This window comes from Budorcas taxicolor, chromosome 4, assembly GCF_023091745.1.
Source record: "Budorcas taxicolor isolate Tak-1 chromosome 4, Takin1.1, whole genome shotgun sequence".
In the NCBI taxonomy this organism is placed as follows: Eukaryota; Metazoa; Chordata; class Mammalia; order Artiodactyla; family Bovidae; genus Budorcas; species Budorcas taxicolor.
This window is the reverse complement of record NC_068913.1, coordinates 115,550,153-115,620,869: the sequence shown is the minus strand read 5'-3', so window position 1 is coordinate 115,620,869 and position 70,717 is coordinate 115,550,153. Positions and strand designations below refer to the sequence as shown.

At 50.2% G+C, this 70,717-nt stretch overlaps 2 protein-coding genes across 3 annotated transcripts in view; one reads left to right on the top strand and one right to left on the bottom strand.

The window, feature by feature from the left end:
• Positions 1 to 20,364, top strand: part of WDR86 (WD repeat domain 86) — a 23,305-nt gene extending 2,941 nt beyond the window's left edge. The window contains exons 2-6 of the mRNA XM_052639178.1: positions 7,739 to 7,880; positions 10,825 to 11,227; positions 17,296 to 17,431; positions 19,847 to 19,950; positions 20,203 to 20,364. Of these exons, the coding sequence (XP_052495138.1) occupies positions 7,739 to 7,880; positions 10,825 to 11,227; positions 17,296 to 17,431; positions 19,847 to 19,950; positions 20,203 to 20,364 (947 nt within the window). The remainder of the gene's footprint in view (positions 1 to 7,738; positions 7,881 to 10,824; positions 11,228 to 17,295; positions 17,432 to 19,846; positions 19,951 to 20,202) is intronic.
• A 5,824-nt stretch (positions 20,365 to 26,188) lies between these two features.
• Positions 26,189 to 61,195, bottom strand: NUB1 (negative regulator of ubiquitin like proteins 1). Of its 2 annotated transcripts, none has more exons than XM_052638345.1 (15): positions 61,125 to 61,195; positions 57,385 to 57,502; positions 50,208 to 50,375; positions 48,456 to 48,514; positions 47,425 to 47,495; positions 44,573 to 44,755; positions 44,293 to 44,381; positions 42,963 to 43,069; positions 37,636 to 37,822; positions 36,702 to 36,809; positions 35,918 to 36,070; positions 29,699 to 29,845; positions 27,548 to 27,643; positions 26,724 to 26,901; positions 26,189 to 26,510 (listed from the first exon to the last, which is right to left on the bottom strand). In XM_052638345.1, exons 1-15 carry the CDS (start codon positions 61,193 to 61,195, stop codon positions 26,332 to 26,334), a joined length of 1,914 nt encoding a protein of 637 aa, XP_052494305.1. In that variant the 3' UTR covers positions 26,189 to 26,331. The 2 variants fall into 2 exon arrangements, with proteins under 2 accessions (XP_052494305.1, XP_052494306.1); XM_052638346.1 differs by lacking the exon at positions 61,125 to 61,195 and adding an exon at positions 61,007 to 61,116.
• Positions 61,196 to 70,717: the final 9,522 nt, after the last annotated feature.

Here is a 70,717-nt window from a genome sequence, read left to right as displayed (position 1 = left end):
CATATATAGACTTAAATATATTCCTTCTCATTTTCTTTTCCATTATAGCTTGTCACGGAATGTTGACTGTAGCTCCCTCTGCTATTCAGCATGGCCTTGTTTAGCCGTCCTGGATACGATAGTTTGCCTCCCCGATCCCAAACTTCCACTCCGGTGCTCCTCAATCTCCTCTCCCCTTTGGGAAACACAAGTTTGTTCTCTGTGTCTGTGAGTCTGTTTTTGGTTTCCTAGATGCGCTGATTTGTGTTGCGTTTTAGATCCCACATGTAAGCGATTGCATATTGTACTTGCTTAGTCTGATCATCTCTAGGTCCATCTATGCTCCTACAAATGACATTATTTCATTCTTTTTTTAAAAAAAATTTCTTGGCCATTCCCTGTGGCATGTGGGATCTTAGCTCTCCTGAAAGAAAGTGAAAAAGTTGCTCAGTCGTGTCCGACTCTTTGCTACCCCGTGGACTTAGAATATTCCAGGCCAGAATACTGGAGTAGGTAGCCGTTCCCTTCTCCAGGGGGATCTTCCCAACCCAGGGATCGAACCCAAGTCTCCCGCATTGCAGATGGATCCTTTACCAGCCGAGCCAGCAGGGAAGCCCAGGGTAGCCCCCCTATCAGGATCGAATCCACCCCCTCTGCAGTGGAAGTGCAGAGTCTTAAGCACTGGACCTCCAGGGAAGTCCTATATTTCATTCTTTTTATGGCTGAGTAATATTCCGTTATATATATGTACCACACGTTCACCCACTTATCTGTCGATGGACACTTAGCTTGTGCCCTCTTGTCTTGGCTGCTGTGAACAGCGCTGCCCTGATGACACCAGCTTATTGATGAGGCAGACGAGAGGTGCAGATATTTACCGACATGCTGCATGTTCTAAGTGTTTTCTGCATACTCGCCTCGTTGAGGCAGGCACTGTTGTCAACATCCTCGACGTACATTGTGGTTGCAGGGCTTGTCCGGGGTCACATAGCTGGATGGGAAGGCTTCTCGCCCTTGGCCCGACTCTTGCCAGGACAAATCTGTAGGACAGCTGTGCCCTCCCAGGGCCGTGCGGCTGGTCAGCGGCAGCCTGATCCCTGGAGGTCTCCTGACTCCAGATCCAGGCTCTTTCCACTCCCATTGTGGAAGGTGCCTCATCGAGGTGGGGACCGGGCCCCGCACAGCCCTGGGCCCACCAAAGGCAGCTAAGGGACAGCCCGCTGGGGCTCCCTCCTGGGTTTGTCGGGCAGAGCAGACTGGGTTGGCAGCTTCTGCCTTGTGTTTCCTTCCACAGACAAGCTCACAGTGGCAGAAGCAACTGGGGGCCAGAGGCTGTTATGTGAATCTTGCAGGGTTTAGGGAGCCTGTGCCAGGGGGTGGGAAGAGCCAGGCAGTACCTGGTGGTGGAGGTTCGGCGGGCACACTGTCACCTGTGGGGACCCCTGGAGACTAGACTGCAAAACCAGTCCCCTGAGCTCTGCTTCCGAGAAACTATGAACCCTTGAACTGGCTTTCAAATGTAATTGGTCAGCTCGCAGTGAGAGAGAAGTCTTAATTGCCTTCTGTAAAGGGAAGAATTGTTTTTACTGTAATTCTTCCCCTTCGCCTCTTTTTCTCCTTTAGCCTTTGGGTACCTACTTCTTTGGGGCACTTCACGGGATCAGTGGGAACAACAGCGTTTCCCCCGGTGGCTGTTCCTGTCCTGGTCTGTTCTCACTTAAGTAAGGGACCCAGCCTGAGGTTCCAGCCCATGATGGCTGTTCCCCTGCAAGCTTCCTTCTAACAGCACCTTCTCACCTGATGGGGGTGGTGATTGTTTTCCATTCCCTGTAGACAAACAGCACGCTCCTATCTACTGGAAGCCTGGTGGGCGCCTGCCCGTCTAGGTGACCCCTACTTGCTACCAGGAAGCAGAAAGGACCACTGACGGTCCAGAGCCTGAGCTCTGGAGCCAGGCAGCTTGGGCCTGAATCTGGTTACATAACTTCTCGAGCCTCAGTTGCTTTATCTCTGAATTGGGGATGATAAGAATAGTTACCTAACCTCAGAGGGTCATGGTGGGCACCAAGGCAGGGAATATAGAGCTGCTGCTAAGTCGCTTCAGTCGTGTCCGACTCTGTGTGACCCCACAGACGGCAGCCCACCAGGCTCCACTGTCCCTGGGATTGTCCAGGCAAGAACGCTGGAGTGGGTTACCATTTCCTTCTCCAATGCATGAAAGTGAAAGTGAAGTCGCTCCTTGCATTTGCTGACTTACCCTTCATGCACAAAATGAGAAACAACATCCCCTGGGCCCTGAACTGTGCTGGCTCCAAAGCTCTTCCGTATTTGCTTCTCACAAGCCTGTATCATCCCATTTTGTAGATGAGGAAACTGAGGCTGGCTCCCACCATTCTGCTTCTTCCTCTGGGAACCTGACTCCCATGGGTTCCTTGTGTAAGTGGAATTTGTCTTTTTATGTTTTTATTTTATACATATTACTTTGTCTTTTGTGATGGGCGTGTTTCCCTCCACTCAGTGTCCCCAAGGCTGTGACATGGGGCAGAATGTCCCTCCTTTTGAAAGCAGAACCCTCTTCCCTCATGTGGATCTAATTCATCTTCTTTATCCATCACCCATCCTCGGACACTGGCACTGCTCCCACTGACTTTGTGAGTGATGCTGTTGTGAACCTAGGTGTGTAAATCTCTCTCCCAGGCCCTGCTTTCCATTCTTCTGGGTGTGTACCCACAAGTGGGATTGCTGAGTCATCTCATACGTGCTTTTAAAAGGGCACGTAGGCGCCCAGGGGAGATGCTCAGACAGAAACAAAATCATTCTTAGCTTTGTCCTGGTCAAGGAAGAGTTCCATAAATAAGCAGCCCTGGGTTTTCAGCATGGATGGGAAGGAAGCCCACACTGGTGACTCATTCTCCAGCTCCGTGGAGACCACTGTCCTCGGGAGGAGCGCTCTCCTGTGGGAGCGGATCAAGGAGAATGGGATGGGAGCAGACAGCAGTTTGGTTGAGGTTGCAGGACCAGAGAGGCTGGGGCTGAGGACGGGCACTGAGGTGGCAACAGAGACCAGCGCAGGGGTGGGAGCCTGGGGGGCCGTGTGGCCCACGCCGCGGTCCCCCGTGACTTTGTCAGACTCCGTCCATTCCGGCCAGAGCTTCCGTGCTCAGACAGCAGCAGGAAACCAGTGGCCTCTCCCAAATGGTCACTCACGGAGAGTCTCATGAAGGGACTTTGGAAATGTGGGCAGAGGGTAGAAACCACAGAACCTGGGTCTCATTGGGGCTGACCCTCCCCAGGCGGCCATGGCGCGGAGGGGTCTTCGTCCAGGGCGGCAGGACCCCGGTTTCCGGGCCTTGGGGGACACTTCCTGAACTGGAGGCCCCTCGTGGAGCTCTCGACTGTCTGAGCCCTGATGGCAGTGGGGGACCGGGAACAGGAAACCCCCGGAGAGGGGGGACAGGGAGTCCACGGGGGGATAAGTAGCCCACAGGGGGGATAGGGAGCCCCCTGGGGGGGACAGGGAGCCCACAGTGGGGGACAGGGAGCCCCCGAGAGGGGGACAGGGAGCCCACAGTGGGGGGATAGGGAGCCTGGGGGGACAGGGAGCCCAGGGGTGGGACAGGGAGCCCCCAGGGGTGGGGGCCGCAGAGAGCAGCTTGGACAAGGGCAGCGGGTCCCACTGCGCAGACGGAAGACTCCAGGGGCAGCAGAGCTTGTCATGCTGAGCTGAAGGCGGGTTCAGCTGGGCTGTGCCCGCCCCGGGCCCCTCTGCCCCTGCAGACCCTGGCCTCCGGCGGGATGAGCCGCTCCTGCCCATGGAGGGTTACTTCGACTCAACCCCCCAGCACGTCCAAGGGCGTGCAAGCCGGGAGGCCGGGAGGGCCAACTACCTTGGCAGGAAACCCTGAGCCTCAGCATATTCTCTTGAACAAAATAACCGCATTTTATCTGCATTCTGCAGCCCTTCGAAAATATTTATTTTTCGTTTGGCTTTCTTGCTTATTCTGCACAATTCCAACAGCTCGTGGCCGAGGCTCTGTGGCCCCCGGGGACTCGAGGGCGCCTCCCGCTTGCATCCTCGGTGACCCTGCCGGGGTGATGGGGCCCTGTTGTTGCTTGGTGGCTTCTAGTCTGTGAGTTACAGCCAGGGGCTTGCTCACAGCCCCCAGGACCCCAGTGCTGTAAGGACTCCAAGCCTGGAGGGCTCCCTTGGGTGTGAGATGGTGTCTGGTGCCGGAGAAGGGAACGTGTGCACGGAAGAGCCTTGACCGGTGCAGGGACCCCCGCCAGCCCAGCCAGGCCCCCGAGAGGGTGGAGGGTCAGCCTGGCCCAGCTTCAGAGATGAGCTTTTCCACACTGGAAAACTTCTTTTCATTGTTACCTCTTTCCTTCAAGCCTTTGTTTATACTTCTGTTGATTTGCAGTCAAGTGTCCATCGTTGTTGCAACTTCTACAAATCAGAGGAGCGGCCCCACTCTCACAGTCTTGGTCAATGAGTACAGTTCCGTTGAGCCGAGGTGCCAGCCTTGGGATTTCAGTGCTTCCCTTGGTCTGGTTGGTGGGTCCACTTGTGCTCTGCCTTCCTGCTGTCAGATGCTGCTGAGACAGGACAGAAGGAGCTTAGATTTTGGACTAAGCGCCTTAGTCTTAGTCTGGACTGGGGGTGGTGCCCTGAGGGGGACTCTCCTAGCCTTGGTGGGCTTTGGGGGACCCCTGTCTTGGTGCTGAGTACTCCCAATCCCTCCTGACGGCAGATCCAATCTCAGGGAGAGCGTGTTGACAACCCTCAAATATTATATAAACATTTTGGGGTTGGCAGAAAGCTGGGCCGCATTTTGCCAAACACATTTTACCCTCAACTTCTAAACTGATGTGCACTTTGATGGAGACAATCTCATGTTTACTTAATTCACAAACGTTGTTTTCCTAGAGGCCTGGTATTTGCTATCCAAGAAAATGTTTATTTCTTACTTTAAAAAAAAAAAAATTCTGTTTCTCAGAACCCAGGAAGTTGGGTTCTTTCAAGAGTAATTAAGCTTGAACCCCAGGCCAAAAAAAAAAAACAGTGAGAATCAGTTCGAAACTGCTCAGGAGGTTCTAAATCCTTGTCTAATTGATACCAGACATTGAGAGGAAATTTTGAAAATCTGATCAAACTCTGTAATGCCATAAATACATCCCTCACATTGTTCCCGTTTTGAGTTCGTCACTTGCCTTGTCTGTGACATAGCTCTGAGGTCTCACATTCCTTTGATTCCGTTGATTTTTCTGGTCCCTGAATTCTCCTCCAGTAGAATCAGCTTCAGTTTACTGTTGGATGTGGTTATATTTGAGATGGAAACACTTATTTTTTTTTTCTTTTAAACTTTTATTTTGTATTGGGGTATAGCCATTAAGGACTTCCCCGGTGACTCAGGCGGTAAAGAATCCGCCTGCAATGCGGGAGACCTGGGTTCGGTCCCCTGAGTCAGGAAGATCCTCTGGAGAAGGGAAGGACTACCCACTCCAGTATTCTGGCCTGGAGAAGTCCATGGACAGAGGAGCCTGGTGAGCTATAGTCCATGGGGTGGCAAAGACTCGGACAAGATTGCAGCAAGTTAGCACACAGGCGTAGCTGATAAACAATGTTGTGAAAGTTTCAGGTGAACCTCGGAGGGATTCAGCCATGTACATACAAGTTTTGTGTCCAGGGACCAAGGGTCCCCAGGGCTACATAATAAGGCTCAAGGCATAAAGGTCAACCCCACAGCCACGGTGAGAGCTGAAAGATCAGACAACTGCCCCGTGAGAGCGATGGCCAGGTGCGCTTGGCGAGACCCTGGGCTGCATGGCTCTCGCTCCGTCCCAGACCTCCACCCTCGCTCTGCCTGCTTCATCCACCTTCTCTGCCGAGCGCCTGAGTCCTGGCCCCTGGGGCCCCTCCTGCTTGGTGTGTGCCGTCTCCTTGCTGAGACACTTCCTCTTCTCTGGACAGACAATGCAGAGACCCCTCCTCACCCACCACACTCAGCGTCTGCTCTGCTGACCCTTGTCACGCACTGTCCCTGCACCTGTCATGCTTGGCCAACTGTCCCTCCTTCTGGGCTGGCTGTTCTCCTGGAAGGCAAGTTGTTGTCGTATCCAACTCCTTGCGATCCCATGGATTGCAGCACACCAGGCCTCCCCATCCTCCAGTATCCACCAGAGCTTGCTCAAACTCATGTCCATCGAGTCGGTGATGCCATCCAACCGTCTCATCTTCTGTCTCCTTCTCCTCCCACCTTCAATCTTTCCCAGCATCAGGGTCTTTTCCAGTGAGTCAGTTCTTTGCATCAGGTGGCCGAAGTATTGGAGTTTCAGCTTCAGCATCAGTCCTTCTAATGACTATTCAGGACTGATTTCCTTTAGGATGGACTGGTTGGATCTTCTTGCAGTCTGAGGGACTCTCAAGTGTCTTCTCCAACACCACAGTTCAAAAGCATCAATTCAATGCTCAGCTTTCTTTGTGGTCCAACTCTCACATCCATACAGACCACTGGAAAAACCACAGCTTTGACTGTATGGACCTTTGTTGGCAAAGTCTTTGCAGGGGACGTGTCTTACTTATCCCTGTATCTGTACGGGTTTCCTGCCGGTGCCGTGACTGATGCTCACACTGGGTTTCCTTGAAACAAGTTTATTATGGCACAAGTCTGGAGGCCCAAAATCAGTGTCACTGGGACAAAGTCCAGGTTTCCTGTGAAACCTGCAGGGAAGACCACGGTTGCCTTTCCAGCTTCTGGCGGCTGCTGCATCCCTGACTGTAGCCTCATCGCTCCAGTCTTCAGGGCCAGCAGCCGCACGTCTCTGCTCCTTCTTCAGCATGCCTTCTCTGTGTCCTGAGCCCTCCCTCTGCCTTCTTCTGAGGATGCGTGTGAAGGCATGTAGAGCCCATCCTGATATCCAGGGTCATCTCCCCATCTCAAGGTCCTCCTTAATGAGTTGCATCTGTAAATGTGTCGTTTTCCAAGAAAGGTAACATTTCTAGGATCCAGCAATTAGGAACCAGCTTTCTTTGGGGCCAGTGTTCTGCCTGCCAGGGTCTCTCCCCAAACGTAAGGACAGCTCACAGCTAGCGTGTACACACCCTGCGTAGTGGCCCCGTGACTCAGGCAGCGGCACTCTCCCCATTTCAGGTGAGAAAATCGAGGTACAGAGAGGGAAATAACTTGCCCACAGGCAGCCAGTAGCAGCACCAGGCTGCTTTCCTGGGCATTCTGGTTCCAAAGACCATGCCGCTGGCCTCTGTTCTTCCTGCCTCTGTAACATGGGGCTCGTTGAATGACTGAGTAAATACAAGGAGCTGAAAAGTTTGAAGAAAAGGAGGGACTTCCCTTGTGGTCCAGTGGCTAAGACTCTGCACTCCCAGTTTAGGAGGCCCAGGGTTCCATCGCTGGTCAGGGAACAAGATCCCACGTGCTGCAGCTAAGACCCGGCACAGCCAAGCAAATAAGCAAATAAATATTTTCTTTTAAAAAGACTAAAAGAAGATGGTTAAGAAGGAGGAGGGAAGGAGTGGAGGGAGGAAGGATTCCGGGGCAGGCTGAGTGCTCCCTGAATTGCTTCTGGCTCCCCACGATTCCTGAGAGTCTCTCAGAGTTACAGCTCTGTTTTGAAGCGCTGGTCCCTTCTGGGTTCAGCCCAAACTGCCTGCAAGCTGCTTTCTTCCCTTCCTCCGTGTCTCAAACACGCTCAGGGAGCAGGCCTGCCCCGCAGCGCTCACATGTCCTCCCCTCGTCTGCAGGACACGAGAGTTACGTGACCTTCTGCCAGCTGGAGGACGAGGCCGCCTTCACCTGCAGCGCTGACTGCACCATCAGGAAGTGGGATGTGCTGACTGGGCAGTGTCTGCAGGTGTTCCGGGGACACACGTCCATCGTGAACAGGTCAGTGGGGCCGGGGGCGCTGAGGACTGGAGACTGAGATGTAGGCTGTGGGGCCCCTGCCCTGGAGGAGCTTAGCTTCTTTGGGGAGCACGTGTGGACATGTGGGGAGGTGGCCAGGAGCACAGGGCTATAGAAGCGCCAGGACAGAAGTGTCCCCGGGTGTGACAAGTGCCAACTGCCCAGGGCTGCAGGTGTGTGTGTGTGTTGGGGGTCGGGGGGGCAGGTTGGGAGGCGGAGGTGCGGACAGGGAGGCATTGCCAACCCTTAGACTAGTGCCTGGACGTCCTTGCTGGCCCCGCGCACAACCGCTCCCAGCTGTGTGCAGGGAAAGGCCTTGGAGGCTACAGCTCCTACCGATGGGAGCAGATTCCAGAGGAAACGGCTTAATTGGTGCCTGATGCTGGACTGGGAGCTTGGAGGAGGAACAGAATGGGGCTTGTTCTGCAGAGGGAGTCGAGGGTGTTTTTCAACCTCTCCTTTCCCTGTTGCTGTTGAAAATATCCCAGCCATTCCTTTTCACAGAGGTTTGAGTTTTTCCAAAAATGTATCGAGTTTGGGTCTGAGCTGAGCCATGGAAATTCCTTGCTGATCAGATCGGCTGGACAGTATTTCTGTAACTTGAGGCCGTCTCAAACCCTGCCCCCCCCCCCCCCGCCCCTGAGGGACTGCCTGGTAGTAGCTGGACTCTGGGCACCTGCCCTTGGGCCCTCCTGACCTCAGGGGCACCTCTCTGGGGAGTTAACTAGGCGAAGAACGTGCAACCAGGCGCTGTGGGGGCCGTGGTTGCAGGGGACGGGGAGCAAAGGCTGTTTTCAGCCAGTGTGGGCTTTGCGGAGCCTGGGGCTGGGTGGGACCCGTCTGGCCGGCTGGTCCTGCACACAGCGGGTGGAAATGGTGGGCCGGCCTGGTCATTAACAGCACCCGACGGATGGGTGCTCCCAGAGGGCAGGAGAAAGGCTGAAGTGTCTCACTGACTCAGGATGGTGCTGAGAGAAGGACCCCAGTGGCGACCCCGGGAGAGCTCCAGCCCCTGCCTCCTGCAGCTGAGCTCTGATTCCCCTCCCCCAAGCCACCATCCCCCTTAGCCAGAGCAGGTGGGGACCAGGGACCTGGGAGGCCAGGCCTGGCCAGGCAGGGGTGGAGGAGGGCTGGGATGAGGACTTGAGTCTCAGCTACTGCTGGCCTCTACCCAGCATGCTGTCCCACTTATTTATTTAAATATATATATATATATTTGTTTTGAACCTTGAGGAATCTTCATTCCCTAACCAGGGATCAAACCCAGGCTCTCGGCAGTGAGTGTTCAGAGTCCTGACCACTGGGCTGCCAGGAAATTAATTCCCAGTAGTGGTCTATCTCGAGAAAGAAGTCTGTGACTGAGGAAGAGTGTGGGCCTGGGGGCGACTCCTCTTGTGAGGCTGGGTGCTGCTGGAAGGGCAGGTGGAGAGGGTCTCATCTCAGGTGACTATATCCAACCGCTCCTCAGAAATGAAAGTGAAAGCCACTCAGTGTCTGACTCTTTGCAACCCCCTGGACTATTCAGTCCATGGAATTCTCCAGGCCAGAATACTGGAGTGGGCAGCCTTTCCCTTCTCCAGGGGATCTTCCCGACCCAGGGATGGGACCCAGGTCTCCTGCATTTGCAGGTGACTCCTGAGAAGTAAATCTGCACAGAAATTATGCTCTGCTGAGCACACATGTCCACAGGCAAGTACACGTATGCACTCAAGCACAGACGCACACCCCCCAGGGCCTCCTTTTGAGCAGCTGGCTGTTCTGAACATCTCCGGGTGCGTATTTGCATGGTTACATAGCTGTGCTCCCAAACGTCCGGTGTCCATGGGTGAGGACGTGGCCTTTGCTTCTCAGAGCAGGGCCAGGTGTGTGAGCTTCTGGGGACACCGGTCCGGCCCAGCGTCCCTGCCGTCACAGGCCACGCAGATGTGACTCGGGCCCCTGGGACGTCACCCAGGGTGCCAGGTCATCACTTGCCTTTAGAAGCACCCACGCGGTGAAAACCCCACCTCCCGGCATTAGGGAAGACTCCGGCGCCTATTGAGAGTGTGCAGGCTGCTTCCTTAAAGACTTGTGGGCGGAAGGACCATCCTGGGTGAGAGGTGGGCGGAGGGTCCACTCTGCTCTGTGTCTGTCTCTCCTCCTGCCGGTGCTTGGCTCACAGGTGAGACCTTTTTACGGTTTTAATATTTACATTTTTTTGGCAGCACCACACAGCATGCAGGATCTCAGTTCCCTGACCGGGGATGGAACCCGTGCTCCCTGCAGTGGAAGCTCGGGGTCCTAACACAGGGCTGCCAGGGAAGTCCCCAGGCGAGACCTTTTGAAAGAGGGGGCGTGAGATGATTAGCCTGCATACCTGATAGACAGGAGGCCCCCACTCGCTGCAACTAGAGAAAAGCCCACAGCAACAAAGACTCAGCACAGCCAACACATAAATAAACTTCAGAAAAAAGAGGGGTCACAAGGTTTTACTCTGTGGTGGGGGTCCTGACCCCTCTGTCCCCACATATATGACACACCCCATTCCAGCTTCAGGCAGCTGCTTTTGGGGGTGAGTGTGTAAATTAGGGTCTGCTCTCATGCCCTGTGAAGTTACACACGGAGTTCTAGTGTATTTTCTGCGGAGAAATGCTTAGTGTACATCAGAACGGGAGTAAGAATCAGGAATATTTACTGCTTGGGAGGCTCTGCTCCCCCATGGCCTCCCCTGGCCGCCTCATTGTCCCTTGTAAAGGGGGTTCGAGATTTCCTTGGCCTTGAGATTTTTCTCCGACTCATGTCTCCCAATCGCTGAGAGCATTTCTGGTTTCTCATCCATCTCCTGGGCTCATTGAACATGTCAGTCACCAGTCACAGGGGACCTTGTGCCGGCCTGTCAGGCAGCCCTTTGCTGCCTGACCCCTGACCCTTCCCGTCTCACCACCAGGATCCTGGTCGCTGACAACCAGCTCTTCAGCAGCTCCTACGACCGGACGGCCCGCGCCTGGAGTGTGGACAGGGGGCAGGTGGCCCGGGAGTTCCGGGGTCACCGCAACTGTGTGCTGACCTTGGCCTACGCCGGGGCCCCCTGGGTGGAGGAGGCGGTGGCTGGGGGCCTCCTGGTGACAGGCAGCACAGACAGCACGGCCAAGGTGTGGCAGGTGGCCAGCGGCTGCTGCCACCAGACGCTGCGGGGCCACACAGGCGCCGTGCTCTGCCTGGTGCTGGACGCACCGGGCCGCACAGCCTTCACGGGCAGCACGGATGCCACCGTCCGCGCCTGGGACATCCTGAGCGGCCAGCAGCTGCGCGTGTTCCGGGAGCACCAGGGCTCCGTCATCTGTCTGGAGGTGAGACCTGCCTGACTGCTGGGGGCCCCCGGCACCTTCCCCGGGTCGTGCTCCGAGCGGCAGCCCACCCTGTGTCGCAGTCAGCTCGGGCTGCGTAACGAAGTAACCGCAGAGGCGGCAGCTGGAACAACAGAGACTGGTCGGCTCGCCGCTCTGGAGGCTGGAAGTCCAAGAGCAGGGCGTGGGCAGGGTCGGTTCCTCCTGAGGCGCTCTCCTCTGCTTGTAGATGGCCCTTCTGCATCCTCACGTGTCTTCCCTCTGCATGCACGCTTCCTCTCGTAACGACACTCATCACACTGGATGGCGTTCCACCCTGGTGCCCTCGTTTTAGCTTAATTACCTCTTTTAAAGTTGTTGTTGTTCAGTTGCTCAGTCGTGTCCGACTCTTTGCCACCCCGTGGACTGCAGCACGCCAGGCTTCCCGGTCCCTCACCATCTCCCAGAGCTGGCTGAAACTCATGTCCATTGAGCCTGTGATGCCATCCAACCATCTCACCCTCTGTCGTCCCCTTCTACCTCCTGCCTTCAGTCTTTCCCAGCATCAGGGTCTTTTCCAGTGAGATGGCTCTTCGCATCAGGTGGCCAAAGTACTGGAGTTTCAGCATCAGTCCTTCCAATAAATGTTCAGGGTACTTTTTTATTCTTACATCTATCTTGCCCATGCCCCATGATGTGTGGGATTCTAGTTCCCCAATCAAGAGATCAAACTTGCGTCCCCTGCCATGGAAGCGTGGAGCCCCAACCACTGGACCACCAGCAGCTCCTAATTGCTTCTTTAAAGACCTGTTTGCAAATACGTCACATTCATAGGAATAGGGTGAGGGCTGTCGTTCACACGTGAATTTTGTTTCCTTCCTTGTGAGATGAGGATCAGGTCTACCCACAAACTGTGGTCTCTGCATGCCTGCTGTCACTTCGGTGCTGTCCAACTCTGCGACCCCATGGACTGTAGCCCACCAGGCTCCCCTATCCATGGGATTCTCCAGGCAAGAATACTGGAGGGGGTTGCCATGCCCTCCTCCAGGGGATCTTCCTGGCCTGGGGCTTGAACTTGCGTCTGCCTGCGTCTCCTGCACTGCAGGTGTATTCTTAACCCACTGAGGCACCTGGGAAGCCCAACTGTGGTCCATATTTCCTAAATCCAGAAGTTCCCAAAAGAAATGAAGTTTTTTCCTTAGCCTTGGCATCAAAACTCACTTGGCGGCAAAGCCTGGCCTGAACAGACATGGGACTGGGGGTAGGTCAGCTCATCCCACTTCCTGGGAATACCCGCATATACTTCGCTGTGGAAACACGCATGTGTTCCTCAAGTCCAAAAGCTCCTGAAACACCTCGGGCCCCGCGGTCTGGATCAGGGATCCTGGACCCGGAGCTGTGCCTTCCCTCGGCGGTCGTGAGGGTTTCCTGAGTCGACAGAGACACGGTGCCTGCCGTGGAGCCTGTTCTTGACACCTGTCAGCCCATGATACTTGCTCTGAAGCCTCTAGGGATGCGCTGGCCACTCTCAGTGAGCATATCTGCTGGATGAGGTCCCTCCCTCTGTTGAAATATCAGGGTCTGGGTGTTCCTGGTCCCGGTTGCAGCCAAGGCCTCTTCCCTTCTCCAGGCCGGTTCCCGCACACGAGACGAGCAGGTTGGGGTTCAGGGCTTGCTGACACTGAGGCTCTAGGAGCCAACCAGGGCAGCGATGGGGGTGTGTCCGAGGTGTCAGGAAGCAGCATGAGGCCGTCCCCTGGAGAGCAGCGCCAGGAGGCCCGATTTTGGGTTCTGGGGGTGAAGGGCAGCCCTGGAACCCCAGGACCAGTGGAGTAGAGGAGGTCTCCACTCTGCTTGGACAGAATGACCTCTGACCCTGGTGAACCCCAGAGTGGCCATGTGTCTTTGGTTGTATTAATACAAATGGTGTCTTTCTAACTCAAACCCTGCTTGAGGAAGACTGGTGATGGCGTGGGTGCTGAGCTGAGAGTTGGCTGCCTGGTATCTTTTTTTAATTAAAAAAATTTTTTTTTATTGGAGTCTAGCCCCCTGGGGGGCTGCCCTGTGTACACTGTGCCTGGTCAGGCCCTTCTGAGCTTGGAGATGAACTGGTGGGCCGCTTTTTCAGAGGCTAGGAGAACAGATGAACCTGCCCCTGAGCCATGGGCCTGCATGGATGTGGTATCCACTGTGGCATCCTCCACCTGCAGCCCACTCGGCGGAACATTCTGGGAGCAGAGGCGGGGCCCGAGAAATCGGCCAAGCCCCGCGGGGCCTCTGCCTTTCTCCTTCACTAGGGGACGTGTATCCAGGGTCAAGCGAGCCGGCCCCAGAGAGTTCCAGAAGCCAGGTCGGGGTGGAGCCAGGTGTGCATGGGCCTCCTGTGGAGAATGTGGGCCAGAGCAGAGGCCAGGGCTCACTTCCAGGTAGCAAATTCAAGGTCAAGCCTGCCAACCACCAAGGGGGACTGCTCCCTTACCCCCGCTCTTCCCAGAAGCTCCCAGGGTCTGGGCTCAGGTGGGTGGTCCTTGTGAAGAAAGAGAAAGTGGAGAGTCTTTCCTGTCCTTCATATGTTATGCTTTTTAAATTTTTCGTTGTGAAACATTTAAACCATGAAGCGTAGCAGACGCTAAGACAGACTCTGTGTGGCCGCCTCTTGAAATGAGATATTAACACTCTGTCATGCTTAGTTGATATCTTTTTGAAATACTTTATTCTTTTTATATTTAACTTTTTAAAATGTAATACACACAAAAGTGTACAAAATGGATTACACTACTTCATGTCTTTTTAAAGAAATATTTCAAGGACAGCCAGACAAGGACAGGAAAGGTGCCATTAGGTGTGGGGCAGTCCGAGGGTGGTGGGGTGCCTGCCTGACCACCCGTGCCATTGTTGGGGGCGCTCCGTTCTTTTTCTGCAAAAGCCCCTGGGTAGGGGGGTGTTTGGGGGCAGAGGTTGCTATTGCCTTTTAGGTGTACATTCCAGCTCCTAGGTTCCACCAGGCTGCCGACATGATTGAATTGATCCTCACGATGGAGGTTAATTTTTCTCATTTGGTACACAAAGAGATGGAAGCTCAGCACAGGTTAAGCAACTTGCCCAGGGTCTCCCAGCTGGTAAGGGTAGAGGCAGGATTTGAACCCAGGGCTGAACGTGTAACCTGGGCTTCTAACAAGCAGCTTTTCAGGGCGTGTCAGGGTCACACGATACTCTGCACCTGGCCCTGCGCGCCGCCTGGCCCTGGGGATTCTCTCCTGCTGCTCCGGTACAAGGCCTGTCATGAGCCAAGGCGAGGGTGAGGCCTGCCCCCGACGCAGGGCCATGGGCGCGGACCCCTGGGCTTGCGGGCCTCGAGCTGCCCTCTGGGCGATCACCCTGCAGGGAGACAGCCCCAGGTCCTGTCCCTCGGAGCCGCCTTGGCTGCTGGGAGTCTCACGAGACCGGCCCTTGGGACTCACCCTGTCAGGTCCCTCCTGCTGTCTCCATCTGCCTGGAGCCGCCCTGGGCTCCCCTGCTGCCCCCCGGGGGTCCTTTCAGGAAACCAGCCCAGGCAAGCCGTGAGGCGTCTGCCAGCTTGTCAGCCTCTGGGCTCGGGGTTTGTGCTTTGAAAGTGTGCTGCTTGGTGGTTTCTTTCTTTTTTCCTTCTGTAATTAATCATGTGTGTATTTTCAGCTGGGTCTTCGATGCTCTCACTGCGGGGAGCAGGGGCTACTCTTGGTTGTGGTGCATGGGCCTCATCGCGAAGGCTTCTCTTGGGGCAGGGCACAGGCTCTAGGGCAAGAGGGCTCAGAAGTTGTTGCTTATGTCTTAGTTAGAGGAGAAGGGGAAGACAGGATGAGATGGTTGGATGGCATCACCGACTCAATGGACATGGGTTTGGGTGAACTCCAGGAGTTGGTGATGGACAGGGAGGCCTGGCGTGCGGCAGTCCACGGGGTCACAAAGAGTCGGACACGACAGAGCGACTGAGCTGGACTGATGGGCTTAGTTGCTCCATGGCAAGTGGAAGCTTCCCAGACCAGGGATCAAATCCGCGTGCCCTGCATTGGCAGGCGGACGCCCATGCACTGCGCCACCAGGGAAGCCCCTGCTTGCTGGCTCTGGGGCGCATGCGCCAGGCCCTGCAGCATCAGGACCCCTGCTTTGAGCAAGAGGCGTCTTCCCTTTGCCGCAGCTGCTGTGGACCCTCCGTGCCTCCTTTGTGGACCAGAGGGGGCAGAGATGTGGAGGCCGTGGGGCCCAGACCCACCACTGGGGTCTCCACCTCACATGCTCCCCTTGAGAGGTCTGGGAGTCCTAGTGGGCAGTCTGGAGAGTATGGTCACTGGCGGTCCGGGCTGCCTCTGGGAGGGAGATGGGGGGGGACAGTCAGGAAACACGGGGGCCAGTGGCGATCAGCTGGGGGGCAGGAGGCAGACGGTGCTGGGCAGCTCAAGGAGGGGCCCTGGAGGGCGGCTCTCCCATAAAGAATGAGGGGGATCCACTTGGGGGCACCTCCCGGGCAGACAGGACTTGTAAAGGGGAAAGACGATGTGTGTCCAGGGTCCTCTAGGGACAGTGGGGACATAGGAGCCTGGGGAAGCTGGCCACATCCCAGACTCCATGTACAGGGCCTGAAAGGCCGAGAGCAGGTGGGGGCGCCAAGCAGGAGCCCTGCCGCCATCAACAGTGGCACAGACGGAGGGAGGACTCAGGTGAGGTTCTGGATCCTGCTAGAGCGCTCGGGCAGGCCTATGTCATCTTGGCCCTGTCCTGGGGGAGTGGACGCCAGTAAGAGAAGCCAGAGGCCAGGCTCCGTTGGCTGGGCTGGTCATAACCCCAGTAGGACTGCAGGGCAGGGCCTGGGAGGCACAGGCCCGGCTGGTCGCCCACTTAGTCCACGGGAAACCCCCGAAGCCTCTGTCTTAGCGATTTGCCCAAGGCCAAGTCTGAACTGTGCGGTGGCTGGGGTGGGAAGAGGAGGTGGGCCAGAGTCCTATCCTCCGGGATTTAAACTAGGAGATAATAAGGGGCCACTGAGTCAGGAGTGGGCGGTGGCAATGTCAGGAGCGTGCGCTCCGCCCACCACCCGTTGCCCCCGGAGAAGGGCCTCCTTTTCCCTAAGCCCCAAGGGGTTCCAGGCCCCAGCAGTGCAGTCCCTGGCTCTCTCCGGGGCTTGTCGCCTGCCCCCCGTCCTCCTGGGCTCTGCCAAGTGGAGGAGACCTGGTGCCATAGCCAGCTAGTGGCAGCTGGGGACCCACCTGCTGGCACCTCCTCACGCCCCCCTGCCCTTGTCTCCCCGGGCCATTCCTCACCTCCTGCAGGGTTGTGAGTGCCAGGGGTGTGAGTGCCACTCCAGCGGGGCGAGGGAGGCATGCGGGAACCGGGAAGCCTGTCTCCAAAGGCGGCCCCTGGGTGTCCAGCTCTGGTCCCAGCAGAGGGCTACCTCACATGCCACGGCCAGTCAGGTTATTTCTAGACCTTTCTCCTGCGTGCCCTCCCTGGAGTGGAAGTCCAGCGTGAACGCCCTCCCCTGGGAGCCTTTTTCTCAGCTGGGATGATACCGGGACCTGCAGTAGCTACAGGTGGATTCCCATGACCTTCCCCGGGGCCCAGGCTGTTCCTCAGTAGGAAATGGCTGACGAGAAACCCCTGGTGGTAATGGCAGCAGCGGCAGCCGGCATTTCCTGGCCCCTGCAGTTAGGGTGCTGAGCGCTGTGTAGTTGGGTCTGAGCCCCACGAGGAAGGGGCTGGCGGGGTCCTCACTGTGGGTGAAGCAACTGAGAGTAGAGTCAGTGACTTGGCAAAGGGCCAAAGGCCAGTGAGACTCTGCAGCCAGGTCTGTCTGATGCCTGCAAGCCTGCCTGACCCCCACTGCCCTGCAGAGCAGGTGGGGGGTGGGCAGCATGACCTCGGGCACCAGAGTGGGCGACCGGGTGGGACCCCCGGGCAGGACCCCTGGGGAAGGGGCATTTCTGGCTCGCCCACAGTTTCTCCACTAAGACCTGCACGTGCCCCTCCCCGCTTACACAGAGAGGTTTGGAGGGGCTTCTGAGCCAGCCCGCTGTGTCTGGTGCCAACCCTCCCCCCCGCACCCCCCTCCCTCGCAGCTGGTAAACCGGCACGTGTACTCGGGCAGCGCCGACAGGACGGTCAAGTGCTGGCTGGCAGACACCGGCGAGCGCGTGCGCACGTTCACGGCCCACAGACACAGTGTGAGCGCCCTCAAGTACCACGCGGGCACCTGTAAGTGACCCCACGCTCCCCAGAGCCCCGGCCTGCCTGTCCCGTCACGCCTCACCCCCCAGCACGTCCGCTCTCAGCCAGGCCTCTCTGCTTCCGCTGACTCCACTCTGCCCTCCTTGAGCCTCAGCTGCAGCTTAGTTTGGGTGGCGGCCAGGAATGGCAGTCGTGCCTCCTTCATGCATGTGTTTGTTCCTCCAGCCAAACAAGTTCCAAATAAGGGTGTGGGGGCCTCTCCCCACCTTTACCCACTACGATGTACAGCGACCTGCATGTTCAGAGAACCTCAGGTTAAGAGCGGTCTCAAGGGCACATTCTGATTCTTGAGTGAGACAGTGACACTGCTTAACTCCAGCCAGACTTGAGGGGCCCGTGGGTTTAGCTTCACTTGACATTAGGTTTGACTACAGATAAGAGAAAATCCAGATAACAGGGAATTTAAATGAGATAGTGGTTTATTCTTCTCTCAGGTAGAAGAATTTTAGAGTCTGGTGATCTAGGCTGACATGGATGGCTTCACAAAGATGTTAGACACCCAGTTTCCTTTCTTGACTTTGCTTCATCATCCTTAGTATACATATCATCTATCTTTAAGGGGGGACTTCGTGGTTCAAGAGAGCTGCTGGTGTGCCAGCCATCATGTTTTAGGCAAGCGGGAAGAAGAGGAGGAAAGGGCAAAATGTCTTCTAGATGAGTAGACCCCTTTAAAGATCTTTTCTGGAAATTCCACCCAGAGACTTCGGCATACATCTCTCTGACTACTGCCTATAAAAGAGACGGAATAATAAAACCTCTTACTGGGGATACTGCTGCCAGGACTAATCAGAGTTATTTTGGAAGGAAAGAAGGGTAGAGTGGCTTACTGGGGAGTCAGCAAGCACTCTGTCCCGCAGATCTCAAACTCTCACATCTGGGCTTTCCTGGCTCTCTCCAAGTGGCTTGCCGTGTTTACAGCCCAGACACACCCAGAAGACAGGCATTGTGCTGGGAAACCAACACGCACAACCTGACCACTCCTAGATGGGAGTGGGGCCCCATGTTCCTCAGACTGGGCTGGAGGAGGAGCCACAGAGGAAAATTCAAGCGGACTTCACAGCACAGGTGTTAGATGAGGATAGAACAGATTTCCAAAAATAGTGCCCAAGATGCCCTCAGGACTTAGGTGTCTGATGCACAAAGATGAACCCCCACCGCCTCCCGTTTTCTGTGTCCAAGGGTCTAAGTGTGATTCTGGCTCTGCTCCTGCCAGGGTCTCTAATTTACAGAGAAGAACGTTGCCCAGAGCGCCTCCCTGTGGCAGCAGCTGGAATGAAACCTGCGGCTGTAGCAGATCCCATAGACCCTACTTGCTTGCTGCCGGCTGTTAAGGAACTTAGCCGTTGGTCTTTCCCACAGGCTGCAGGATAATCAGACCAAATTCCAGACCCTCTTCCCACACTCAGGATGCCCAGCAACACTGGTGGAAGGGGCGGCGGGAAAGGAACTGAAAAGGCTGGCAAACAAATCTTCCCTTTCAGGCCCACATTCATTAGCTTTAGCAGAAAACCTGGGAACGGGCAGGTGACACAGGAAACGGGAAGGAATAGACAGTCCAAGAACAGGGAGCCCCCCGAGGGTGCTTCCTGCGGCTCACTCAGGCCGCTGGGGGCTGTAGCAGATGGTCTGGGTACCACACTCAGGGGCACTTCCTGCTGCAGCACTGAGGTCCTCTGGCCGAGGACGACTAGGAGTTGATGGAAAAGGAGCCCAGCGCCCTTGTCCCCGGGTGGGACAGCTCAGACGGCCCTTCTCTCAAGTACCCCAGCAGTCACCTACCTGCTCACTAACACACCTGCATAGGGAGCCCCTGTTTCTCTCCCCACTTCTTGGAATGCCCTGCCAGTTTGCATTCAAATCCTAGTGTCAAGGTCAGCTGCCGGGAGAACCCAGGCTAAGGTAGTAAGTGGACAAGGGAGTTCCTCTGGCCAGTGCTCTCAGTGGGATCCCTGACCGTCAGCAGCATCACTTGACTGGAGGGTTCTCAGGCCCCACCGCAGATCTCCTTAAATCAGAAACTCAAGTGGGCCCAGCCATTTCTGTCTCAACAGGACAGGGCAGACGGACCCGAAGCCCAAGGGCGGTGGGGCCGCCGCAGCCCTGCAGAGCTGGCTGCGGCCCACGTGGGGCGCCTCGGAACCCCGGCTCCCCATGCTGACCTTGAGGGAACCGTACTAAAGACAGTGAAGGTGCCACCTCCTTCCTTTCAAGGGGCTTGGGTTGTTTGCCATTTGCCATTACGACATCCCCGGGAGGCGAGCGGATGGGCCAGGAGAGGGTCTCCGTCACTCTCCGTCCCCCCGCCCGTCCACGCCGCCACCCCCGCCCCGCGGAGCCCCGAGGGGACGAGGGCGCGAGGCCAGCGGCGCCGTGTGTCCACAGTGTTCACGGGCAGCGGGGACGCCCGCGCGCGCGCCTTCGACGCCCAGTCCGGAGCGCTGCGGAGGGTGTTCCGCGGCCACGCCTTCGTCATCAACTGCATCCAGGTAGGCGCTCCGCCCTCCCCCGGGCCCGCGGCTGGTTGGCAATGGTTGGTGGCGCGCCCGCGGAAGGGAAGGGCTGAGGGCCCCCCACCCCACCCTCCCGGGCAGCCGCGCGCGCCCGCGGGCAGGGCCTCCCCGGCCGAGGCCGCCCAGGGCTGCGCGGGCCGCGTCCAGCCGAGCCCGGAGCCGCGGGGGGAGCCGGGTGGCGGCGGCGGGGCTTCCCCGCGGCCGGCCGCCCACGCCCCGCGCCCGCAGGTGCACGGCCAGGTGCTCTACACCGCCTCGCACGACGGCGCGCTGCGCCTCTGGGACGTTCGCGGCCTCCCGCCGCCGCGCGCCGCCGCCCCCAAGCGCAGCCTCTCGCGACTCTTCAGCAACAAGGTGGGCTGCGCCGCCGCGCCCCTCCCGCCGGCCTGAGACGCCCCGACGGCGCGCCCCGACCCCCGGACCGCGAGGGCAGACTGGCGCGGCGCGTGGTGCTTCGCCCCCGCGCCGGCGGCCTTCCGAAGCCGTCGCCGGGCCGCCCGACCGCGTCCCCCGCCCGCCCCTCCATCCGTCCCTCCCTGGACCCTCCCGCGACTCTCAGGGTCTCCAGCCGCCCGGGCTCCGGGCGCCCGAGGTCCCCGGAAGCCAAGTCTTTTCCTGCTGAGCCTGACGGACGCTTCAAAAAAGGCACGGACTGGGGTTTTCCCCTGGCGGTCCAGTGGTTCTGACTGGGCGCCTTCACGGTCGGGACCCTGGGTTCGATCCCCGGTCGGGAGCTAAAATCCCACAAGCCGCGCCCAAGACAGAACCCCACGGACTGCCGTTATTTTGGCAGATTGTCCGCTTGTGAAGGATGAAATACAGGTCCTTGGAAGTGCCTTGTGGTGCGTCGCCTTTGTCCCGCGCCCTCTCGGAGGGCAGGAGAGTGCCTGCGAAGCTGGGGCCTGGCCCACCCCCGGCGGTGAAGCCCTCTGCCGCCCCAGTGTCACTGCAGTGTCCCTGAGCCGGGGGGTGGCTGGAGGGGGGCCAGGGGGCAAGGAGTCAGCCCCGCGGTCTGCCTGGGTGACGGCGGGGACCCGCTGCTCCTCCCGCCGGCACAGAGGTGGCCCCTTCTCTCAGGTGTGGACAAGGCAGGCCCTGGGGGTGTGCAGGGGAAGCCCCTGCCAAGAGCGGGTGAAGGGAGAAGTGGGGCTCGGGCTCTGAGAGACCCTGAGAGGAGCCGCCCTAGCGGCCCCCTCACACCCGGCAGGGGCCCTCTTCCAGCCCCTCCGCTGATGCCCGCAGTCCACATCCATGGTGCCCTCCAGGCCCGGCCCTGGCTGGCCGCAGTCGCAGGAAGAGGAAATGCTGCGGAAGACAGTGTCCGCCCTTGAGAGCTGGAAAGTGAAAGCGAAGTGGCTCAGTTCTGTCTGACTCTGCGATGTTGTTTCTTGTAGCCCGCCAGGCTCCTCTATCTGAGGGGTTTTCCAGGCAAGAATACTGGAGTGGGTTGCCATTTTCTTCTCCAGGGGATCTTCCCCACCCCTGGGATCGAACTCAGGTCTTCCAACATTGCAGGCAGACTCTTGACCCTCTGAGCCACCAGGGAATCCCCTTGAGAACTGAGCATCTTGCTAAAGGCAAGCCTCCCCAGGCAGAGGCAGCCCCTGATGCAGAGAGGTAGGTGTGGGTGCAGAAAGGTGTCTTGATGCCAGATGCACCCCGGGATGCCCAGGTCCATGCCTGATGGGTAAGGACGGTGGCCCTCTGGCCACATGAAGAGATAACAGTACTGACTGCAGGGGCGGTAGAAAGCGCGGCGCTACCTCTGTGACTGTGCTCTGGGCCACGGCCCCAAATTCTGGGAAGCCAGGAGCCTAGCCAGAACAGGCTGGCTGGTGAGAAGGACCCGCAGAAGCAGCGTCACCCCGCCTTCTTCAGGTGGGACGCAGCACCCAGGAGAGATGAGGGGTCCCTGGGGGCTGCCCACCGGGTCTGGGAGCGCTCACTTCCTAGCGGTTCTCCAGGGCCAAGGACAGGCCCTCCCAGTCCTGAGGGGCTTTCCAGGAAGCTGAAGTTCATTCCAGGTAGGGCGGGCAGAGAGAACCCCCTTGAGTACCTGTGCTGATGTTTATAGTCACCCTTCTCGGACTGTGCTGCTGGCAGAGGCAGTGTGAGTGACCAGACGCTCGGTCCTTGGTGCTCACAGCTGATGCTGCTTTCCTGTCTGGACAGCACGCGCGCGCATGGCGTCTTATCCAACCACACGCATCTTCCCTCACTCTACCCTGAGAAACAGCCCCCGGGCGCAAATCCTACAGTGGGCTGCCACATTCGGTTTTCTCCAGCCTGCCTCTCCAAGAGTAAGAAATGGAAAACTATTTTGCATGTATACAGCATGATATATTTGGGTAAATTGTATTTCAGTAATTTTTGTGTGTGCTCTTTGGTTTGGGCATCAGGGTGATGGTGGCCTCATACAGTGAGTTAGTTTGGAGGCGTTCCTCTGCAGGAACAGTTTGGAATAGTTTCAGAAGGATGGGTTTAACTCGTCTTTACATGTTTGGTAGAATCCGCCTGTGAAGCCATCTCCTCGTGGACTTTGTTCAGTGAGATCAGTTGCTCAGTTGTGTCTGACTCTTTGCAGCCCCAGGGACGGCAGCACACCAGGCTTCCCTGTCCCTCACCATCTCCTGGAGCTTGCTCAAACTCGTGTCCGTCGAGTCGGTGATGCGGGGGCGGCGCAGGGAGCGTCTGCAAAGAGCGAACGGCTTAATAACGAGTTAGGGATCGGAGCGGACGGCGTCGCCCCGTGCATCCGCACTTGTGATCGCCGGGCTCGCAGGCCCGTCGTGAGCTTCGGGCTGAACACGGATGCCCTGCAGGTCTGTAGACGCGCCTGCTCCTCCGCGGGCTCACCCAGACCGCCCGAGCATCCAGTGGTCGCAGGCGGTACCCACTCCAGGACACACACAGACACACACCACACGCACACATCACACACACACCACACGCGCACACACTGCCACACACCACACGCACACACACTGCCACACACCACACGCACACACACCCCCACACACATCACACACACACCACACACACACACCACGCACACACCGCATACACACACACCACACACACACACACCACTCATACCACACACCACACGCACACATTACACACACACCACATACACATACACCACACACCACATGCACACCCCACACACATCACACACACACCACATGCACACCACACACACACGCACACCACAGGCACACACACACCACCACACACCACACACACACCACACACACACCACACACACACACCCACACACACACCCACACACCACACGCACACATCACACACACACCACATACACACACACCCATACACATCACACAAACACCACACACACACACCACGCATCACACCACACGCACACATTACACACACACACACCACACACCCACACACCCCATGTGCACACATCACACACACCACATACACACACACAGATTCAATTTTAGTACTTGTAATCGGTCTGTCTTCTGCTTCTCCCTGGTTCAGTCTTGGGAACTTGCACCTGAGAATCTCGTGCAGCTCTTCTAGGCTGTCCGTTTTATTGCTGTGCACTTGCTTGCAGTAGTCTCTTATGGTCCTTTTTCTAGTTTTACTGATTTGGGCCCTCTCCCCCTTTTTCTTGATGAATCTGGCTAAAGGTTTATCATTTTTATTGAGTAATTTTCATTTCAGCAGCCTAAGAGGGCTTTGCTAGATGTTGAGGAAGCTATAAAGACCAGATAACCACAGGTTGTTTCTTTGCCTTTGGTAATATATCCTTGCCTCTGATAAATCCCTTTAGTTGGGTAGGGGAAGGACAGGAAGTACTCACAGGATTTATGGGCGGGAAAACGGACAGGATGTGGTGGTGTCACCAGAGCCAAGGGCAGCCAGAGCTTCATGTAGGTGATGGGATCAGATCTGACTGCGTCAGCACGCTCTGGCCAGTGCCGGCAGCCTCCGCTGACCCCCTCGGCCCACAGGCCTGGCCATCCCACCCCTGCGTGGAGCCCTCTACGGCCCCACTAGGCGCCACTCATGTCTGGAGCCCTGCCTGCCTCTCAGGATGCTCTGTAGTTGGACTCAGCAATCTTTCCAACCTGTCTCACACCCTCTGGTGGGCCTAGGACAGCCCCTGTGACTTCATGAACACGGCACTCAGCCTGTTCCACCCCTACTGGAATCTCATTGTCCCACATCCGCAGTGTCCTTTCCCTCTGACTCTCCAAGGAGAACCATCCCCCAAAGCCCGTCTCCTCTGTGATTTCAGGCTCAGCACCCTTCCTCCTGTTTAAAAGCTTTTTCATCACAAATGTCCTTTGCTCTTTCTCTTGCATTCCAGAGCAGGGAGCGATGATGCTCCATCACCGCCTGTCAGGTGTCACACGACCAGCTGGAGGCACAGCCAGGGCTAACGCCCATCAGTGTGTGCAGATGGGCAGCCCTGCTGGTGGACAGCGCACACCCGCACTGTCCTGAGCCCCCAACGGGCTTCTCTGTGTCTCTTCACACCCAAGCGGAGCGTGAGAACTGCCAGTGTGGCTTGGCTCCCCTAGCCTCTGCCATGGTCAGTAAGCAGCAGCTGGGGAAGCCACACCCGGCCACGCCCAGGGCAGCACCTCGTGAGCCAAACGCTACAACCCAGGCCCCAAATCCAAGCCTGCCTTGGTCTTACATGAGGCTGGGACCCCCTCACAGCCTCAGCCATCAGGCGAGGAAGCACCCACCACCACCCCGACTCCCTTCCCGAGGCCCAGAGCCTCTGTACACTTGACCTTTTAGTAACAGTCACTGATGATCCTCATGGGAAGTCAATGGAAGCTGACACCTCCAACCTAAATGAAGCTCTACACCACCCGGACATTGTCATCACTCAAACAGTTTGGGAATTTGAGTAACTTATTGCAAAGTTAGGCTGACAATTTTGGAACGTATCTTCTGTCTTTTATTTTCACCTGTACCATCCACTTTTGAAAGAATGACAAGAAAAGATTTCTACCCGTTTACATTAGCCTGCTGTCCAAGCTCTATGATTTCTGAAAAAGCGGAAGCACTTCAGCCAGCCCCTCAACGGCAACTGTGTGACCCCTCTGCCCTCAGTCGTGGAGCTTCCAACGGGGCAGGAAGTCTTGGGAACACACCTGGCGCGCATTTCTTTCCACACAGGCTTCTCCCAGCTGTGTCCTGGTGCTGCTGAGGGTCTTCATTTAATAACACGTTTAGAGGAAGGCATGGTCAACTCAGAACAGTTACTTGAGCTGTTAAGAGGCTAGTAACTACATACCTTTAGAAAGAGTCTTCTGTATTATACCCAACCCCCACACAAAGACATGGAGAAAATAGATCTTAAATTTCTGATAGGCATCTCAGCCAGCAATGGATTTACTATGGCAGCGCTGCATCTCAGAATGCTAATTAAAAGGAAGTTGCCTTGGCTGGCATTTAAGACTTTCCTGTTTAATATGAGATTTTGTATCTGTAAAGAATTCTGAATATATATGCATTCTGAATTTCCACCCAGAATTTCAAGTGCCTACTTTGCTGAGTGTTAGTCGCTCAGTCGTGTCCAACTCTTTGTGACCCCATGGACTGTATGTAACCTGCCAGGCTCCTCTGTTCCTGGAATTCTCTGGGCAAGAATACTGGAGTGGGTTGCCATGCCCTTCTCCAGGGGATTTTCCCGACCCAGGGATGGAACCTAGGTCTCCCGCATTGTAGGCAGACTCTTTACCGTCTGAGCCACTGGGGAACTTCTACTCAACTAAGCACAAAAAGCACTGCTGTCTCAGGCTGAAGGCCTCTGTCACGGTCTGGTGTGGCTGCTATAGGCGACGCCTTGTCTCTAAAAGGCTCCCGAAGCACTTGGGACAGTTGAGGCTCTGAGGGACACGTTCAGGAAGCAGCAGAGGGGGAAGCAGGAGGCAGGGCTGCGTTGTGGGAAGGAGGAGACGACCGAGCACTGGGTTCCAGAGGGCAGGAGCGCAGGGCGAGGGGGAGGACGGGAGACACGCCCACCTCTCCCTCCCCAGCCGCTCTTCGCGCAGCCCTCCCCGGGAGCCACACGAGCAGGGAGGGTGGCGCTCAGGCCGCAGAACCTGAAGGCAGCGGGTGACAGCGAGGTCAGGCCAGAGGTGGCTCAGTTCCCAAGGCCACCCCTGGGGACTGGCACCCTGCCCCACCCCCCATCTCTCTCTCTACATCCCTGTTCCCTGCCCACCCCTCCTACCCTCGAGGAAGCAGCACTTTGCAGCAAAATCAGTAAAAAGAAGAAGAAGAAGAAGGCCTGCATTACACCTTGAAAACGACAGAATATTTATAAGCAGAAACTTAACAGTTATTTCTGTTCGTCGCTTAGTTTTCCTTGGCTGCCGACTTTATGTTCTCTACATAGGATAAGTACTCTGCAATAATAATCTCTTCGTCTTCCAGAGTTGAGTCAAGGTAGTCTTCTTCGTGTTCTGGGATGTCTTCCAGGACCTCATTGACAGCCTCTGTCTCCATGTCTTCGTCTGTTGAGGCACTAGAGGTGCCTGCAGTAAAGAAGCGTGGGCATCGAGAGCTCAGGGAGACGAAGAGAAAGGCGCGTCCACGGAGAGACCGAGCTGATCCTCAGCTCTGCCTTCACCGGCCACAGTGCCGAGTGGCCCATGGGGTGGGCGTCTAGGGACGCCCTGCTCAGGCCTCGACGAGGCACCCCCTCCACCCACCAGCTCCCACTTGGTGCTCCGAGACCCCAGACCCACCTGCAGAGTCGGACGGGGATGTGGACGGTGTGGACGAAGAGTCTTCTGCCGAGAGCTGCAGGTCGGGAGGAAGTCTTCCTCCATTGTGTACCAGGGTCTGCGCCGCCAGCTGGACGTTACCCCTGAACACCCTCAGGGCTGCCTTGGCCGCGACTGCATCGAAGCCCATGTACACCAGCTGGGGGAACAGGGAGGAGGCGGCTCTGCAGAGGGCCCGCCGCACAGAGCGGACGCGCCCCCCACGGCCGCCCCCCCACGCGGGGCCAGGGGAGTCTAATCCTGGTGGCGAGGGTGCAGGGGGAGAAGTTTAAAACCCACCGCACGCCTGGACCACCGGCTTCCTCTGCTAACGTGCGCATGGGGCAGCTTGGGAAGGAAGGAGGGGGACCTGGGCCAACCGCGTTGGGCAGTCACCTCGGAAAGGCAGCCAGCTCGAGCCAGAGGATGTGCTGTCCGTCTGCCTAGTGACCAGGCTCGTTGGTTAAGTGTTGCCGGCAGGCTAATGGGACGGGGGCCCAAACCAGACAGTCACCACAGTGACACCCTTGCAGGTCACAGGCAGGGAGATGGGCGGTCAGAAATGGGTCAACGCACAAAGAGGCGTGGGTACAGAAGAGGAGACAGTCTGAAGAACACCTTCATGTTGCTGCCTGGGTGTCCTACTCTGAAGGGAATGCCGTGGTCTGCTTCCCCGGGGTGGGCCTGGTGACACCTGGAGCCCCGAGAGCCAAGGACTCGGCCCTGCCGGGCCACCAACCATGTCACCCCAGCCAGGCCCACACGAGGCGGTGCCTGCAGAGAGGGCGCGGTGCACTTTCACTTACTTGGTCAATCTTTTCCTGAGACGGACTTTGTTGACGGTTGTTGCTTTCTGGAGCTGAATCATTTAACCACCACATCTGAGGATTATGGAGAAGAATCTGAAAACACACAGGAATAATTCCCTTCGCTCACCCCTAATGTCTGCTCACTCCCTCGGGCGCAGACTATGCACCTGTCACATGCTCAGCAGACACAGCTATGGGACGCACAGACAGGTGCAGGAAGTGTGGTGAATGAGGCAAGGGTGCTGTGGGAGCAGAGAAAAGGGACCCGCGACCAGGCGGGGGCTGGGGAGGAGGCCCCTGTTCAGAGAAGGCTCCTGCCAAGGGGCCTGACTGAGTCGAGGTCTGAAGGATGGACAAGATTATTCAGGCTAAAAGGTCTCATCTGAGGAAGCAGGAAAGGGTTTGAGAGAGTGGGCAGGAGGATCCCAAACAGAAACAGACGTTTTCTTAGAGCTTAGCCTTAGGGATGACAAGGTCGTAAAAAGCTACAAACAGAAAGCTATCAAAGCAGTCCAGGGTAGCCTGCTAAGGTCGTTTTTCTCTGGAAGGCGATGTGCTCTAGGTTTAAAATGTCATGGAGAAGAGCAGAGGTCTTCAGACCTGGATTTCTGTCACATGATACTTACTCTCAACCTCATAAAGCTCTTTTGGGGAATTTCCCTTTTAACCTAAATAGTTCTACATTCATCAAATGTATTTTTGTCCTATTTGTGTAATTAAAAGAAAAGACCCTGATCCTGGGAAAGACTGAAGGCAGGAGGAGAAGGGGACGAGAGAGGATGAGATGGTTGGATGCCATCACCGACTCGATGGACATGAGTAAGCTCTGGGAGTTGGTGATGGACAGGGAGGCCTGGCGTGCTGCAGTCCATGGGATCCCAAAGTCAGACGTGACTGAGCGACTGGACTGAACTGACTGTATAATTAAAAACTAGCTTTGAGCCCCATCAGTCACTCCGCGTATTCGGAATATTTTTTATTTCTCTGAGAAGTCAGAGAAATGAAAGTGCTTCAGCGCTTCAAGCTTCCCCCACTTCTCCTCCATCTGCCGGGCCCACCACCCAGCCTGCAGTCCTGATCCCCCAAGATGCTGTGGGTCCCACACGGTTGCTCTGACCCCACTGTGCTCTCCACCTATCTATGGGCTCCCCAAGGGCAGGCGAGGGCTTCACGCCGCTTCGCCTGTTGAGAATCAGCACAGTGCCTGCCCTCATTAAGCACCAGTCTGCTCCGTGAACACAAATCAGGAGGATATGGACCCAGGCAGAGCACAATGGTGCCCTCTCCAGCACTCTCGCCTGGAGAGTCCCAGGGACGGGGAGCCTGGGGGGCTGCAGTCCATGGGGTCGCACAGAGTTGAACACAACTGAGCGACTTCACTCTCACTTTTCACTTTCATACACTGGAGAAAGAAATGGCAGCCCACTCCAGTACTCTCGCCTGGAGAATCCCATGGATGGAGGAGCCTGGTGGGCTGCAGTCCATGGGGTCGCTAAGAGTCGGACACGACTGAGCGACTTCACTCTAACTTTTCAATTTCATGCACTGGAGAAGGAAATGGCAACCCACTCCAGTGTTCTTACCTGGAGAATCCCAGGGACGGGGAGCCTGATGGGCTGCCGTCTATGGGGTCAGAGTCGGACATGACTGAAGCGACTTAGCAGCAGCAGCAGCAGAGTTATACCACTCATCTGGACCCCGAGCTTCTGACTCACTGCTGAGGATTTCTTTAAAAGGCCCTGTTGCCAACATGTACTACTGACTACATGATAAAATTAGATATTCAAATAAAACATTTTAAGTCAAAAAAACTACACTGAAACTTCAACCACCTTACTCTTCTTCCATGTTACTGTGAAGCTCCTTCTGTTGCAACCAGAAACCTCACCCGAGTTCTCGCCCTGGGAGCCCTGCCGCATCGGGGACGCGCCCCCAGCTGGGTGGGGCGCACCATTCCAGCTCGGCTACTGGGTGAAAGAGCAAGACCTCTGACCCTGGGATCCAGAGCAGGAATGGAGAGCAGCCAGACCACAGTGGCAGGGCTCCTGGTGCCATGAAGCACCAGAGAGCCGCTCAGATGAGCAAGTGGAGGAGACAGGACCCGGGCCGGGAGCCAGGCTGCTCTGGGAGGTATGAGGCAAGGGTTACCTTCAGGGCCTCCTCCAGGTTCCCGCTGGCCTGATGGAGTGCCTGCCTGGCTGCTCGCATGGAGTAGCCCATTCCTTTCAGATGGTTAATGTTCTCCAGGCGGCGTCTTTTCTTCTCTCTTTCCTCCTTCTTTATTTGGTCCAGTTCCTTTAGGAAAACAGCAAAGTCACCGAGTTAGGGATTGTGATTTTGTAGATCAGTGTCATCTCCTCTTCCCACCTCAGTCCTAATCAGGAGAATTCTGAGCTTGTTTTGAAAAAAAGTGTCATTTTATTTTTATGCATATATTTAAAAAAAAATATTTTTTTTTGCATGTATTTATTTTTTTGGCCAAACGTGGGGCTTGTGGGATCTTAGCTCCTCGACCAGGGACTGAACCCAGCATTGGCAGTGAAAGTGCAGAGTTCTAACCAACGGACTGCCAGGGAATTCCCACAAGTGTCATTTTAGAAGAATTTCTGCTGCTTAAAAAAAATAAAATGAGTTCAAAAACCACTAACTGAATCCAGCCTTATCATTTTGCCAATGAGAAGACAGAAATCTCTCGAGACAGCTGGGTGACCCAGTCAAGGTCATCACTGGCCGCAGAGCTGGGGGACGGCCTACTGTACATTCTAGACGGGGTCGGTCTTGGGCCCAACATGGGGAGGACGGCAGAGAAAACAGCCTTTTCTCCTCTGATGTATCTGTTCCTACCTCCACGGCTCAGCCCAAGCACAAGGGTCCCCTTCTACATTCTCAGAACAGGATCACAGCTTCACTGCTCAGGAAAAGAAGGGAATCCTCGCCCCAGACCAAGCATTCCCAGCTGGCAGCAGGACCAGGAGGAAGGAGTGACTGCCCCAAACGTTTCCAGAGATGAAGACCACCCCCGCCCGTATGCTCCTGTTTACAATACCAGAGAACCTGCCTGTGAACAACTGGGCCAAGGACAGCCCGCAGCTCTGCAGACCGGCACCCACACTGCACCTGGATGCTGTCCGCACCCCCACCACATCCTGTAATTCCTCCCAGGCCATCTCCCCGCTCCAAGGCCTTCTACATAGGCCTGTCAGCTCCCGCACCTACTAAGAACCTGCAGTGGCCCCCTTTGAACCCAAAGAGGCGGCCCCGGCTCCGAGACCCCAGCTCCGCCTCCAAGCTGACCTCTCCTGCTTCCCCACAAAACCCACCCAGGCCAGCAGAAGTATTCTTATCGCTCACATTTCAACTTGCATTCACACACACACACCGTGTTAAATGCCTTTACCCTGTTTCATCCTCTGCTTTCAATCCCAGCTTCTTCCATTTATATTTCAAAGGCTAAGAAGCATGAAGAACCTTTAAGCAGAGGAAGACGCTGCCAGCCAGCCAGCAGACACGGGCCTCCGGCCTCTTCTGTCTCAGAGCTGACACAAAGCTGGGGCCTCAAAGGATACTTTTCCCTTAGTCACAAATGTCTAAGTCAGTTCTCTTTTAACCACACAGATACAGGCTATTCCTCCTTACACGAGGATTAGGAAAATAAACCAAGGAAATGACAATGAGTATTGCACTGCAATATTCCGGACACACGGTAAAGTCAAATGTTACGAGAGACACCTGCTCAGTAACAGTTCAGTTCAGTCGTGTCCGACTCTCTGCGACCCCATGAATCGCAGCACGCCAGGCCTCCCTGTCCATCACTAACTCCTGGAGTTCACTCAAACTCACGTCCATCGAGTCAGTGATGCCATCCAGCCATCTCATCCTCTGTCGTCCCCTTCTCCTCCTGCCCCCAATCCCTCCCAGCATCAGAGTCTTTTTCAGTGAGTCAACTCTTCGCATGAGGTGGCCAAAGTACTGGAGTTTCAGCTTTAGCATCATTCCTCCCAAAGAAATCCCAGGACTGATCTCCTTTAGAATGGACTGGTTGGATCTCCCTGCAGTCCAAGGGACTCTCAAGAGTCTTCTCCAACACCACAGTTCAAAAGCATCAATTCTTCGGTGCTCAGCTTTCTTCACAGTCCAACTCTCACATCCATACATGACCACAGGAAAAACCATCAGACCTTTGTTGGCAAAGTAATGTCTCTGCTTTTGAATATGTTATCTAGGTTGGCCATAACTTTCCTTCCAAGGAGTAAGCGTCTTTTAATTTCATGGCTACAGTCACCATCTGCAGTGATTTTGGAGCCCCCCAAAATAAAGTCTGACACTGTTTCCCCATCTATTTCCCCTGAAGTGATGGGACCAGATGCCATGATCATAGTTTTCTGAATGTTGAGCTTTAAGCCAACTTGTTCACTCTCCTCTTTCACTTTCATCAAGAGGCTTTTTAGTTCCTCTTCACTCTCTGCTATAAGGGTGGTGTCATCTGCATATCTGAGGTGATTGATATTTCTCCTGGCAATCTTGATTCCTGCTTGTGCTTCTTCCAGCCCAGCGTTTCTCATGATGTACTCTCCATATAAGTTAAATAAGCAGGGTGACAATATACAGCCTTGACGTACTCCTTTTCCTATTTGGAACCAGTCTGTTGTTCCATGTCCAGTTCTAACTGTTGCTTCCTGACCTGCATACAGATTTCTCAAGAGGCAGGTCAGGTGGTCTGGTATTCCCATCTCTTTCAGAATTTTCCACAGTTTATTGTGATCCACAGTCAAAGGCTTTGGCATAGTCAAGAAAGCAGAAATAGATGTTTTTCTGGAACTCTCTTGCTTTTTCCATGATCCAGCGGATGTTGGCAATTTGATCTCTGGCTCCTCTGCCTCTTCTAAAACCAGCTTGAACATCAGGAAGTTCACGGTTCACGTATTGCTGAAGCCTGGCTTGGAGAATTTTGAGCATTACTTTACTAGCGTGTCAAATGAGTGCAATTGTGCGGTAGTTTGAGCATTCTTTGACATTTCCTTTCTTTGGGATTGGGATGAAAACTGACCTTTTCCAGTCCTGTGGCCACTGCTGAGTTTTCCAAATTTGCTGGCATATTGAGTGCAGCACTTTCACAGCATTGTATTTCAGGATTTGAAATAGCTCAACTGGAATTCCATCACCTCCACTAGCTGTGTTCATAGTGATGCTTTCTAAGGCCCACTTGACTCCACATTCCAGGATGTCTGGCTTTAGGTGAGTGATCACACCATCGTGATTATCTGGGTCGTGAAGATCTTTTTTGTACAGTTCTTCTGTGTATTCTTGCCACATCTTCCTAATATCTTCTGCTTCTGTTAGGTCCATACCATTTCTGTCCTTTATTGAGCCCATCTTGGCATGAAATGTTCCCTTGGTATCTCTAATTTTCTTGAGATCTCTAGTCTTTCCCATTCTGTTGTTTTTCTCTATTTCTTTGCACTGATTGCTGAGGAAGGCTTTCTTATCTCTTCTTGCTATTCTTTGGAACTCTGCATTCAGATGCTTATATCTTTCCTTTTCTCCTTTGCTTTTTGCTTCTCGTCTTTTCACAGCTGTTTGTAAGGCCTCTTCAGACAGCCATTTTGCTTTCTTGCATTTCTTTTCCATGGGGATGGTCTTGATCCCTGTCTCCTGTACAATGTCATGAACCTCATTCCATAGTTCATCAGGCACTCTATCAGATCTAGGCCCTTAAATCTATTTCTGAATTCCACTGTATAATCATAAGGGATTTGATTTAGGTCATACCTGAATGGTCTAGTGGTTTTCCTTACTTTCTTCAATTTAAGTCTGAATTTGGCAATAAGGAGTTCATGATCTGAACCACAGTCAGCTCCCAGTCTTGTTTTTGCTGACTGTATAGAGCTTCTCCATCTTTGGCTGCAAAGAATATAATCAATCTGATTTCGGTGTTGACCATCTGGTGATGTCCATGTGTAGAGTCTTCTCTTGTGTTGTTGGAAGAGGGTGTTTGCTATGACCAGTGCGTTCTCTTGTCAAAACTCTATTAGCCTTTGCCCTGCTTCATTTCGTACTCCATGGCCAAATTTGCCTTTTACTCCAGGTGTTTCTTGACTTCCTACTTTTCATTCCAGTCCCCTATAATGAAAAGGACATCTTTTTTGGATGTCAATTCTAAAAGGTCTTGTAGGTCTTCGTAGAACCGTTCAACTTCAGTTTCTTCAGCGTTACTGGTTGGGGCATAGACTTGGATAACTGTGACACTGAATGGTTTGCCTTGGAAACGTACAGAGATTGTTCTGTTGTTTTTGAGACTGCATCCAAGTACTGCATTTTGGATGCTTTTGTTAACCATGATGGCTACTCCATTTCTTCTGAGGGATTCCTGCCCGCAGTAGTAGATATAATGGTCATCTGAGTTAAATTCACCCATTCCAGTCCATTTTAGTTCGCTGATTCCTAGAATGTCAACGTTCACTCTTGCCATCTCCTGTTTGACCACTTCCAATTTGCCTTGATTCATGGACCTGACATTCCAGGTTCCTATGCAATATTGCTCTTTACAGCATTGGACCTTGCTTCTATCACCAGTCACATCCACACCTGGGTATTGTTTTTGCTTTGGCTCCATCCCTTCATTCTTTCTGGAGTTACTTCTCCACTGATCTCCAGTAGCATATTGCGTACCTACCGACCTGGGCAGTTCCTCTTTCAGTATCCTATCATTTTGCCTTTTCATACTATTCATGCGGTTCTCAAGGCAAGAATGCTGAAGTGGTTTGCCATTCCCTTCTCCAGTCACGGCTACGTCTAGGCAAATGAGTGCACGTCTCTTAGGAAGGCTGCCACGCTGCCTCTCACAAGCCCTTAACATGTCAGTGCTGTAAGTGACCTCAGTTTCATTAGTCTGTTGCTTTTGCCAGATGAGAAGCTGGCCTGAACTCAGGGCCACGAAGTGCAAGAAAGTCAAACTTGTAGGCATCACATATTACCCTCAACTCAGTGAGATGCTCAAACTCAGAGCTTCAGGAGCCGAGAGGACGGCAGATTCACTGGAGCTCACATTCCATGGGCCTCGGAGCTACTCTTTCCCTCCAGCTACCCTAGCACGCCCAAGGGTGTGGGAGGCTGACCAGCTCCCTGGGGAGGCCCTGACGTGCCTAAGTGAGGGAAACAGGTGCAAACCACTCAGGTCTTGGCATGCCCTTGGCCACGGTGACTGGCTCCAGGGCGGCCTATCAGTGAGCAGCTCAGGAGGTCTCTGAGGGCCCTGGGAGCCTCTTTTGCTGTGACGGAATGACCCTGCTAACACGGAGGAGGTGGAGAGACAGAAACCAGAACTCAGGACAGGGCGAAGCACCCCTAAAACTAACCTGAAACTCAGCCCGCCTCTGGCTCTTCACATTTAAGAAGGCCGGTACGCCTCTCCTGCACCCTTTGTTGCCTTCACCCAAAAGCATCCTAAGTACACAGTCAATGGGTGGAAGAGTGAGCAAGGTCAACTGTTATATATTTACACTGTTGTTTTTATTTTCTCCAAAGGCTTATAGTTTAATTCATTAAATGCACATCCGATAGGACACCACTATTTAAAAAAACAACAAGAACTTGTTTTTGCTTCTTATAAAAAGTTAGGAAGTGAAGTGGTAACTTTTACCACTTTTTATCTCTTGGCTTTTCAGAACCTTCTGTAAAAACTCAGAATGCTCTTCTCATATGGGAATTAGAAAGTACAGGGGAAAACCAAAGCCTCAGTTCAGGTTTTGCCAACGACGTGACCCATGACCCCAGAAAAGTCCACCCAAGTCCACCCCTGAGCCTGTTTTCCTCATTTGTAAAACCAGCATATTAGACATAGTAAAAATCCTTCCAACTCCCCAAATCCTAAAGTTTCTTTTTAAAAACTGTACTTATTTTTGCTTTAAATGATTATAATTTTGAATCCTTGCTTTCATAACATATTGTTAATTGCTCGTATGATTTGACTCATTTTTCTAGGCAAGAATGTCATCCTGAACTGTAACAATGACCCCATGGAAAACACAGCCCCCTTTAAAATGGTTTCCAGAAATACACTATGTGAAAAAAAGAGAGAGAAAGAAGACTGCTTGACTATAGTCTTTAAGACTATACTTATGAGCAACGTGCCACCACAGCAAGAGTAAAACGAAGGAAACTGTACTGTCTGAAAACTGATGCAAGAAAAAAGACAAATTTTTCTCCTGACTTCCCAGTCTGAAGAGATAACGATTTCCTTGTTAATAATACCTGCTATGGAACTGTCTTGTCTCTATTCTTTCATATCCGAGAGCTAAGGCGCTTTGGGACTGCACCTACTCAAAGGCACAGGCCTCACCAAGCACTGCCAAGACCACGTTACGGTACCTCTCTGCGGTTGGTGATGTGGACAGCCGCGTGGTCCACGTTCCCGTCACACGCCCTCAGGCCAAGCCGAGCTTCCTGGGCACTAAATCCCAACTGCATCAGATTGTGAACTTTGGATGGATCAATATATAGCTCTTTCAAGAGTTGACATGCCTACGGACAGAGAAAAATATAAGGATCGTGTAACCATTAGCAACATTAAAGCTGAACACAAAGCTAACACTTAAAGAAAACTGGGTTGTACCCTTTAGATAAAAACTCTAAACGTGACCTATTGACAACCAGTGCGAGTGTAAACAGACAACGCGTCTCTGCTCACCGGACTTACACGCAGGGTAACATGAGAAAATAGGCCAAGGACGGTGGGAGGGGCTGGGATCCATTCCCTCCTCTTCTTTTGATAATGAAGTCCCCTGAAGTGGGGCTGGGTGCAGCCAATGGCCTCGTAGCAGAAATGACCAGGTCGCCTCCCTGGAGGCTCGCCCTGGACTCTCCTACACCCTCTGCTCGCCGGAAGAGGTGCTGACAGGAGCCACCCTGGAGGCCACGCCAGTGGCAACCCGCTCAGCCAGATGAGGACTGGTAACTTGGAGCCAGTAAAAGCCACTGCCTCGGTAAGGTTCCCTCATTACAGCATCCTGCCTGCACTCGCAGACACAAATATGTTCACGGCGTACGTGAAGGAGAGCGCAGCGGAGGGGGACGCACGTCCCTCGCGAGTCACACACCACTAAAACACAAAGTAGGTAAAGGCAGTTCCGACTTTGGAGCCCTCTTTTCTTACCTTGTTGAGATATTCAGAAGCCTCCTCACCATTTCCACTGTGATAATTTCGGATGCCTTGAAGCAAGTAAAGTCTTAAAAACAGGACTTTCTCTTTTCCACAATTTCCCTACAATTATTGGGAGAAAAAAAGGATAAAACTATCTAATTTCTCATTACAGGACTATAATACATTTACAATTCCCTTCATCTCTACAGAGGCAAAATGGCGTTACTAAACTGTTTCTATCTTCCCTGTTGATGATGGCAAAAGTAAAGCTCACAGGGGACAATGGCACTTACACTGTCCCAAACAGAGCCCTGTCTCCAGGCACACAGGCTAGGGGCCCCGCTGGGCAGGATGAAGTGTGCAAAATCCCCAACCAGGAATATCTTGTGTTGCCCTGTGATTCCCAAGCAGAATTCTGATGACCCGTGGAAATCACTGAGAAAAGTCCTTATTTACTGTAAAGCCCAGCTCTGGAGCCGTGACTCACTCACGTGAGCTGATCCTGTTCAAAGTGTTTGTTTTCTCATTTAAATCTTTCATAAAATTCTACTTAATACAGCCACCAGCTCTCTCGGTCAGGGTGATCCATGGGCTTGTGTGACTAGAAAACTGTGTCACTTCTGGGCTAAATGCTGCACAGACCAAAGTCATAGGCTAAGTTTTAAAATGTTTATCAATCCCCTTAAAATATAGCTTAAGGGGACTTCCCTGGAGTTCTAGTGGTTAGGACACTGTGCTGCCAATGCAAGGGGCATGGGATGGATCCCTGGTTGGGGAATTAAGATCCCATATGCCCCATGGCATGGCCAAATGATACAAAAATAAAAGAGTTTGTTGCAAACTACTATCACTTAATCACCTTTGGCAGTAGAAATACTTTAGCAGGAATAAACTCAAATTCTAGAAAAGGGCTCAGTAATACCTAAAACGAGTTACAGCAACGTACTTTTATGTGGAGCAGTCTCTGGTGATTTTCCCCGTAACACTTTCTAAAGCACTCCTGGGCCAGCTTCAGCTTCTTCTCGGCATCGTCCAGGCACTCGAGCTGGCCCAGGCGGAAGTAGCACCACACTATGTCCAGCTGGAGCACCGCGTAGTTGTCCACCGTGTCCAGCAGCTCTCTGCAGCACTCACTGCCAGGAGACAGGACATGGCGTCACTGACCAGCAGCTCAACAAACCCTTTTTTGTGCATTACTGATATTTTTTTCCTCTGGTTGCGAGTAGCTTTATAAACCTTTTTTGTGAATTACTGATATTTTTTTCCTCTGCTTGCGAGTAGCTTTACAAACCCTTTTTGTGAATTACTGATATTTTTTTTCCTCCAGTTGTTGGTGTATTTCCAAAGACTATGACAGAGATCCCAATGTTTGTGAAGGGAGCTCTACGTATAATCTGAATTCTTCCAATGAGGAAAGAAAGCGGTGAGGGTTCAGAAACAGAAGCTCAACACCATCTGCCTTGTGAGGGGGAGAGGACAGACGGACACACACACCCTTGCTATGTGGGAAAGAGGCCTGGCGGGAAGCGGAAATAAGGGCCACTGGGTCAGTACCCCTCAGCAAACATGGGGAGACCATGCTTTAAAGCCATGGTTTCCAACTCTGACTGCAAATTAGAATTGCCAGGATGGGAGGAGGTTTTGTCTTTTCCATTTGTGGGACCCTACCAGATCAACTGTGACAGAGCCTCTGGAGGTAGGGCCTGGATGCTCTATTTCTGAAATCCTCCTCCTGTTGTTTGGTTGCTCAGTTGTGTCCGACTCTTTGCGAACCCCTGGACTGTAGCCCACCAGGCTCCTCTGTCCATGGGATTTCCCAGGCAAGACTACTGGAATGGGTTGCCATCCCTTTCTCCAGGGGATCTTCCCGAGCCAGAGACTGAACCTGGCACCTCTTGTCTCCTGTGTTGGCAACTGGGTTCTTTACCACTGAGCCCCCAGGGAAGCCCAAATCCCCCTAAGTGATTCTAATATACAGCCAAAGTGAGAATCAAGGCTTTAAAAAGCACACCAAAAAAAAAAAAATTCCCCCCTTACTATGAATGCCTCAACTGATGAAGACTGGCAAAGGCACTCATGTCCGGTCACATTAAGGTGGGAGGAAAGCAGTCCAGAAAAATGCCAGGCTCTGAATGCCCAGCTGATCTCAGGGCCCAGTGCTGAACCCAGATACAAAGGGAGCAGACCGACAAGCTGACGGAGGGCTGACACAGACGGCCTTCGAGACTATCTGACGTCAGACTGGGGCTATGTTAGAAACTCATAATGGAAATCTGGATCTCAAGTTTGAGCCCTCTTCGGCAAGAAAGTAAAACATATGGAACCACGCATTACACATCCACGAACTGTAGAGATCGCCTCTGTTTCTGTTGAGAGTCCTACTAAAAGTCAGACTGTTTCACATCTTGCCCATCAAAATCTGCTCGGGAAAAATAAAAAACAAAAGTGCTCTGTCATTTGCACTTAAGAAAAAAGCAGAAGTCTCCCAAGTGGAATGCTTACATGCCAGGGTCCACACTGGATAATCCACTAGGGCATAAGAATAACCGCTCAGGGCAGGGTTTTCCTATTTACTTGTGGTTGCTTTGCTGGATCATTTCATCTTTGTGAATGTTCTTTGACATACACACCATCTTTTACACACGCGCGCGCACACACACACAGCTGTTTGACCTGGTGAGGGGCACCTTCTTCGAGTCTCTGCTTCACCTGAGAACTTGACATTGACGGGAGAGGAAGAAGTTCACGGGCCCTGAGTGGTCTAACTTTCCACTCCAGGTGAGACTGACTGATCTCCCTGTAGATACCTTGCGTTTCTGGGAGAGCCCACCCCGCTGTCCTCAGGAAAGCAGCCGGCATTTAGCACGGCTTTCCAAGTCCCACCCGTGTGAAGAGGCTCACTCATGTCTAACACGCGTCGAGAGCAAGGACAGAAAGTGCCTCTCTCCTTTCAGTTAAAAATAAAATCGCCCATACAAGTCTGACCCAGGACAGTGCGTGTGTGCAGCCAAAACCAAACACAGGCGCAGGACTCATGTGAAGGTCACTTCATTCTTTCAGTTTTAAAAACATAACATGCTTTATTCACATAGCAGCCTGATTGTAAAAGAGATGGTATCCCCTTATATAATTTGAAATTGTTAGCACTACATTTGAACTTGATCATGTCACTAAGAAATGTAATGCCTTGGTGTAAAATTATGTCTTAAGAGTATGTTTTATTGATTTTGCTTTAGTAGCCTTAATAGTTGATAGCCAATAAATTTTCATGTTAAAAACATTAAAATCAATGTATAACACTGATTTAAATAAAATATACTGAGCCTTGCTTTAGAAAAATCAAATCACATATGGGCTTAAGTCAGTTATTTAATAGTAATCTACTATATTTGCCTTAAAAGTTTCACATTTGTACATGAAGATATTAATTTCAAGAAAGGTAAGTTAAAGCTTCAAAGTAAAAATGTTAGTCGCTCAGTCACGTCTAACTCTTTGTGACCCCATGGATCATATGCCACCAGGCTCCTCTGTCCATGGGATTCCCCAGGCTAGAATACTCCCCAAGCAAGAATACTGGAGTGGGTAGCCACGCCCTTCTCCAGGGGATCTTCCTGACCCAGGGATTGCACCTGGGTCTTCGGCATTGCAGGTGGATTCTTTACCATATGAGCCACCAGGGTAGCTTAGTATCTGCTCTTTTTAAAAAAGGAAAGTTGGCTAAAAAGTCATTTATAGTTTTGTTACTAGCAGCAAGGAACCGGATTGTGTGCAGCTTTTTTTTGTATTTCTTGTGCTTGGGTTCAGTGTCTGTGTGTTAGCTGCTCAGTCATGTCTGACCTTTGTGACCCCATGGACTGTAGCTCACCAGGCTCATCTCTCCATGGAATTCTCCAGGCAAGAATACTGGAGTGGGTTGCCATTTCCTTTTCCAGGGGATCGTCCCGACCCAGGGATCGAACCCAGGTCTCCTGCGTTGCAGGCAAATGCTTTACTGTCTGAGCTAGTAAGTACCATTAATCGTTGCTCGGGATGCAGTTAAAACGTCATCTAAGGTGGTGGTGTGATGCCTTGTTAGGTGGGACCAGAGCAGTCTGGAGGGCGAAACGAGTCCTCCCCCTGCTGCCACGCCCCACTGAATTCTCTGTGGGGGGACGGGGTCCCCTCATAGGTGCGTGCTGACGTCACCCGGCAGAACCCCGGGGTGCCCTCTGCACTCACCATGCTGTCCCTCAGGCAGCTCCCTCCTCCCTGAGCTCCAGCTCGTGCACTCGGGGGAGACCGGGAGGCCCTGCCTGGGTTTCTCCTCCCCACGCTGAGGTCTGGGAACGCCAGGCAGTGAGCTGAAACAATCCACAGGCTCCCCTGCGTTTGTTTCCCCACCTCAGGGACCACTGTCCTGCATCGCCAGAAAACCACTGTTTGTATACAGTTTGTCCCCTGTTTCAGTTGAGGCAGGGGAGAGGAAACCCAGTCCCTGTCACTCCACCCTGGCCAAGAGCAGAACTCCCCTTTCTAGTTGAAAATGGGAGAGAAGCTGCTCTCAGGCCCGCTACGCACCACACCCCAAGATGTGCAACAGAGAGCTGGGAGAGAACTCGAGCTACTCGGAGAAGGCAGGAAGATGTCACGGGGGGAAGGAGGCAGGGGACGCCTCTTCCATCTCCACGCTGCCTCGGTTGAGAGTAGACCTCTGACGGAGAGAGGGGACCTGCACAGGAAGTATGCTAGTGAGCTGGCTTGAGTAAACAGATTCCCCAGAAAATAACGTTTTCTACCTAAAAAGACACTGATAATTATTATTGTATTATTATATCTATTACTCACTGAACATGTGAATGTACTATGAACTGAAGAGAGAGTTATTGTTTTTCAAGGGTTCCCTGAGACCTGAAAATGATTTCAAGGGTTAGACACATCAAGATCAACCCTGTCTTGATAACTGCTGAAGATGAATGAAAAGTCTGTGGGAATTCATTATATTAATCGCTATTATTATATATGTTTGAGGTTTTCCATAACAGAAAGTTAGAAACAACTGTGGAAGGAAATAAAAAATGTATCTGAATTTAACGACTAACTTACAGCCTACACTGCCTGTACCAGAAGAGAATAATGCTGATGCTCAGATAAAAGCAGAGACAAAGAGGCAGGAGAAGAAAACGGCAGAGGCACCAAGCCCCCATTCTGGTTACTTCCTTGCCTCCCAAATATTTTAGGAAATAAAAAAAAAATCCCCCTTTCTGCCTACGTTTAAGCTGGTTCACTTAAAATGCAAGGTGCTACTTGTACAGCTGGCAAACTAAAAATACCAACATTTATCTTCTTGAAGTATACTGTATATATTGGGAATTTCTCAAAATGGAAAATAAAATAACACTAAAGCCATTACCTTTCGACCACTGCAAGCATCAAGTCTAGCTCTCAAATGTTCCATCTGCCTGGATCATAGTGTCTCAGTATCATTTCCCATTAAGAGGCACCAGAGAAAGTGCTGGGGCAGGAAATAGCCAGGGTGAGTCTAGACCAGCTTTGGACAACAGACAGCAGAGTACAAAGACCACCCTATCAGGGCAAAGGGCTGCAGGACCACCTGCCCACTGAAGACAGCCACCATAAGCACTGAGGTTTGAAACATATCAAATGTGTTAAAATCCATGAGCTCAGACCGACACTTAAAAAAAAAAAAAAGGCAGGGAAGCCTCACCAGTGATGTCATCTTTAGAAGATGCTAGGGAAGCCACTCATTTATTCTGAAAACAAGAAAATAAGGAGAAACCAAGCATTTTGTTCTGTCTTTCTGTACAAACTGTACCTCAGGAGAACCCAGTGACTGATGAGGAAAAGTATTTTTCAAATGAATTCCAGCAATACACGCAGAAAAAATAATGAGCTATCACTGTTCTGAGCCCCTATGAAACAATGGATTTGGAGAATGATCAGCAACGTGAATACCAAAACCATCAGGCGAAAAGCTGACAGGGACTGTAGAGTCAGCTGTAGCTCAGGCGGGCAACGCATAATAAGAAACAGACATGAAATCCTACGTGCTTGTTGTAAAAAAAATTAGTACATAAGTTTATAAAATGCTTTAGCGATCAATTAGAAATACAATGGGGAGAAAGAGTTCACCAGTCAGTCTACATCGTAACTATTCTTTTACACTGACCATCTTGGGGGAAGCCTGAAGTCTGGGGTGCACAGGGGTGGGGAAGGTGCTGTGCATAACTGCCACCCTCCTCCAAACTGGCATCCACCAAGGACAAAAGTGCCTACCAGAAATATTTGTCAGCATCCAACAGACATGGCAAGGCTATTCCATATTCTTTTCTTTTCAGGAAAGCTCTGCCCTTCTCATGATATCCCATAGCTAACATAAGGGCCTGGGGAAAAATAAGGATTTAAAAAAACATCACTTTAAACTACAATAAAACAAATTATATTAAAAGCATATTAAGTCTAAAGAAATCAAAGAACATGAAAACAAACAAACAAAAAAACCCAAGACCACAACTGAATCTAAAAGTCAAAATTAAGGAAAACAGAATTAAAGCTTCATCTCATTTAAACACTGAAACAAGAACTCCATTTAGTGAGTCTGTCCCTTTGAGGGACATTTAATGTGCCTGTCCCTTTGTTTCTATCAATTTATTTTAGTATCTGCTGATCTGGGTCTATTTCTAGTATCCATAAGACTAAACATATTTTTAAAAAGCCAGTAATGACTGTATCCTTTTTAGAAAGAACATTCATTCATTCATTTCACTTTCTATTCTTAACTGGGTTTTTCTCTGAAGAATCTGTCAACTGTAGCATTTCTGAAACAATTTTTGTAAGACGATCCAAATTTCTTTAAAGTTCATTAATATTTTTAGATTTGAATTCTTATATAAATATTGTAAAGGTTTTCCACAAAGATCTAAATATTATCATTTAATATGAGGATATAATACTTGCAGTGAGAAAATAATTACCATAAAAAAATGAACTCAGTGACGGTTACAAAGTTCTCTTATTAAAATTTAACTTTAAACAATGTAACCCATATAGTGAAAACTACTCAAAAATGTCCTTTAAAGATCGAAAAATTAAAATCAACATGACCCATAGCCACTAAAGCTTTTCATGTAAGAAGCTACTGGATTCCAGCTCAGAGACTGATCTCAAGGGCCAAGTTGCAGATGCGGCTAGAAAGACCCCCTTGGATACGCTCAAAGGTAAAGCCATGTCCCCTTACTCCAATTAGAGAGTGGGGCTGCAGGGCCAGAGGGAAGAGGCGGAAGAACCAGCTGTCAGCTTTTCTTGGCCCCCATTCTGATCCATCCCCTAGGGCACGTGGCCTCGAGGAAAGAAAACTACACCGAGACAAGCGCTGCCACAGGAAGCCACCGCTCCAGGACAGGGAGGCCCTGCCATTCTGCACTGAACTCTCCAGGCAGGCCAGCCAGACGAGATGCGCATTGTAGGTTACATTCTCCGTTTATCAACTGGAGACAGAAGGCTGTTCCTAGTCCTTTATGTAACATTCCAAGACAAAATAAGTAGAATCCACTTCTGTTCTGACAGCAAATCAAAGAGCAAGCCACACGTTTCTTATAGAACTTACCTTTCTCTCTGACGGAGGGATTCTGATTGATCTGCCTGTCTGGTTAGCTATGTCTAAGTATGGTGTGGCTTCCGGATCCACCATCTCAGCTGCAAAAACCCAAGAGGAACTCCATTAGTTCAAGGTTAAAAAGCAGTGATGGGGACATAAAATATGTGAGACTGTTGGGAAAGAAAGGCCAATGAGAAATGTGATACCCTCAACTCTCCACCCCCGAGCCCAGCCCATTCTCACCGCCCCCTTTGAGGACTTGAGCAGAAAAGTCTGAAGCTCTGTGTACCTCTCTCCGCAAGGATCTCCAGTCCTCTCTTAGTCCTCTGAATTCTTTTTTCTTCTAGTTTGGCTTCATTTTGCTTTTCTTCTTCAACCTGGAAGGTTTTTCTCACGTCTTCTTCAGACTGTTTTAGTTCCAGAACCATAGCTTTCACATTGTGGGTCACTCCCTGCTCCTTAAGTGTTTCCCCTGTCACAATCAGAAACACATGTTATACAGAGAGTCATTAAATGCACTGGGTAACAGGACATCTTCTCTGTCACATGGAATTCTTCAGCCTGCATTAGCCCTTGCAAACCACCATGCCACAATTGCTAAGAATGTGTTTAAATCTGGTTGTTTAACTGCATTAACTGTTAAGCATGGGTTAAAATCAGTCAGTGAAATGAGCTGACTATATTAATCCTTTTCAATATTCTTTATTCTCATCCTAAAATCAAACCAAAGCAATCACTGTCTAAGAATCTACTCTAGAGAGAGCACTCTGCTAGGCAACATAAGAGGAAAATGATGAAGTCCTGCAGGTGAATTCTCCTTCCTCCAGCTAGAGACATAATCCAGTTCTCAGCCATGGACCAGGAGCCAGAGGGCAGGAGCACACTGGGAGAGGGGATTTACTGAAGTGGTAAAAACAAATACCGTGGGTTCCATCCCTTCTTAACCCCACGGCCCCAAAAAAACCACTTATTGTCCATGTTCTCAGACACAAGAAAGGAGTAAAGACAGAGGTGAAAAGTCAATGAAACAGAATGAAAGAGAATATTAACAAACCAAAAGCTGGCTCTATGAAAAAAACTAATCAAACATACAAACCTAACAAAAACAAAGTCAAAATGCAAATAAAATGAAAAAGAGTAAATACAGATCACAAACATTATAACGAAATAATATTATGAACTACAAACATAAATTTGAACATTTCTGGAAAACTCTCATTGAACACACCTTCATATACGTACATATACGTATTTAAAAACTCAACAACCATTCTAACATTTATACTGAAAAATAAAGATCCATCAGTGGCCAAGTTACCTTGATAAAGAAGAGCCATGAGGGATACTCATCTTACGAGATTTTAAAACTACAACAAAGCCACAATAATTAAAAACACACAAACAACTCTATGGTTCTGGCTCAGGAACAAACTCACAGGTATATGAAAAGAACAGGAAGTACAGAAACACAGCCCTAATCAGAGGACACCAGAAAATAAGCGTGTTTACTGAAGACATATAGTAGGAGATACCAGGAGCAAAATCAAGCTGGAACCTAGCTTTTACATATAGAGGGGAACTCTGAATAGATAGACTTCATGTAAGAAATTGTAGAAGACTATCCATGTGGTCCTGCGGTTGGGGAAAGAACTTCTTAAAACATTAACAATAAGGTGAAAAACTGATGGATTTGATAACATCAGAATCAAAGACTTCTGCACAACGAAGGATACCACAAACAGAACACACACAGAGACGAGATGCCAGTGAAATGATCTCTAAAGCAGGCCACAGGAATGGCTGGCAGGAATGCTGGAAAGAAAGACCAGGGCTGGGCTGGGAAGGCCGCACTCCAGCCAGGCTGGATGTGGACCTCTCTCTGGAGGCCACAGGAACCTACTGGAAACCAAACAGACACAGCACCCGCCTGAACTGCTCCAGAAGCTAATTGGGCTCCCCTGTCCATTCATGTCCCCTTCACATCCACTGCCCTACTGCAGCCAAAGTGAGCTCTGAAACACAAATATAATTGTGGGTCACTCCCCAGCATCAGTGGCTTTCCCCCTCCCTAGAGGGAAACACTAATATGAATGATATTCGAACTCAGGCTTTCTCAGCCGTACTACTGGTATTGTGAGCTGGATAAGTCTTTTAATACTTATTTTTATTTGTTTATTAGCTGTGCCGGGTCTTAGCTGCAGCATATGAACTCTCAGTTGTGGTATGTGGGATCTAGTTCCCCCATCAGGGACTGAACTCAGGCCCCTGGATGGGAAGCACAGCGTCTTAGCCACTGGACCACTAGGGAAGTCCCTGGATAGGAGCTCTTGTGCGCCTTGATGTTCAGCACCATCCCTGGTCTCTTCCAGTTAATAACTGTTAATAACTGTTAGGAGCACAGCCTCCTCTGGCCCCCTGCTACCAAGTCATGACAACCAAAAATGTCTCTAAGCATGTGTGCTAAGTTGCTTCAGTCCTGTCCGACTCTTTGTGACCCCATGGACAGTAGCCCACCAGGTTCCTTTGTCCATGGAATTCTCCAGGAAGAGTACTGGAGCGGGCTGCCATTTCCTTCTCCATGGATCTTCCTGACTCAGAAATCAAACCTGTGTCTCTGACATCTCCTGCATTGGCACTGGCAGGCAGATTCTTTACCACTAGTGCCACCTGTCTCCAGACATTGCCAAATGTCCCCTGCATGGCAAAATCACCCTTGGTTAAAACCACCACTATTACCTTTACCACGTGGCCTCTGCCTGCTCCTCCATCCTGAAGAAGCACTAGTCTCTCCTCATCGTCCACACTCAAAGATACGCCAGACCGCTCCAATCCCTCAAGCTCACACGACAGAGCTCTGCCGGAGGCTCTCTGCAGGGTGCTCCCCGCCGCAGCTCCTGCCGTGCTCACTCAGATGGAGCGGGAGTGCCGTCTCCCTCGCAGCACACCCAGACTTCCGTCCTGCAGCATCCCACCAGACCTCCACTGAGCATCAAACTCTAAAATAACTCGCTTTACATTATATACACAACGAAGCCACCCCAAATTTTTGAATAGAGGAAGAGTGAGGGGGAAAAAGATACAAAGTCAGTATTTCTCTAGTAACTTGATTTTTAAAATTCTGCATACTGTGCTGTAACATACCTAGTTGAAGTTGTTTCTTATTTATGACAATTTTGATGTAGTTTTCTTGAAATCCAAAGGTTTCTGCTATTCTGTAAAATAAACCAGAGAATTATAGATAACCCAATTTGTTATGTATTATCCACTAAACAGATTTTTACCATGACAGCTATTTTAGATATTCTTCTCAGAAACACCCAGTATGCCAAATTGCTGATGCACAAACATTACTTCAGATAGAGCGAGCTTACTAGATGGCTATTTGAAATTGTGTCAGAGACCATGTCCTTTTGTAAACCATCTGTTTTACTGCTTGGTTCCTCGTGAAGCACAGACCACTGGTGCTGTGTATCCGTTTGAACAGGAGGGCCCTAGCTGCAGGAGAGGAGAATACCCATCCCCGACACCTCCTGTGGTCTCCCTGCAGGAGCCCCTAACAGGGCAGTTGTTCATACACCGCTCACTGTGCTGAGTGCACGAGACTTCCTGAACCCAGCCCTAACGGCCCTGATGCAGGCCAAAGAAGAAAATGAGGAAAATCAGCTGGGGAAACACAGACTACCTAGCCCTGGAGGCAATCAAAACACTTACCACTGAGAAATGTTCAAGGAGATCAAACAACTGACCAGGTCTCAAAAGTCAGATTCTCACTAGAATGTGACGGGCCGGTATTTTTTTTCTTTTTACAGATGGGCCAACAGCCTGAGACTGGTCAAACTACTTCACTGAACATCACAGCAAGCCATTGATGCATTAAGGCATAAAATTCAAAACTAATGATTCGGCCAGTATCAGGCTGCCTCCTATTTCTATCACTTACTGATTCAAACATGGACCAAGTACACGCATCCAGGGTTCCCACCTGCTCTCAAGTCACACTGGGAAGTAAAGGAGACTGGTAAAAGTCCTGGCTTTGCCCTTAAATGCCAGTGTTAGCCTGAACAAGCCCTTTAGTCTCAAAGCCTCAGTTTCCCCTCCACTGGGAGACGAGACCAAACAAGTGGGTGTAAGGGAGCTGAGCGCCCCTGGGCCACAGGCACACAGATACTTACTTAGACCTCAGTTCTCTGCCAGTGATGTGCAGGCGGGTCTCCAACAAGTTTTTCCTATCCTGTATAAAAATAAGACAAAATGCACTTGAACTTGACACTTTTGGGAACTGTTACTCTGCCTATAAAACCAGACAAGTTAATATCAGACGATGTAAAAACACCCAGGTCTCTCTGGTTAAGGACTAAAAGGACACGTGCCAGGCAGGAAGCTACTGAACAAAACCTGCTCGTGACCCAGAAGTCCTTGCAGGGGCAGCAGTGTTTCTCACAGGCCGGGCTTCCGCCTCTGGGGGGAGGTCTGCTGGGGGTGGGGCAGGTCCTGTTCTGCTCCACGAGGACCCACCCACAACCTCGGCGCCAGGACCACCTCAGTAAGCACCCTCCGCAGCCACAGAGAAGGGAGCGGCAGGACAGCTTTCGGCACCTCCCCTTCCCCCATGACGGAGCTTCAGAAGGAAATATGGACTCACTAGGGCCACCAAGGACGAGACCGTGCAGATCATCTGCTCGGATTCCACACTCACCAATCAGCTTTCTGATCAGTGGTCTGCTTTCCCAGGTACTTGGTACTAGTAGCTGCTGCTAAGTCACTTCAGTTGTGTCCGACTCTGTGTGACCCCACAGAGAGGAGTCTGTATATACATACTGCCTTTTAAACTCATGAACTGGTATTCTGAGGCAGATACATATATAACATCCTTTTTCTCATCAAGTTCTTGATTCTTCCTATAAATTTTTAACAGCTTTATAGGGATGTAACTTGCATATCTTAAAGTTCCCTGTTTAAAGTATAAGAGTCGAGATTTCTGGTATGTTTACAGAGTTGTACGACTGTTACCATAATAAAATTTCAGAGCATTTTTGCCACCTCCTCACCAAACATGCCCTATCCTCCTAATCCCTCCCGCTTCCCACCCCAGACAGCTATGAATATATGTTCTTTCTCTATGGATCTGCCCATTCTAGATGTTTCATAGAAGTGGAACTACACAGTATGTGGTCTTTTGTGTCTGGCTTCTTTCACGGCGCTTTTGAGTGGCGCTTCGCTCCTTTCATGGCTGGATAACTCACTTTATGGGTGCACCCCGTTTGTCCACCAGCAGGCATTAGGGCTGTTTCCACCTTTAGGCCACTGTGAACACAGCTGCGAGTGCTCTGGTACAGTTTTTGTACAGTTTTCACTTCTCTTGAAGTAAAACAGCTGGGTCACAGGGTAATTCTGATACACACTTATTTTCATTTCTTCTGAGAATAATGAACCCTGATCAGTCCTACGGGGCAGCCCCCTCTGGGCGCCCTGCCTCCGTGACACTTCAGGACTTCAACTCCTGAGGACGTGCCCGGGACACTCCTGAGTGCCTGCCTGAGCACTCAGCCGACTGTGCTCTGGCTCCACCAGCAGAGAAAGAAAGATGAAATCCTGTGTGATGTGTCTTACTGCCTACAGTTTCAGAAAACCTGAAGTAATCTTTTATTCCCCATTTTTGCTAAACGTTTGTTTAAAGCCTAGAAAAGGCAAGAATGTGGTGCACAGCTCTGTAATGCCTGGAGCCCACACTACCTTTTAGATGTTCCAGTTTTAAGAATCCATAAAATTAACTTTTAGGTTTATTAACGTTCAATATGTAAAATAACTTAAAAGAATTTTATCTTTGGACTGCAACTTCAAAAAGAAAGAACTCACTATTTCTTCAATCGCGTCGCCAAGGTGACTGAGCATGCATAGCCAGCTAAGTCTGGGGACCTACTCACCTTTCTTAACCGCGGAGGCAGAAAGACTTCAATGGTGGCAATTCCTGTTGTTCTGTAGTGCTCGTTTCCTGTGCCACGCTCGACCGCTTTGCAACGTATTTCTTCCATTACCTTTTCTACTTCATTTTCACAACATTCTAGCTTGTTAGAGTACTTCTTAGCAAGGTCCTATGAAGAATAATTGAAAAACAAAAAACAAAAACTCCACAGATCAATATAGTACTAACTCAAAAAAAGTAAAATACACATCAGTGCACACAAGAATATAAGGCAAAAGAACTGACGGGCAGCGTTCACCCCATTACAGTGAAATCTAGACAGTGGCTTGACATCTTGAGAGGCACAGAGCTAAGAGGATCCAGGAAAAAATAAAAACGAAGGGTAGGAAAACGGACTCCCTAGATAAAGTGAGACTAGTTGGGATTATGCTGGGGGAAAAGAAAGGTAGGCTGCAACTCATGTGACTGCAGTATACATCAACACAAAACTACCTTAAAGAATACTCAACTATTCACCACTGCAGAGTGTGGGCAAGAAACAAGAAAACAGAAAAGCTTCTAACTTTTCTAATTTGTGAGAACAACTCAGGTTAGATGATGGTCTAAGTATGTATTTCTAATAAGGGAGATGTTCTTGATATATAAAAGTTACAAAGCAGATCAGAATATCTTTTTAAAAAATTAATATAAACCTATTTATAATACACACTTTAAATAAACAATCACATAGGAAATGACTGAAGAAAACACCAATATTGGTGATATGTATAATGTATTTTTGAAAACACACTCTATCATTTTTGTAGTTAATTATATACATACAGCTTTTTTTTTTTTTTTTAGCTTTTTTCAACAAACCAAACTATACATTGTTTTTAATCCCTGGAAAACACAGTAGCCTTTTCAATAAAAATACTTCAAAAAAACTTTCTATAATTCTCTAGAAAACATAAATATAATTACCTTGTGAAGGTTTTTTTTACCCCTTTTGACACCAATCAATTCTGACACCAACTGGATATCCTACAATTCAATTCAACTCTGTCACGAAGGATGGAGTTAGTGAATCAGAAGCAGACGCCAGAGGCTAAGGGCTCAATCAAACAGGTCTGCCCTCATTTCAGGCAGCAGGTAAGCAGGTCCCCAGGTTACCCACACTTCTGTCTGATTGGGCTACACAGTTGACGGTTCCTACAAGCCCTGCCCCTTCAGGTTTGGCAATTTGCTAGAACAAACACCACAGAACTCGGAAAAATGCTCCCCTTGTTTTTAAAATTTATTATAATGAGAACGAATGAACACCCAGATGGAGATGCAGGCATGGCAGAGCCTGGAAGGGTGCAGAGTACAGGACCAGAGGACTTTGCTCCCTGTGGGTGTGCTCCTCTCTGGCCAACAGACGTGTCTGCCCATCTGGAAGCTCCCGCAATCTGTCATTTAAGGGTTTTTACGGAGGCTCCATTATATGGACATGATTGAGTGAATCACTGACCACTGCTGACCAGTGTGATCTCCTCTGCCCTCTGGCCTCCCCAGAGGCTGGAGGAGGGTGGGACTGAAAGTTCCATGCTTCTAATCAAAGTTTGGTCTTGTAGGCAAGCAGCCCTGTTCTGAAAGTCCCCATCACCTTTGTGCTATGCTTAGTCGCTCAGTCATGTCTGACTCTTTGTGACCCCATGGACTGTAGCCTGCCAGGCTCCTCTGTCCATAGCGATTCTCCAGGCAAAAACACTCGAGTGGTATCCTCCTCCAGGGGATCTTCTTCCCAACCCAGGGATGGAATCAAGGTCTCCTGCACTACAGGCAGATTTTATGCCAGCTGAGATACCAGGGAAGCCCATTAACATCAGTACTTACATCTAATAAACATCAGCCAGGTGCTGGACACATATTCTCTCAGACACTCAGAGCAACTGGATCATGGAGGTACCACGGCCCCCATTTCGTAAGTGATGAGAGTGGGACCAGAGATCTCCCGCAACTCGCTGAGGCCCACAGGCAGCGGCAGAGTTGCGCCTGCACACCTTGACCTCAGAGCCCAGGCTCCCTCCTCTGGTCGGAGCCCAGCTAAGCAACCAGGGAGTTCCCTCTGGGCAGGAGAGCACAGGCCGGGTCACCAGGGTACCTATGCTTGCCTGACTCAACAGGGGTAATTTTCCCGTGGGACAGAGGGCCTTCTCGAGGATGCTGGTTACCGCCCTAATAAAACAGGTTTCGCTTTCAGTTATGAGCTGTCTTCAGTGCACGGGCTCCCACATGTCAGCATCCCCTTACCCCTCAGCCTTTAAGTGGTCAGGGTCTGTTAAAGATATTTATACAAGAGGAAAGGCAAATTTAAAGGAATCCTTCAGTGAATCCTTTTGTAAATTAGAAAATAAAAAAACTGAACAGGAGCAATCAACATTCAACAGCTCCAACCCCCCTAAATCTCTCCTCTCTGCCAGTCGGCTTCCACACAGACATTCTGAAGTTCTTGTCAAAATCGCTCAGTGTCTCCACCCCACCAAGCCCCTTCCTCAATTACCTGAAATTGACCTAGCAGCAGCCGTGGACACAGTGGACTCTCCAGCCTCCTCACTTGGTTTCTACACCCTCTCCTCCTTCCTTCCACCTCGACTGCTCCTTCGCCGCCCCTTCTGCCTGGCTCCTGTCATCTCTCCAAACTCTAAACACCGAAGTGACCCAGGACTCAGCCTTCAGACACCTTTCCTTCCTCTACTTGTTTGGTTAGTAATGTCAGCCAGGCTCACTGCTTCAAGCCACACCTATACACCACCAACTCTCTCCAGAATATCTCTGGCTGAGACCTCGACCTTGAACTCTCAGACTTGTCTGGCCCCAAACTAAGCACTTGGTCTGGTGATGGAAGTAAAGTCCGATGCTGCAAAGAGCAATAGTGCATAGGAACCTGGAATGTTAGGTCCACGAATCAAGGTAAATTGGAAGTGGTCAAACAGGAGATGACAAGAGTGAAAGTTGACATTTTAGGAATCAGTGAACTAAGATGGACGGGAATAGGTGAATTTAACTCAGATGACCATTATATCTACTACTGTGGGCAAGAATCCCTTAGAAAAAATGGAGTAGCCCTCACAGTCAACAAAAGAGTCCGAAATGCAGTAACTGTATGCCATCTCAAAAACAGAATGATCTCTGTTCATTTCCAAGGCAAACCATTCAATATCACACTAATCCAAGTCTATGCCCCAACCAGTAATGCTGAAGAAGCTGAAGTTGAACAGTTCTATGAAGACCTACAAGACCTTTTAGAACTAACACCCAAAAAAGATGTCCTTTTCATTATAGGGGACTGGAATGCAAAAACAGGAAGTCAAGAGATACCTGGGGTTAACAGGCAAATTTGGCCTTGGAGTACAGAATGAAGCAGGGCAAAGGCTAACCAGAGTTTTGCCAAGAGAACGCACTGGTCATAGCAAACACCCTCTTCCAACAACACAAGAGAAGACTCTCCACATGGACATCACCAGATGGTCAACACCAAGATCAGATTGATTATATTCTTTGAAGCCAAAGATGGAGAAGCTCTATAAAGTCAGCAAAAACAAGACCAGGAGCTGACTGTGGCTCAGATCATGAACTCCTTATTGCCAAATTCAGACTGAAATTGAAGAAAGTAGGGAAAACCGCTAGACTACTCAGGTATGACCTAAATCAAATCCCTTACAGTTATACAGTGGAAGTGACAAACAGATTCAAGGGATTAGATCTGACAGACAGAGTGCCTGACAGTAGGCAGTGATCAAGACCATCCCCAAGAAAAACAAATGCAAAAAAGCAAAATGGTTGTCTGAGGAGGCCTTACAAATAGCTGTGAAAACAAGAGAAGCGAAAAGCAAAGGAGAAAAGGGAAGATATACCCATTTGAATGCAGAGTTCTAAAGAATAGCTAGGAGAGATAAGAAAGCCTTCCTCAGTGATCAATGCAAAGAAATAGTGGAAAACAATAGAATGGGATAGACATCTCATCAAAAAATATTACTTCCCTGGTGGCTCAGACAGTAAAGCGTCTGCCTACAACCTGGGAGACCCAGGTTTAACCCCTGGGTCGGGAAGATCCTCTGGAGAAGGAAATGGCAACCCACTCCAGTACTCTTGCCTGGGAAAATCCCATGGACGGAGGAGTGTGGTAGGCTACAGTCCATGGGGTTGCAAAGAGTCAGACTCCACTGAGCGACTTCACTTTCACTTTCAAGAAACTTAAAGATACCAAGCGAACATTTCATGCGAAGATGGGCACAATAAAGGACAGAAATGGTATGGACCTAACAGAAGCAGAAGATATTAAGAAGAGATGGTAAGAATACACAGAACTATACAAAAATTATCTTCATGACCTGGATAACCACGATGGTGTGATCACTCACCTAGAGCCAGACATCCTGGAATGTGAAGTCAAGTGGACCTTAGGAAGCATCACTACGAACAAAGCTAGTGGAGGTGACAGAATTTCAGTTGATTTATTTCAAATCCTAAAAGATTATGCTGTTAAAGTGCTGCACTCAATATGCCAGCAAATTTGGAAAACTCAGCAGTGGCCACAGGACTGGAAAAGGTCAGCTTTCATTCTAATTCCAAAGAAAGGCAATGCCAAAGAATGTTCAAACTATGACACAATTGCACTCATCTCACATACTAGCAAAGTAACGCTCAAAATTCTCCAAGCCAGGCTTCAGCAGTACGTGAACCGAGAACTTACAGATGTTCTCTGGATTTAGAAAAGCCAGAGGAACCAGAGATCAAATTGCCAACATCTGTTGGATCATCCAAAAAGCAGAGAGTTCCAGAAAAACATCTGCTGCTGCTGCTGCTAAGTCACTTCAGTCGTGTCCGACTCTGTGTGACCCCATAGACGGCAAGCCACCAGGCTCCCCCGTCCCTGTGATTCTCCAGGCAAGAACACTGGAGTGGGTTGCCATTTCCTTCTCCAGTGCATGAAAGTGAAGTCACTTAGTCGTGTCCCACTCTAGCGACCCCATGGACTGCAGCCCACCAGGCTCCTCCGTCCATGGGATTTTCCAGGCAAGAGTACTGGAGTAGGGTGCCATTGCTTTCTCCAGAAAAACATCTACTTCTGTTTTATTGACTATGCCAAAGCCTTTGACTGTGTGGATCACAACAAACTATGGAAAATTCTTAAGAGATGGGAATACCAGACCACCTTACCTGACTCCTGAGAAATCTGTATGCAGGTCAAGAAGCAACAGTTAGAACTGGACATGGAACAACAGACTGGTTCCAAACTGGGAAAGGAGTACATCAAGGCTGTATATTGTCACACTGTTTATTTAACTTGTATGCAAAGTATATCATGCAAAGTACCAGGCTAGATGAAGCACAAGCTGGAATCAAGACTGCTGGGAGAAATATCAATAACCTCAGACATGCAGATGACACCACCATTATGGCAGAAATAGAAGAAAAACTAAAGAGCCTCTTGATGAAAGTGAAAGAGGAGAGTGAAAAAGTTGGCTTAAAACTCAACATTCATAAAACTAAGATCATGACATCTGGTCTCATGACTTCATGGCAAATAGATGGGAAAACAATGGAAACAGTGACAGACTTTATTGTTTTGGGCTCCAAAATCATTGTAGATGGTGACTGCAGCTATGAAATTAAAAGATGCTTACTCCTTGGAAGAAAACTTATGACCAACCTAGACAGCATATTAAAAAGCAAAGACATTACTTTGCCAACAAAGTTCCCGTCTAGTCAAAGCTATGGTTTTTCCAATAGTTGTGTATGGATGTGAGAGCTGGAAAGAAAGCTGAGTGCTGAAGAATTAATGCTTTTGAACTGTGGTGTTGGAGAAGACTCTCGAGAGTCCCTTGGACTGCAAGGAGATCCAATCAGTCAATCCTAAAGGAAATCAGTCCCGAATATACATTGGAAGAACTGATGCTGAAGCTGAAACTCCAATACTCTGGCCACCTTATTCAAAGAGTTGACTCATTGGAAAAGACCCTGATGCTGGGAAAGATTGAAGGCAGGAGGAGAAGGGAACAACAGAGAATGAGATGGTTGGATGGAATCACTGACTTGATGGACATGAGTTTGAGCAAGCCTGCAAAACCTGCTGGCTCTACTTGGAAATATATCCAGAGTCCAATCACTTCTCGCTACGTCCACAGTGACTCTCCCGGTACCAAACCACTGCTGTTTCTAAATTAGCATACTGCAGCAGCAGCTGATGGTTTCCCTTATTCTCTTGCCCCTTTTATCAGCCTCACCACTCGGGAATTCCAAGGGTGTTAGGAGCTCTGTGCCAGGAGCTGGGGACAGAAGTCACAGCCCCACCTAGTTCCCAAGCCAAGAGATTGTAACAAGCAAATTCAGAAGAAAAGGTCTGCAAAAACTGAAAAGAAAAAAAAAAAAAAAAGGGAGTCCTGTTAGGAAAAGGAGAGAGAGAACTCCAAGACCCTGACACAGTGGTCACCTCCCACGCGCATCACTGTGTCACAGAACAGGACAATGCGATGCCCTCGTGACAACCCTTACTCCCTGACAGAGGTTACACTGTTTACCAAAATACACTCAGACTGAGAGAACAAGAGGAGTATGTTCTAGGGCATTCCAACATAGTGAGATTTCGCTCAGGAGTTATTATGATGTTCCTCAGCTTAGAAAGGCAAGCCAACCTCAGTTTCTAGAAATTTCACTTAGGAAAAGTGAGGCCATTTTTGATGAGACCATAAAAACCTGAGGTACAATTATTAGGAAAATGTATTTTGGAAAAATGAACAGATAGCCAATAGCGTAAACAAAGCTAGGGAGGGGAACAGTGTTCTGCAGCTGAGCACACTAACCAGGAGGGCAGAGAATGGCCCGAACACCAGCCCGGAACACGCTGCACCCGAACCTTCTGCCTCTGGCGCTGCCCCACCAGCACAAACACCCAGTTAACCATCTTAGGTAACACTGTGAAGCACTAGAAACGGCACACGCCAAAACCATCAGATAAACATTCTCATATAAATAAAATCTTCTTAAACAAAATTAAGCTTGACAACTGCTAGTAAAACATGGGAGCCTGTTTATCACCTGGTTATGCCGAAAGCCTACCTGTTTGTGCCTGGCAATTTCTGGTGACTTCAGAATCTTACTTACCAAGGAGACTTACAACACTGCTAATTAACAACATCTTAAAAGAGAAATACCTTCAATGCCAAGCCAACTTCTTTATTTTCATCTGTATATGGAGGCTTCCAAAGTTGGATTTTGTCTTCCCTTAAAAATTGGGTCAATTTTGATTGGAGATATTTCTTTTGTGCCATCCTTGAAAGCAAAACAGTACATCAATGATACTCTGCACTACATTTCACAATGTCTATAAGTTACCCAATACACTGTTGGGTAAGCAAGAGGTCTCCTCCATTCCTCCCTGTCCAGTTTAAAGTACTTTAGACTAGGTTTTAACTAGCTGCAAACTTCTCTAATGGCACCCCACTCCAGTACTCTTGCCTGGAAAATCCCATGGACGGAGGAGCCTGGTAGGCTGCAATCTATGGGGTCGTACAGAGTCGAACATGACTGAAGCAACTTAGCAGCAGCAGCAGCAGTAGCAGCAAAATTCTCTAAAAGATAAGTATATTACACACAGACTGAAATATGTATCATATATCCAATTATATATGTTACATAAGAATACATGTTTCAAAGTTGCTAATATGTAGTAAGTAATTTTTCTATTTCTTGGGTGTGTTGTGTGTTTTGGATAGCTAAGTGTTAAGTGTGTTAGTCGCTCAGTCGTGCCTGACTCTCTGCGACCCCGTGGACTCCAGCCCACCAGGCTCCTCGGTCCATGAGATTTTCCAGGCAACGATACTGGGGTGGGTTGCCATTACCTTCTCCAGGGGATCTCCCCAGCCCGGGGATCGAACGTAGGTCTCCTGCACTGCATGCAGATTCTTTACCGAGTGAGCTATACAAGGGAAGCCCTTTAGATAGCTGTCATCTCCAAATCCTTTGCGACCCCATGGACTATAGCCCACCAGGCTCCTCTGTCCATGGGATTTCCCAGGCAAGAACACTGGAGTGGGCTGCCATTGCCTTCTCCAGGGGAATCTTCTTGACCCAGGGATTGAACCCACATCTCCTGCATTGGCAGGCGGATCCTTTACCACTGAGCCACCAGGGAAGCCTGTTTTATTTCTTAACCTGCTATCACTCTCTAAGAGGAAAGATAAAATAAGAAAGATAGATCCTTAAAGCAGCAAACTTAAACAACTCAACACAGTGGCTCTGTGGTAAAGAATTTACCAAAATACAGTGGCTCTGTATGTTGGCTATTTTAACACAAAAGAGCAATCACCCTGGCAGGTAAATATAAAGAAGAGCTAGCTTGAACCATGAACTATCAATAATATACATTTTCTATATCTGAAATTTTAAATTGAAAATTTAGGGATTTTTCTGGTGGTCCAGAGTTATGACTCTGTGCTTCCAATGCAGGGGGGCTGGGTTCCATCCCTGGTCAGGGAACCAGAGCCCACATGCCACACAAAGTCTCTGGATGCCACAACTAAGGCCTGGGCCCACCAAAATAAACAAATATTTTTTAAAAATAAGAGAATTAAGTCAAAACTTTAGTGTTTACAGTGCTAGAGAAGTTCTGCGTGATATTTTCTGATAGAAGCATAAAAGCAGATCTACTCGTCCTATTCAAATCAATACTCGCCAGGTCATCATCTTACACATGAAAAGCCACAGCCCAAGTCTGTAAAAGGACTCACTCAAGGATGAAAGATTAGGCAGCGCCATAACTAGTCCTGGGACTTGTGCCCGCAACACTGGATCACTGCATTCTACCGTCTCTACAAAGTCCCTGCTGCTTCTCTGTCCTGCGCTCACACAGCAGTGGAGTCTTTCACGCCTCCTTCACTAGCACTAGCATCTCAAAGGTGGGTGAGGCTGCCAGAGAGTGAAACAGCTGATGGGGCAGTGCAGCCAAGTCAGATGAGCAGTGAGCAAAATCAAAGGTTATTAGCCCCTGAAGGACGGAGACATGTTCCAGAGAGTGAAAAAGTAGGTAAGACTTAATATAACCTAGATGAGCAACTTTCTTTTTCCTATTCAGGGCCTGTATTCCACACTCCTCAAAACTCAATTCACCTGATTTCTAAATCAAGTTTGACAACTTAAGTGTATTCCGTAAGCAAGTACTTTAAAAAGAAAGTTCAAATCCACTTTATATCAATTTGGGGGCAAGAAAGAGGGTAATCAGGATAGGGGGGAGAAGCGAAAAAGGGGAAAACACATCAAAGAGGGGGATGTATGCATCCAGGTGACCTAAGAAAGAACCCCAGATTTTCAAGCACTAATAAACTGCTTCTCACACATAAAATTGGACTGTAGTCTGCCAGGCCCCTCTGTCCATGTAATTTTCCGGGCAGGAATTCTGGAATGGGTTGCCATTTCCTCCTCCAAGGGATGTTTCTGACCCAGGGATCAAACCCACATCTCCTGCGTCTCCTGCACCGGCAGGCGGATTCTTTACCACAGAGCCACAGGGGAAGCCCTGCTCACAGATGTTCAGAAATTCCCAATTAAGTATCACTTGTGAGCGGGTGGTAACCATTTCAAGGGCCATTCACGGAAGCCAAGCCATTTTAGAAGGCTGAACGCACAGCCCTCTGTAATCCAAGTAAATACCAAGCGGAAGTCTCAAAGGATTTCCTAAACCTAGTGTGTGGTCCACACTCCCGCTGCTGCTGCTGCTGCTGCTGCTAAGTCACTTCAGTCGTGTCCGACTCTGTGCGACTCCATAGACCGCAGCCCACCAGGCTCTGCCATCCCTAGGATTCTCCAGGCGAGAATACTGGAGTGGGTTGCCATTTCCTTCTCCAATGCAGGAAAGTGAAAAGTGAAAGTGAAGTCGCTCAGTCGTGTCCGACTCTTAGCAACCCCATGGACTGCAGCCTACCAGGCTTCTCCATCCATGGGATTTTCCAGGCAAGCGTACTGGAGTGGGGTGCCATTGCCTTCTCCTCGTCCACACTCCGCCCACCAGCAAATACACAACAAGGAGGGTCTCTAGTTCACCACTTAATGTTTGAAAAAAAGATTAAACCATTGTCTTAAAACTTACAAAACTTCACTCATGGGCAACAGAAAAAAACGAGGATATGTATTTTAACTCAAATCAAAAGGGAAATGGTTTAATAAATCAGTTTTCAACGTTAATTGGAAAACTGAAAGTTTCAGGCTTGCTACACAATGTTCCGTGTCACAGTCCCCGTCAAAAAGCAGAAATTCATTAATACCCATGCTGTAAACCGAAAGTGAAAGGGTATAAATCATTCCTGTAACATTTCGCTTTCATTTTTTAAATAAATCGATCTACGCTGCCTTTATCCAAAGGTTTTCAAACATATACAAACACACATATACTTATTCAAAATACAGTACTTTTTCTCTTAGACTATTACAAGAATCTTCTATTAAAAAATAAGAGTGTGGGAAGACGTTGAGAAACATACAGAATCTGATTTAAACCGCGTTTTCTCATTAAACAGGAAAGAAAATCTGTCTTTGATTGCAAATAAATCCCAAATGGCGTAACAATGTTACGACTCAAGCTTTTTGTATGGCCAGTGAGTAATTTTAACATATACATATGTTTCTCTGCTTCCCTCCAAAAACATTTCAATCTCTCGTTTTAAATACCCACCACCCGCGTCAGTCCAGAGCAAACCCAGGGCCGGGCGAAGGGCCCGGTGCGTCCAGAAGCCCCGACCCGCCGCCCCCGGTCCCGGCCGAGTCTCCGCGCAGGGCGCCCACCTCCCGCCGCTGCCCGGGCGGGGTCGGCGTCGGGGTCACGCCCGGGGGGAACTGGGGCGCCGGGCGGCGCGGCTGACACCCGGGTCAAGGACCGGACGCTCGGCCGCCATCTCCTCACCTGCGCCACAGCTGCGCCAGCCGCGACCCGCCGAGTGCCCGGATGCGGCTGCGACCGCCGTTTATTTTCATTCCGGGTGAGGCCGGCCCCGCCCCCGCCGCCGAGGCCGCCGCCGCCGCCGCCGGGCCGCCCCGCCCCGTCCCCGCGCGGCCGAGAAGCAGGGGTATGGGCGGGGCTAAGGGGGGGCCGGGCGGGGTTGTGGGTAGGCTGTGGGCGGGGCTAAGGCGGGAGAGCTGGACGCGGATGGGGCGCAGCTGGGGTGAGGGGCGGGGCGAGGGGGGGCGAGGCGGAAGGGCGGGGCAAGGATGGGGCGGGGCTGGGAAAGGGGCGTGGCTAGAGCCTGGGGCGATCGGATGTGGGCGGGGCAGAGAGGAGAGCGAGAAGGAGCCTGGGCGCTGACCGCCCGGGGGACTTGCCGGGGGTCGGGGGCGGGGCTGGCGGGAAGACTCAGCCCGCAACCCTGGGGACCGCCCCTGAGGACCAAGGCGGTGTTGGGCGGGGCCGCTGGCCCAGCCCAGTTTACCTGACTTCTGAGGAAATTGAGCTTGGCTTCGTTCCTCCAGAATCCTCGAAAGAGGCCAGAGCACCTTGGAGCAAGCCCCTTCTCCCCCCACGGCGGGAAAGTCTGGACTTACTGCAGCTGGATCCGCCCCCGCCCCCCAACCCCCATCCCACCCCCGGACTGGGTCTAACGTGATGACTTCTCTAAAAGTCCAGCTTTTCATCCCTGCGTGCATCACTCGGCCCAGGCCTCCGCTTTGGTGAACTTCCCGGCCCCTTGCCCTCGTACTTCTCTGCTGGTTTTGCTGGCCCTGCTGACCCTGTCTCCACATGCTATTGCTGACAGGACCTCTGGGAATCCGCCTGCTCCCGAAGCGCTCTGCCCACCCCTGTACTCGGTCATCTAAGCCCCTGGCCTGACTCCTGTGTCCTGTGTCTAGGTGAGGACATAAGACAGGCTTGTCTGGAACTAATGGAGCTCAAAGCCCGCTGGTTGAGCACAGGTCATAGCATAGCTTCCAGAGATGGTTAGATCCGCCTTCGGTAGGACCGAACCGAAGAATGGAAAGGCAAGATAGAGCCCACGGCAGAGCCCAGAAACTTCTCGCTCGGATGAGACTGTTGGTTCTTCCATTCCAAACCCAAGGCCCCAGCTCGCTTGGGCAGCACATTAACCAAATCCAAGGCTCATCCTGGGACCTTCTCTAGCACTGTCCTGGGCCCTGCATGTGGCAACTGGCTTCAGCCCTGGGGATCTAGGCAAGCTGCCCAGCCTCCACCTCACCTGGGAAGATAATATCAGTGCCCCACCCTCCCCTTTGCCCCTGCACAAACGTTCCCTGAAACAAAGTGTTGTGTCTAGAATCACTCCAGGAGCTGCAGACTGTCTGAAAGGGGCTTTGCAAACTCTCTGACACCCTCCACAAGGAGAGGGAAGCACGACCCCTCCTCCTGGTGCCCTTCTGCCCCTGGGGGATGAAGCCTTGGGTGGGATGTGTGCCTAAGTCCATTTTAGGGGAGAGAAATGTGTGCAAGGAGATCAAACCAGTCCATCCTAGAGGAAATCAGTCCTGAATATTCAATGGAAGGACTGATGCTGAAGCTGAAGTTCCAATACTTTGGCCACCTGATGGGAAGAGCCAACTCATTGGAGAAGACCCTGATGCTGGCAGGAGGAGAAAAGGGCAACAGAGGATAAAATGATTGGGTGGCATCACCCACTCCATGGACGTGAGTTTGAGCAAACTTCAGGAGTTGATGATGGACAGGGAAGCCTGGCATGCTGCGGTCCATGGGGTCACAAAGAGTCGGACACGACTGAGCGACTGAACAACATGTTCCCAAAGAGGCCCTGTGTGCCGTTTTCCTGACCCCACGGGGAGGACTCTGCCCACACCACAGAGCAACTTCTGGTCCCCCTTTTTTCCTCCTGTGACCTGCAGATGTTGTCCACTGGCCTAGCAGTGCTTCTTAGGAAGCTGGCTGATTTCGGTGTCTTTCTGAATAAGAGTCTTGTGGCTCTACAGCCTCCTTTGAGTACAGGAACACTTAGAAATCTTTGAAATTAAAGTTCTTCACCGTGGGCCAAATCGATTTCTTAGTTAAGGCAAAAGACAAACAGCAAAATGGGGGGAAATGTTGCCTTCCATTTCAAAACCATACTTGAAGAACTCTCACAATTTGATAAGAAAAAGACCAAAGCAGAAAACTGGCCAAAAGCTACTAAAATATGATTCACTGAAAAGGAAATAGAAGTGCTTTGTAAATATGCAAAAAATTACTCATCTCATTCATGATGAGACACTAAATATAAATTAAAACTACACCCAGGGACTTCCTTTGTGGTCCAGTGGTTAAGAACTTGCCTTTCAGTGCAGGGAATGTGGGTTGATCACTGATCAGGGAGCTAAGATCCCACATGACATGGAGGAACTAAGCCCACATGCAGCAACGAAAAACCAGTGCAGCCAAAAATTTAAAGAAGAAATACAATTTTAGAAACTATACCAAAATTTCACTTTTTACCTCTCAGACTGAAAAAGATGGATAACATGCTATGATGACAAGGCTGTGTAGAAACAGCAATCTTCATACCTTCCTTGTGGAAGGTTATGTTGCTACAACTCTTAAGAGGGCAATTAGCTGAGACTGTGGCTCAGATGGTAAAGAATCTGTCTACCAAGGCAAGAGACACAGATTTGATTCCTGTATTGGGGAAGATCCCCTGGAGGAGGAAATGGCAACCCACTCCAGTATTCTTGCCTGGAAAATCCCATGGACAGAGGAGCCTGGCGGGCTACAGTCCATGGGATCACAAGAGTTGGACATGACTAAGCATAGAGCACACACATAGCATATCTGTCAAAACTAAAATGCGTATTCTCTTTGACCCAATAATTCAACTTTTCTTGTTGTGACTATTCTTTACTAATCTGCCTCCTTTCTGTTATTCCTCATACTGACATTTAGTGACTTCAACTGCAATTTCTTGAGATGAAGAATTCTTCTTAAATTGTGTATGCGTTTTGTGGTAATGAAGAATCAGGGGACTACTGCATAACTGGTCTTACTTCTGATAGAATAAAACCAGAAAATCCTTAAACATTCTTTGTATGACCATGAGATTTAACACTAAATGTTATCAGTTCTTCCTAGAAAAACCAAAAAAAAAAAAAAAAACCACCAAACAGGAAGTTTGGGCAGTTCAGCTTTATTTATAGTTGTTCGGATCAGAACAATACACATGCATTGGGTTAAATTATGTACTTAACTAATTTTTTCATAGATGGGAAGATATATTTTAAAAGAAAATAACTTCATTCTTGATTTTTTCTATTTATAAATGGAAATTTCTGAGTGGTTATAAACTAAAATTTGGGGGGAATTTGAGTGATGATTCACACTTTGGTCTTGCAGGTTTTCAGTTTCACTGCTGTTTGGAGATGTGGTCTTTTTATTCATCATCTTGGCTGGATGAGAAGAAAGTGGAAGGAGCAGAGAAAAGAAGCAGGTGGACAGGGAGCTTTGTTCCCATCTTATTGGGAATACATAATTTCCTTCATCCTTAGAAATGATAGAAGCTGTAAAAAGGTATGGAGAGGTCCTATAAGAGAGTTACCCTGATGCTCAGGAAACATGGGCTGGGAAGGTGGATCTCAGGTCCTATTAGAAAGTGTAAAACAGTGTTATAGTTAAAAGACCCTCCAACCAGCCACTGTTTGCCATCCTCCAGTGAATACCACAATCATGCAGTATCACATAGGAAGATCAGCATGTCTTCTTTAAGCTCTGGGGATTGAATCTATCCCAGGTTTTCAGGATACAGTTCAAAGGAGTAAGGCTGAAATTGATAACTCCCATCTGTAAGAGAGAAAAAAGCAGCATCCAGTGCCTTTGCCCTTTTCCACCAGAAGCATCCCTCCCTGCTCTAGATGGGGGTGGAGACAGGTCTTCCACCTAAGCGTCCTTCCCTGGCCAGAGCTAACCTGTCCCTTACCAGCGCAGCTGTCCCATCATCATCCCTCCCTATTCTACCACCGAGGTGGGATGGAGATCCATCAGGGATAGACTTGATGGTATCCCAGGTTGATGTCCAATTCCTCACCATTAAAACCTTTGCCTGCCTCTGATGTCACCCAGGGTGCAATCAGAGTAACCTTCCAGAATGCTTCCCAAGCTAAGACTGCCAGGAGAAACATTCATCTCCTGGATTCCTGTGCATGGTCCTCAGTCTATTCCTGACCACAATAAGACTGGTAAATCATAAGGGGGCCAACATAAAACCAAGATGTCCCTTCCGAGCATCACCACACCTGTATAAGTGATAGCAAAAGAGATGGTGAAGGCCCAGCCAGTGAGGAAAAAGTGATTTTTGTCTTCAAGTTATTAGGGCCAGTCCTTCCAGTTCATTCCCACAGATTCAACAGAAAGAATATCTAAGGAGTTGAGACAAAAGCCACTGGAGAGCCTTCTCTGGTCCACTAAGAGCTAGTGTTACCAAAGGAAGAAACCTGCTGTACTTCCAATCTGAGTAACTTTTAGCCTGAAAGATGATCTTGGAGCTAGAGCTCCACCTAGCTTCCAAATGTGCTCCTGTTGTAAATCTCAACTAGGCTAAGGCACTTCCTGAAGAAAAGGCAATGGCACCCTACTCCAATACTCTTGCCTGGAAAATCCCATGGACAGAGGAGCCTGGTAGGCTGCAGTCCCTGGGGTTGCTAAGAGTCGGACATGACTGAGTGACTTCACTTTCAATTTTCACTTTCATGCATTGGAGAAGGAAATGGCAACCCACTCCAGTGTCCTTGCCTGGAGGATCCCAGGGACGGGGGAGCCTGGTGGGGTGCTGTCTATGGGGTTGCACAGAGTCAGACACAACTGCAGCGGACTTAGCAGCAGCAGCAGCAGCAGCAGCAGCAGCAGCAGCAGCAGCAGCAGCAGCAGGCACTTCCTGACTCAATCTAAGCTTGGGATCTAAGTCAAAGTGCATAGTAACAGCATAGATCACAAGTCCCTTGAAAGTTTATGATTCAGCAAATTAGGTTAGTAGTTTCAATTTCCAAGGTAGTTATGAAATGGTCAAAGAGACCAGGAAACGTTGACTGAGAAAGGAAAATTCAGTCCACATGCTTTGCCCATTTCCGGCCGCTCCCCTCGCGGGCATGTTGGATGCCTCTTGGCATCAGCAGGTTGGTATAAACCCCAACAAGGCTCCCCTTGTGGGGCTGTCTTTCGTCATTACGAGGCATCACAGAACTGCAAAGCAGGGCTCAACGCTTGCTTCATGGTCAATTCCATGTCTCTTTGATGCCACTTTCACAGACAGGTGCACCGTAAAGTTAGTAAAATACAGCAGAAAATGTGTATAATAGGAGAACAAAGAACTAGAGCTCCAAGCATCCTTACCTGTCTTAAAGATCCCAGATGAACTCCCAGTATGAACGGCTGTGGCTGCGAGCTGTGAGCTATGCCAGGATTTGTGATATTCAGAGAAGAGGATTTCGATCTGGGGCCAGAGTTGAGGCTTGACTACTCAAAGCTTTTGTGTAATAAAGTTTTATTAAAGTATAAAAGGAATAAGAGGAAGCTTCTGACATAGCTATCAGAAGGGGACAGAAAGAGTGCCCCTTTCGCTAGTTTTTAGCAAGGAGTTATATATCTGTTAGCAAGTTTCTAATCAGATAAAGTGAAAGTGAAAGTCGCTCAGTTGTGTCCGACTCTTTGCAACTCCCCTGAATTATACAGTCCATGGAATTCTCCAAGCCAGAATACTGGAGTGGGTAGCCTTTTCATTCCCCAGGGGATCTTCCCAACTCAGGGATCAAACCCAGATCTCCCGCATTGCAGGCAGATTCTTTACCAGTTGAGCCACAAGGGAAGCCCAAGAATACTGGAGTGGGTAGACTATCCCTTCTCCAGGGGATCTTAGCGACCCAGGAATCGAACCGAGGTCTCCTGCATGGCAGGAGAATCACCTGCAATGATAAAGAATCATCTCAAAACCGAGAGAGTTGCATCAGGCCCCTCTCCCACAACATTCACTTTGAGATAGCATTGGCACAAGGTGAGTCATCCCCAGCCATAAAACAATCGACATGAATCTTAAAGAAAAGCAAATTTCCAAGCAAATGTATAGTTTTATTAACATAGCTTAAGAGAACATTTTTATGAGGGAAACTGCATTGGTCAGCTCAAGGTTTGAGAAAAATTAAGTTCAGGCAGAAGCAGGTGTTGTCATGACAACACAGAATTCGAAAGAAGCCTCCTTTTAATTTTGTATTAAAAAGTGAAAAAAAATGTCTGACACTTGCAATTTATTTCCTCTGCTTGGAGACCCCTAGCCTTCCTACCTGTTACCCTCGCATAACCTTCCACCTGATCAGATGCACACAGCTATTTCACAGCTCTAACTGTAGGTAACTAATAGCCACGCAGAGTTCTTAATCTATAACTAAGCAGATTCTGCCCTTTAAGGGAGAGGTTCAAATGTCTTGCCTCCCACCCTGTGGAAAACCTGATTTACCTCCATTTTCCATTCATTTCAGCATTCCTTTCCTTTCCTCCATATGAATCTGTGCTTCTCGGAACCATATAACATCTGCTTAGTTCACTCATGAGTTCAATAAAATCTTCAACATATGTTCATTTTTATATCTGAATTGAGTCATGATTTTACTTTTTTCTGAAACTTACCGTTTAACACTTTTTATGCCAATAATAAAAGATGGCAGTAGCACCTCCAGGCATTGTTTGTGGTCCAGATGAAAAGAAAAGGGAAGGGCTAAGAATGAAAAGTATGTCAACTAATTGTCCATTTTTATCTGGAAAACCATGGCTTATCCAGAAGCCCCACCCCTTAGCTTCCTCTCACTTTTGACTGATTAGAAAAAAAAAAATGTCTTCTAGTCATTTCTAGGAGACTGTGGTGGTGGAGAAGACTCTTGAGAGTCCCTTGGACAGCAAGGAGATCAAACCATCAACCTGGAATATTCATTGGAAGGACTGATGCTGAAGCTGAAGTTCCAATACTTTGGCCACCTGATGCAAAGAGCCAACTCACTGGAAAGACCCTGATGCTGGGGAAAGACTGATGTCAGGAGGAGAAGCAGGTGACAGAGAGTGAGATGGTTCGATGGTAGGTATCATTGACTCAATGGACATGACTTTGAGCAAACTCTGGGAAATTGTGGAGGACTGGGAAGCCTGGCATGCTGCAGTCTACGGGACTGCAAAGAGTTTAGTGACATCGCTTACTCGTGGAATCTAATACATGACACAAAGGAACCTATCAGTGAAGCAGAAGCAGAGACACTGAGAATAGACTGGTGGTTGCCAAGGGGGAAGGGGGTGGGAGAGGCTTAGATTGGGAGTTTGGGATTAACAGATGCAAACCGGTGTATATAGAATGGATAAACAACAAAGTCTTCCTGTATAGCATAGGGAACTATATTCAATATCCTATGGTAAACCATAATGGAAAAGAATATGTGTATATATGTATAACTGAGTCACTTTGCTGTACCGCAATAATACAGCATTGTATACGATACTTCAATGAAATGAGTGAATTCAACTATCCTTCAGTGAAAAATAAATTTCAAAAAGAGACCTAGACTTCATAGTCTAGGAGCTAGGAAAGCTTTTATTATTTCGTTTGCAAAAGAGTGGCAGGATAGAAGGGGCATAAATAAGACCAATCTGATGACCACTTGCAGGAAGGACTAGAGAGAGGGGTCTGGAGGGCATTGCAATGATTCAGGTAGGAAGAGATATAGATGTGGCTGATAGTAGTAGTTCATGGACAGCTATTGGATGCAAATGCTTTGGATGGGGAAACATACAGTATTTGATGACCACTCAGATGAAAGAAGATAAAGGAGCAAGTCAAGTTCTACGTTCTTAAATTTTTTTTTCCTCATGTAATTTCACATGTAGGCAATGTAATTGAATTCATGGACTCCGATGACGTCGCTGTTCAGCGGCTTTTATCCAGTCCCACGGCTTTAAATAGCATCTTGACCTTGATGGCTCTTGTGCCAGTGTTTTTAGTTGCAGAGCACACAATCAATTCTAGGGATAGAATATTCTAGAAGGGGCTTATTACAGTGTATTTGGTAGCTCTTAAGACCTCCAAGAAGGCCAAAGAACAAGACTTGGATGCTGAACAGCATCAGGAATAAAGCAATCTGGGATGTCACAACCAAGGAAAATGTCCAGCCATACCATGGAATTTTTCTACCAGGATCACCCTTATCAGCGCCACCTGCCCCTTAGCCTCTCTGGCACTGGACAGCAAAAGTGCCACCCGGCCACTCTGGAAGAACCTCATGTACCTGCTGCCCTGCTGGTAGCTGCACACTCCTCCCTTATGCTGGTCTGCCCAAGTCTCCCATGGATATGTCTGCTATGAGTCTGGGGACAGCTGCAGAAACACTAGCTGCAAGAGAGTCTAGTAGGTGCCATCTTTCATTTCCAGCTGCTGGGAAAGAGTGAAGGCAAAAGGAGAAGGGAAAGGCAGAGGATGAGATGCTTAGATAGCAACCAACTCAATGGACATGAATTTGAGCAAATTCTGGGAGATAGTGAAGGACAGGGAAGCCTGGCATGCTGCAGTCCATGGGGTCACAAAGAGTCAGAGACAACCTAGTGACTAAATAACAGAATAACCTGAGCAAACCAGCTAAAAGGGTGGTGGGGGAAGGAAGTGATGCTTGGGCAGAGATCTGAAGGATGAGCAGAGGTTAACCAAGCAGGGGTAACAGAGAAGGTGGTATCTTACAGACCACATTACAGAGCAAGGCCTCGTGTGCCTGTGATGCAGGAAGCCAAACTCTCACAACGGGTGTTTGTCGCAAAGGACAGGATTGTTTGCAGAGCACCATGCTCAAAAGACCCACACTCCCCAGTGGCATTCAGGCAACAGTTTATAAAGACAGTGTTAAGGGCAAGGGTCATAGAATGCAGGATCAGTTCACGGACATTCTTCCGGTTGGTTGGTAGTGAGGTACCAGGGTGATGTTGCAAATCTCAATCATCAACCTCCTGGTTCCAACCAGTGTGGGATCTGATGCTTGAGGTCAGCATGTGGTCACCACCCTCCACTGGGTGGGGATCTTAGTTTCTGCAAAGGAACTCAAAGATAAGCATCTGATTGTTCTCTCTGTTCCTCCCTGAGGAACTTAGAGTCCTGTCACTCTACTGTCCTGTTCGTTAACTGCTTGACCCTGCTCTTTGGAACTCAAGGAAAGAAGGCTTAGGAAACTGAAGGCTTTTTCTCCCTATAAACAAGAAAAGGGGGACACAGAGGGGCTTTTGTACCAGAGGAGGCCCTGGTACAAAAGAGTCCTGCTCAGCTTCAATCCCCTCTCTTTCTTTAACACTCTTCCATCCTGAAGGGGAATGAGACAGGAAAAGGAATAAAGTTTTGGATAGAGAGATCAGTCATTCACTCAGTAAGGGAACTTGGTTTTAGCAGGACTCAGTTTCAACAAGGACATTAGCCTGTGGCCAGAGGAAGCCCCGTGAAGGACGCAGTGTGGTCGAAGAAAGAGAGAACAAAGGGAACGTAATGTCAGGCATGGTTGGAGAAACGA

Bases quoted from the DNA above. Each gene is read 5' to 3' on its own strand.
- NUB1 (XM_052638345.1), bottom strand. From the start codon at position 61,195: ATGAAAATAAACGGCGGTCGCAGCCGCATCCGGGCACTCGGCGGGTCG. The intron at 50,376-57,384 runs GTATTTCTCTTT...TATTCTTCATAG, and splicing joins AAGTTGGCTTGGCATTGAAG to GACCTTGCTAAGAAGTACTC. The intron at 36,810-37,635 runs GTACGTTGCTGT...CAATAATTGTAG, and splicing joins AGAGACTGCTCCACATAAAA to GGAAATTGTGGAAAAGAGAA.